General features: G+C 46.6%; 16 protein-coding genes across 16 annotated transcripts in view; 14 read left to right on the top strand and 2 right to left on the bottom strand.

Moving 5' to 3' along the window:
* The window catches only part of AGABI2DRAFT_210004 (hypothetical protein), a gene marked incomplete at both ends in the record, with an annotated part of 3,581 nt that extends 2,277 nt beyond the window's left edge, over positions 1-1,304 (bottom strand). Inside the window, 7 exons of the mRNA XM_006455509.1 lie at positions 77-331; positions 378-409; positions 460-598; positions 649-670; positions 719-916; positions 965-1,051; positions 1,097-1,304. Of these exons, the coding sequence (XP_006455572.1) occupies positions 77-331; positions 378-409; positions 460-598; positions 649-670; positions 719-916; positions 965-1,051; positions 1,097-1,304 (941 nt within the window). The remainder of the gene's footprint in view (positions 1-76; positions 332-377; positions 410-459; positions 599-648; positions 671-718; positions 917-964; positions 1,052-1,096) is intronic.
* A 39-nt stretch (positions 1,305-1,343) lies between these two features.
* On the top strand, positions 1,344-3,943 carry AGABI2DRAFT_210001 (hypothetical protein). The gene is made up of 13 exons (XM_006455508.1): positions 1,344-1,426; positions 1,471-1,865; positions 1,911-2,043; positions 2,094-2,243; positions 2,296-2,412; positions 2,469-2,769; positions 2,822-3,089; positions 3,152-3,216; positions 3,273-3,371; positions 3,426-3,564; positions 3,622-3,728; positions 3,789-3,850; positions 3,872-3,943. The coding sequence occupies exons 1-12, from the start codon at positions 1,351-1,353 to the stop codon at positions 3,835-3,837; spliced, it is 1,899 nt and encodes a 632-aa protein (XP_006455571.1). The 5' UTR covers positions 1,344-1,350; the 3' UTR covers positions 3,838-3,850; positions 3,872-3,943.
* Positions 3,944-4,223: 280 nt separating this feature from the next.
* On the top strand, positions 4,224-5,592 carry AGABI2DRAFT_121469 (hypothetical protein; the record flags this gene model as incomplete). The annotated part of the gene is made up of 2 exons (XM_006455507.1): positions 4,224-4,820; positions 4,885-5,592. The coding sequence occupies 2 exons, from the start codon at positions 4,224-4,226 to the stop codon at positions 5,590-5,592; spliced, it is 1,305 nt and encodes a 434-aa protein (XP_006455570.1).
* Positions 5,593-6,559: 967 nt separating this feature from the next.
* On the top strand, positions 6,560-7,550 carry AGABI2DRAFT_187819 (hypothetical protein). Its single transcript, XM_006455506.1, has 4 exons — positions 6,560-6,600; positions 6,651-6,720; positions 6,767-6,957; positions 7,018-7,550. The coding sequence occupies exons 1-4, from the start codon at positions 6,578-6,580 to the stop codon at positions 7,472-7,474; spliced, it is 741 nt and encodes a 246-aa protein (XP_006455569.1). The 5' UTR covers positions 6,560-6,577; the 3' UTR covers positions 7,475-7,550.
* Positions 7,551-8,779: 1,229 nt separating this feature from the next.
* AGABI2DRAFT_121467 (hypothetical protein) lies at positions 8,780-9,726 on the top strand (the record flags this gene model as incomplete). The annotated part of the gene is made up of 4 exons (XM_006455505.1): positions 8,780-8,796; positions 8,861-8,924; positions 8,977-9,170; positions 9,231-9,726. 4 exons carry the CDS (start codon positions 8,780-8,782, stop codon positions 9,724-9,726), a joined length of 771 nt encoding a protein of 256 aa, XP_006455568.1.
* A 1,995-nt stretch (positions 9,727-11,721) lies between these two features.
* On the top strand, positions 11,722-13,261 carry AGABI2DRAFT_153444 (glyceraldehyde-3-phosphate dehydrogenase 1; the record flags this gene model as incomplete). The annotated part of the gene is made up of 9 exons (XM_006455504.1): positions 11,722-11,724; positions 11,790-11,809; positions 11,933-11,998; positions 12,060-12,084; positions 12,136-12,303; positions 12,361-12,383; positions 12,442-12,559; positions 12,624-12,871; positions 12,928-13,261. 9 exons carry the CDS (start codon positions 11,722-11,724, stop codon positions 13,259-13,261), a joined length of 1,005 nt encoding a protein of 334 aa, XP_006455567.1.
* Positions 13,262-13,525: 264 nt separating this feature from the next.
* On the top strand, positions 13,526-15,041 carry AGABI2DRAFT_138631 (glyceraldehyde-3-phosphate dehydrogenase 2; the record flags this gene model as incomplete). The annotated part of the gene is made up of 10 exons (XM_006455503.1): positions 13,526-13,528; positions 13,581-13,600; positions 13,661-13,665; positions 13,720-13,789; positions 13,841-13,865; positions 13,921-14,088; positions 14,149-14,171; positions 14,225-14,342; positions 14,398-14,645; positions 14,705-15,041. The coding sequence occupies 10 exons, from the start codon at positions 13,526-13,528 to the stop codon at positions 15,039-15,041; spliced, it is 1,017 nt and encodes a 338-aa protein (XP_006455566.1).
* Positions 15,042-17,814: 2,773 nt separating this feature from the next.
* On the top strand, positions 17,815-18,587 carry AGABI2DRAFT_138629 (hypothetical protein; the record flags this gene model as incomplete). Its single annotated transcript, XM_006455502.1, has 2 exons — positions 17,815-18,306; positions 18,361-18,587. Coding segments are annotated over exons 1-2 (653 nt in total), but the record flags the coding sequence as incomplete, so codon positions are not given.
* Positions 18,588-20,218: 1,631 nt separating this feature from the next.
* AGABI2DRAFT_195021 (hypothetical protein) lies at positions 20,219-21,407 on the top strand. The gene is made up of 5 exons (XM_006455501.1): positions 20,219-20,234; positions 20,302-20,401; positions 20,446-20,496; positions 20,556-21,122; positions 21,180-21,407. The coding sequence occupies exon 4, from the start codon at positions 20,613-20,615 to the stop codon at positions 21,105-21,107; it is 495 nt and encodes a 164-aa protein (XP_006455564.1). The 5' UTR covers positions 20,219-20,234; positions 20,302-20,401; positions 20,446-20,496; positions 20,556-20,612; the 3' UTR covers positions 21,108-21,122; positions 21,180-21,407.
* A 720-nt stretch (positions 21,408-22,127) lies between these two features.
* Positions 22,128-24,974, top strand: AGABI2DRAFT_180549 (hypothetical protein; the record flags this gene model as incomplete). Its single annotated transcript, XM_006455500.1, has 21 exons — positions 22,128-22,274; positions 22,332-22,355; positions 22,410-22,472; positions 22,538-22,632; positions 22,684-22,729; positions 22,782-22,815; positions 22,876-22,949; positions 22,999-23,022; positions 23,082-23,132; positions 23,185-23,257; positions 23,309-23,457; positions 23,520-23,525; positions 23,578-23,603; positions 23,653-23,705; positions 23,760-23,823; positions 23,888-23,927; positions 23,974-24,018; positions 24,070-24,157; positions 24,214-24,584; positions 24,650-24,681; positions 24,736-24,974. The coding sequence occupies 21 exons, from the start codon at positions 22,128-22,130 to the stop codon at positions 24,854-24,856; spliced, it is 1,626 nt and encodes a 541-aa protein (XP_006455563.1). The 3' UTR covers positions 24,857-24,974.
* Positions 24,975-33,328: 8,354 nt separating this feature from the next.
* AGABI2DRAFT_195020 (hypothetical protein) lies at positions 33,329-34,347 on the top strand (the record flags this gene model as incomplete). Its single annotated transcript, XM_006455499.1, has 1 exon — positions 33,329-34,347. A coding segment is annotated over one exon (668 nt), but the record flags the coding sequence as incomplete, so codon positions are not given.
* A 6,606-nt stretch (positions 34,348-40,953) lies between these two features.
* Positions 40,954-42,623, top strand: AGABI2DRAFT_187815 (NAD-malate dehydrogenase; the record flags this gene model as incomplete). Its single annotated transcript, XM_006455498.1, has 10 exons — positions 40,954-41,040; positions 41,092-41,145; positions 41,198-41,365; positions 41,427-41,434; positions 41,491-41,506; positions 41,556-41,704; positions 41,759-41,882; positions 41,932-42,246; positions 42,305-42,406; positions 42,455-42,623. 10 exons carry the CDS (start codon positions 40,954-40,956, stop codon positions 42,485-42,487), a joined length of 1,056 nt encoding a protein of 351 aa, XP_006455561.1. The 3' UTR covers positions 42,488-42,623.
* A 790-nt stretch (positions 42,624-43,413) lies between these two features.
* AGABI2DRAFT_187813 (hypothetical protein) lies at positions 43,414-51,748 on the top strand. The gene is made up of 36 exons (XM_006455497.1): positions 43,414-43,494; positions 44,638-45,319; positions 45,373-45,453; positions 45,505-45,596; positions 45,650-45,700; positions 45,754-45,816; positions 45,875-45,974; positions 46,035-46,215; positions 46,270-46,385; positions 46,434-46,513; positions 46,564-46,717; positions 46,774-46,864; positions 46,925-47,046; positions 47,103-47,128; positions 47,179-47,224; positions 47,283-47,696; positions 47,755-48,017; positions 48,071-48,173; positions 48,228-48,296; positions 48,346-48,689; positions 48,741-48,822; positions 48,878-49,176; positions 49,226-49,310; positions 49,358-49,449; positions 49,509-49,743; positions 49,800-49,965; positions 50,022-50,048; positions 50,103-50,121; positions 50,174-50,197; positions 50,249-50,489; positions 50,540-50,620; positions 50,673-50,687; positions 50,735-50,783; positions 50,830-51,246; positions 51,303-51,364; positions 51,424-51,748. The coding sequence occupies exons 1-36, from the start codon at positions 43,436-43,438 to the stop codon at positions 51,556-51,558; spliced, it is 5,166 nt and encodes a 1,721-aa protein (XP_006455560.1). The 5' UTR covers positions 43,414-43,435; the 3' UTR covers positions 51,559-51,748.
* A 7-nt stretch (positions 51,749-51,755) lies between these two features.
* On the top strand, positions 51,756-54,045 carry AGABI2DRAFT_153436 (hypothetical protein; the record flags this gene model as incomplete). The annotated part of the gene is made up of 6 exons (XM_006455496.1): positions 51,756-51,815; positions 52,255-52,574; positions 52,630-52,900; positions 52,953-53,667; positions 53,733-53,953; positions 54,010-54,045. 6 exons carry the CDS (start codon positions 51,756-51,758, stop codon positions 54,043-54,045), a joined length of 1,623 nt encoding a protein of 540 aa, XP_006455559.1.
* Positions 54,046-55,942: 1,897 nt separating this feature from the next.
* On the top strand, positions 55,943-57,352 carry AGABI2DRAFT_121462 (hypothetical protein; the record flags this gene model as incomplete). Its single annotated transcript, XM_006455495.1, has 5 exons — positions 55,943-55,971; positions 56,019-56,078; positions 56,129-56,167; positions 56,221-56,407; positions 56,459-57,352. 5 exons carry the CDS (start codon positions 55,943-55,945, stop codon positions 57,350-57,352), a joined length of 1,209 nt encoding a protein of 402 aa, XP_006455558.1.
* A 1,182-nt stretch (positions 57,353-58,534) lies between these two features.
* AGABI2DRAFT_121461 (hypothetical protein) lies at positions 58,535-58,954 on the bottom strand (the record flags this gene model as incomplete). Its single annotated transcript, XM_006455494.1, has 1 exon — positions 58,535-58,954. The coding sequence occupies one exon, from the start codon at positions 58,952-58,954 to the stop codon at positions 58,535-58,537; it is 420 nt and encodes a 139-aa protein (XP_006455557.1).
* Positions 58,955-62,786: the final 3,832 nt, after the last annotated feature.

Here is a 62,786-nt window from a genome sequence, read left to right as displayed (position 1 = left end):
TATGCAAATCGATTCTCTCTCTTGCGGGATCATACCGTCCACTCGTCGGCGAAAGCTAGGAAGAACCGATGAGGACTGGACAGTGAGAGTTGATGCGGTACCCACGTCATTTTGCCAGCCCTTGGCGTCTTTTTTGAGCAAACCAGCTCGTATGGAAGCCACACCGGTGTTGTATGAAAAGTCTCTTGAAAAGTAACGGAAGAAATCGATGAGTCTAGGAGAGAGGTCAGTGGGTGGATGGGGTGAGAACGTGAAGACGTGCAGCTCAGCTACGGATTCTGTATTTTCCGATTGCCAACGCTGACAAAGGATATCGGTATCGTCAAAAAACCTGTGTCCGGTTAGTCTATTATTGGAGAGTGATGTGGCGCACTGACCAGACGTTGTAGCCGTTGAGGGTGGTATCGTCCTGTGGGGTGGTGTGAGTGTGGAATGAGGCAAAGAAGGGGAGGGAGGGACCTTGTTGATGGGACGTAATGGAGGCATTTGTTGAAGATTAGGAAGGACGGGAGGGTTTTTTACATGAACGAGGAAATAAATTACGAGGAGGACGTAGCCGTAGGAGGAAAGAGTGCCTTTGTAGGGAGAATTGATTTTTCTAGAAGAGAATGAGGGTGGGAGAGGGGTGGAGAAGAAAAGAGGGCAAACCTTCTCTTACTCCAGATCTTGACTGGTGGAAGGATGAGAAGAGAAGGAGGGGGGAGGGGGAGTGACTTACGAAATAGAACGAGGGTGCGCACGCGAGTAGGATCAATTTTTGCATAAGTTAATAAGAGACGCGTGTTTTCGATTGCGAGTCTGTTTTCAAAGCCGATGTCGCAAGCGATGCCAGAGGGGAGGCCTGGGGAGGGGTCGAGGGAGAGTTTGACGATGGGAATTCGAGCGTGAGGGAGGGGTTTGACGTGGAATCGGGTTTCTGGGGGGTGTGAGAGGAGAGGAAGAGAGAGAGAGGAAAGAGACGGACCGCGCTCGAGGAGGTCACCGAGGATGGTGACGAGATCTGCGGGGTTGAGACGCTCGGGCGAGTCGATGAGGCAGCAGAGGTCCATGTCTGGGGGTGGTGAGCGAGGAAGTAATAGAAAAACAGACACCATACCCGAGTTGCGAAGAGAAAAGCCATTAGCGGTTGAACCAAAGGCGAGGAGGCGGCAGTTGGGCTGAATGTTGCGGATGAGACGCTGGAGAAGGCGGCGGACGTTCTCCTTCACATGAAGCTCGTCTGGGGGTGGAAGGAGCTGGATGACAAAATCAAAGAGACACTGGGAGAGATCTGCGCTGAAGCGGGGTCTGCGCGGGGACGCCATGCGGCAGGAGACAAGGAGGCTCGCACAAACATCCCCCAACACCCCCATGGCCTTTTTCGCTCGGCCCCAGTCCACCGCAGTCCGCATCTCACAGCCCACAGACGACCCAGAGCCAAGGAGAGGTGGGTGGCGAGTGAACAACAAAGATGTAACTAACCCTCTCTAGACACCGTGCAGCGACAGTGCAGAAACATTGTGATCTATGGCCACTGCAAGTATCAGGACAAGGGCTGCCAGTACTTTCATCCCCCTCCCGACGCCCCCGCCAGTCCTCCACCCACCGCCGCCCTCTCTGCCCACGCCATCAACGCCCCCATCTTTGTCCCCAAAGCCGCCGCCGTCCCCCACGACGACTATGACGAGTTTTCGTACACCGCCGCCGATGCCGCTGCCGTCGACGATCTCACCTCGGGCGTAAGCGATCTCTCCCCTCTCTGCTCCCAGCTCATCTCTCCCAGGGCTACTATGACGATTCCCAGTACCAATACGTCCCTCCCTACGACCCAAACGGCATCGACTCTCTCTATCTCCATCCTCCCCCCTTTCTTCGCCAGCCCGTGTGTGTTCCACCTAAATATATAATCTCTTCTCACTCAATCACAACAGCTCAATTATCTCCTCTACACACCCTCTCTCCCAGACGACTCTTCCACCAACACCCATTTCATCCCCCCCTCTTCCCAACTCCGCCAACACCTTCAATCTCAGAGTGAATCCATTCGCACCGTCGCTCCTCCAGGTTCACTCCTTACCCTAAATCCCTCCAACCCATCACTCATCTTTTTTCAGGCCTTCCAGACGAATGCCAAGGCTATCACTCCTTCGTCCCCCTCGAACCCACTTCCGGTGAACGTCGCAAATTAGGCAACTGGTACTCTACCGTCTATCGTGCCATACGTGTATCCGACGGTCGACCCTATGCTCTCCGTCGCATCGAAAGTCCGTTTTTCTCTTGTTCTCTTTTCCCCCCCAAAATAAACCTTTATTGTAGATTACCGATTGATGCATCAATCTGCTTTTTCCGCAATTGAATTATGGTCCTCCATTCGTCATCCTAGCATTGTTCCCGTTCAGGAAGCTTTTACCACAAAAGCCTTCAATGATAATTGTACATCTCCATCAGATTGTGTTGTGCCTTGCCCTAACCATTTGCATTCTTTCCAGCCCTGCTCGTATCCTACGCTTACTTCCCAGACGCCCAAACCCTCTATGACGTCCATTTTAAATCTATCAACGGCGCCCCTCCCCCACCACCTCCATCCTCCGTGCCTCCTTCTGCAGGAAGACGTGCGAGGGGACCTAGTGACCCTGCAAGTGAACTGGAACCACAAAACTCGGTCATTCCAGAACGTACCTTGTGGTCGTATATCGTCCAAATCGCAAGTGCCATCAAAAAAGTTCACGAGACGGGTAATCCTGTTCGTATGATCGACGCCACAAAAATACTCGTCACCGGTCAAAATCGGTTTGCGTCTCCCATTCTCTTAGTAGAAGGATTTCTGCTCAACTGTTTACAGTATACGAATATCATCTTGTGGTATCATCGATCTTCTCATGCATAACAGTCTCACTCTGCAACAATCCATCGAATACAATGCTACGCTTCTTCAAGAAGATCTTACTCTTTTTGGAAGACTTGTGTTTTCGTTGAGTTGTGGGACTATTCATGCGTGGACGGCACCCCAATTTCAGAAAAGTTTGGATTGGATGACGAGGTGGTATCAACCGGATTTGAAAAGCGTGGCATTGTATTTGATAAGTAAACCTGGGGTACACAAATTGAAGGTGTGTGTGTTTCTCACCTTCTGATGGGTTGATAAATAACTGATGAATGATGATTGGATTAGACGATTGATCATTTGATGGAGATGATTAGACCGAAAGTGCAAGCCGAAATGGAAGAAGCTTTACTGTGCGTTGTTGTTGGTATCCTCATCATCTTTCAATCAATTGAATAAAAGACAAAAGTGCGACGGATCGACTTCAACAAGATTTACTCAGTGAACTCGAAAACGCCAGACTTGTCCGTTTGTTATGTAAATTTGGGTTTATAAACGAACGACCCGAGTGCGTTTTTCATTCCGAGTTTGCAAAAATTCAATTTCTTATTTATCTTGATAGGTTCGCTTTGGAACCTCGGTGGTCGGAAACGGGGGATAGATATATAATCAAGTTGTTTAGAGATTATGTGTTTCATCAAGTGGATGAACATGGGAATCCTATAGTGAACATGTCGCATGTCTTGACATGTTTAAACAAGGTAAGTCTTTCACCCTGCCATTCATAAAGTTCATTAAACATTAACAACCCCGTGAAGTTGGATGCGGGATCGGAAGAGAAGGTGATGTTGGTGTCGAGAGATGATACGAGTTGTTTGGTGGTGAGTTATAAAGAAATTAAAGCGTGTATGGAAGGTGCTTTTAGGTAAATGTTTTTTTGAGGTTCTGATTGAAAAGAAAGCATGACTGAAAATTATGTTTAAAGTGACCTTGCGAGACCGAGTACGATGGTGACGTTTCAATCTGCTCGATGAAAAAATGGGAATGTGTGTGTAGGTTTGTAGGAACGTATACATAAGTTTGTTGTTAGATATGTAAAGCCATGGAGTTCTCTTTCAAAAATCCCTTTTTTCACCACCAATAAACAATCATGGCTAATCTTGTCAACCACTCGCTCGTCGGTCTTCTGAGTTTCGGACATTTCGTTGTTTACTTCATGTCGCATAAATTGACTGTAACTAAACTTTGAAGTCTTGTACAGTGACATGCAGTAACGGGACCGGTCGTGTGTAGCAACTTCCCCCTTTAATCCTCCAGCTTTAAGCCTTTGATAAAAGGGTGGCTGTGAACTCTGAAATAACCGATTCTCAACCCTTGGATCGAGCTCACATAAGCTTTGCTTTTGTTTGGTTTGGGAGACATGGCCGACAACTTTTATGACTCCCGCTCCGCGATATCTTTGACGATCGTTGAAATTCCACTTCACATCCCGGACAACCATCTAAGTACCTTTATGATGGAAAACGTCAATTGCGACCAAGCTCTCCATTCCGAACAACTTCTCCTCTTACGTACATTCGGGTTTCCAGCTCCTGGAGCATCCCTCGACCGCGTCAACCGTGATACGAAACTCCTTGACGCCATCGCATTGCTGCTGTCCACTGGTCTGCCAGGAGATCATTATGCAGTTGCGTTTGATAAGCGCCAGGGTCTAGAGGTCGTCCTGGCAAAGGATGGAACACCTACCTCGGAAGATATAGTTGATGCAAAGGAGCTTTTCTCTAGCCTCAGTGATCCGAACATTCGTGTGGCAAAAGACTTATATCCTTTCGTGGCACGACGATGTCGAGTAAATGTAGCAAAGCGGGTTAAAAAACTACAAACTTCCATCATAGAAACTGGGTTCTACGATGACTTCTGTTTGAGACTCGAGTCACTCGACCAATGCTCTTTAGGAGATCATCCCCTATCACCGAATGAAATTCAACGAGAATTTCCTTGGGGTGCTGATTCAATTGTAAAATACAGCACGGCAACGCCGCTTTCAATGATATTGCGAAGCGTTCTCGACCGTCTTGTAGGAGCTTTGGCATATGGCTATCCACCTCCGTGCCTCAATACTTGCGAAGTCTTTATTTCTGCGGCGGTGGGTTATGAGGCAACATGCAGGGTATGAGAAGGTGGAGAGATTTCAACGGTGTACGGAAAAGCTATGTCGCTACGTTGACGATGTCCCCTATCTTCTCAGGAGCGCAAAGCGGCTAGGAGGGCCGGTGAAACATCGTTGGGTCACAGATGAGTCTTTGGGGATTCAAGTGGGACAAGAGGATGTTCACATTCATGCCGAAACTCCGCCTGAAGCTATCCGTCGTGCATCAGTGTACGCCCGACAATTAAGGAGCCTTCAAACGCTCAAACATTCCAACTTTGGCCCTTGGGAACGAACAGTGCACACATGCCTGCACGCTGAACTTCGCATCATACTCCATTTTGGCGATGAGGGCGATAGATTTCAAACGATGGGGTTGAGTAAACCCAGTTGTTTGTGTTGTGTGTTGTGGATGAAGGAACATAATTTCTGGTGCGGTATACACTGGGCGGCAAGATCTCATTATAAACCGGATGCGACTTGGGCTTTTGCCACTCGTGCATGCCCGAATGTGAAAGATCCTGGGTTGAGGGAATGTGATAAGAAGGTGGCATCTCGTGTATTTGAACATTTACAAGGTAAGGTCTGGGATGCTGCAGATTATGAGGGTGTAAGCGCTTTAGAATTACTAGCGGGTTAATTTGTTGTCTAGATCTTGGACAGTAGGCGTGGTTTCTCGGAACATTGTTTAGGATGGAAGTGTCATTCAATTGTTTACTGCATCTCTTTCCAGCTTTCTGCGATATTCATGATGGTGACAAGGGTTTCTTGAAAATCAACTAATCCGAGGGAAAGTATACAAGGTCTTGGTTGATTTCTCTTTCCCTTCGAAACTCTGGTATGCTTCTTTCTTTCTGCTCCGTACATCCTCTCAGTGTTTTCAGACAAGTAAACGCTAAGCAATTTCAGTGGCCCGGCAATGTGGAGCAAAAATTGCTTAAGAGGATTAAAAAGCGCTTCTGTTGGGCACGTTAGAGCCGAATCTCTCTTTCACACTAAATAATATTGTACTCGGTTTTGGGCCAGTGGGTTCATTGCCACCGAGATGGTTCCATTCTGACCGGAGCTTGATTAAATCCAGAGCAAGTCGTCTTACTGGTACAGGTACTGACTTACCCGTTATGGAACTGCTCCAGAACACCGATGGGAGTCATGGGACTGCCAAATTTTGGACCTTAACGGTCTTAAGTCGCGAGCAAAACTCACTCAGTGCACGTACCTCGCCTATTGTTCGACTTCACATCAGGCTAGGGATATCGAATTTACCGCACACTCGGGCTTGCCCTTATTATTGTAAGTAGGCGAGGGACATCTCGAAGGGCGGAGCTTCAACTGTATGTTATACTTAGGAATTCCCTGTATAGCGTCGACTCGCCTCTCGACTATTCTTGCTTATTCATATCTAATCTACACATCGCACTCGATCTCGAAGTCGCAGGATACCTTCTATCATGTGTTTATATCTGCATCCCGATCTAGAAGCTTCATTAGCTAGGTTGACATATACCCAGGTCGTCAGATGATGTTTAATAGAATGTTCTAGTTCTACGAACTGAGGCGACACTTATAACAGGCCGAAAACGATTCAAGATCAAATCAAACTCTGTCGTGCTCCGAATAGTCCCATGGAGCCAGCTGCCCCCCCTTCGTAAGTTGGGATCCGAGGAATGAATTGAGCCTGATATATCATCCGAGCAGCGTAGCGGACGAACTAATCGTGCACAATGACGCATTTTATTTCAACCATGATCCCATGGTCGTCTTCCTAGTGAGTTAGTGGCCCAAGAGTTACAGAATATTAATTATAGCCATAGGTTGAAAATCAGTTGTTCAAGGTCCATCGCTATTATTTCATTCAAGGATCAGAGTTTTTTCAGAACTTGTTCGCTGAGGCTGGGGGAGGAGAAGCCAGTGGTACTGAGGGTATTTCTGACGAGCACCCAATTCCCCTGCCCGGTGTTACGGTGAAGGAGTTTAAAACGTTATTGCGGTTCTTCTATGCTATGTGGGTCTGTGGAATTTTTTATTGGATCGGGCGCTGACCATTGTCACACATTTCATCCAGGGCAGAGCGCATGGAAGACATAGAAACCGGTTTTGATCTGCTGAAACTCGAAATTGATGAGCAACTCGCTCTCCTCAGCATTTCTCATCGATTCATGTTCGATAACATCTTCAAGTACATGCTTCGCGTCATTTGTCCTGGCGACCTCCATGTCTTGGACAGAATTCGATTTGGCGACAGGTATGAACTGCGCGAATGGCTCCTTTCTGCGTACGGGACCCTTCTTGACCGTTCTTCGGAGAGATTGACCGAGGAAGAAATCAATTTGTTGGGTTTGGATAGGGTCGTTCGACTGCTGGAGGCCAAGCTTTTCTTGTCTCGAGAAAAACTGGAGAATAGCGGGTGTTATAATTGCCGCCATCAGAGGGGTCGTTCTACAACGTCCATCAAAGACGTTACGATGATGTATTTTCCAGATCTGCTCAACCTACCGCCTGAGCCTATAGTAATCGTATAAGTCGGAAGCCTGAAACTCCCTTTAGTATACCTATATTGTAGGGTTGCGAATTAATAAGTACTTTCATCCCTCCAATCTCGTTTGGATTGACCTTGTAACCCGAGAGCTATACGGAAAGAGGTGAAAGTCCTCACTGAAGTAGCACACCGGGTGTTCCAACATATGGGTGGCGAGAGGTGGTGCAAGGGAAGGAAGGTTTAGGGCCAAGGGCCTGATTATGTAATAACCTTACTTGCTAATGGAGTACGGTGAGTCGATTAATCCGGATAGCCGTTAGGTCATTTTCGGTAATATTCGGGTACATAATTCCCTATCAAATGGGGTACAGCCCGTTGTACCCATGTACTATAAATAGAACTACTATGCTAATGCTAGTGCTACTAATACTTATCCGCCCTAGTGTGCCTCTCCCCGAGCTCTTTATACATTAAATAACTACATATTAATTATAATAATATACCAAATATATTCAAAAGGAAGGAGGATCAAATTAAGCAAAGAGAAATTGAAACTGGTTCTACAAAACCAGCATCATGATTAGCTGAGATTCTGGTTTCATAGAACCAGAAATCTGTTGTAGCTGAAACACTGGTTTTAAGAAACCAGAAATACATTGTAGTCGAGATTCTGGTTTTACAGGACCAGAAATCCGTTGTAGCCGAAATACTGGTTTTACAGAACCAGAAATATATTGTAGTCGAAATTCTGGTTTTACAGAACCAGAAATATGTTATAGCTAAAATACTGGCTTTACGGAACCATTGGTTCCGAAAAATCAGTGACATAATAATCAATATTCATGATAAGATAGGTATATAATCAAATCAATCTGATACTAATGATCTAATTAAAACATAGATACTTGGGCCTTACCCCAATATAATATATGACCTATATACCTCACATATGCATATAGACAGGCCTATAAAATCTTGACATCTATGACTAAAGTGCAAGTTCAGTTCCGTAGGACTGGTTTCATCACATATCAATGTTAGAACCGGTACTGAGGAACCAAAAACAATGATATTTCATTAGCACTAATGTATTTACTAATATTACTAATAATTTACTAGTGTGAGTACCATCGGCTGTACCCCTTTTGTAAGGGAATTATGTACCCCTTGGTAACCGTATAGCACTCGACGGCTGCCCCGATTAATCTAATCTAAGTTTATCAGTCTCTTAGAATAGTACTGCTAGTAGGTGCCAGAAGATACGTAGTCGGGCATGAGACTACTTATACCGCCGTCAGAAAATTCTTGTACCAGATTTATCCCTTCTTCTATTTGTGCCCACCTGGCTATGGATTTGAATTCTTCGTAAGACGGGTCTTGGAAAAGAAAACGCGACGAAAACTGACATCTCATCTTTGAGCCCTGGCAGAAGCCAAACCCCTGTTCGCGCTGAGACCTTTTATCTTGAAGATGATTCGATGGTTATCTTTCTTGTGAGTCGTAGTCATTCAAGTCTCAAGTAAGCAAGCTAACCGGGCGGCGCAGGTTGAGAATCAACTCTTCAAAGTTCATCGCCGGTTTTTCATTCAAGGTTCTGAGATTTTTCGCCATATGTTTTCCCAAGCCGGTGTCAAGGACACAGCCGCGATAGGTGAAGGAATGTCTGACGAGAAGCCTATTGTTCTCAAGCATGTATCTGTGAAAGAATTCCGGAGTCTTTTGCGCTTATTCTATGCAATGTGTGCATATCTAAAATTCTCTTAAAGGCAGCGAGCTTCATCTAACTTATTACTGAACAGGACACTGCCCATACCCAACAAAAACGGACTTTCTGACGCCCTGGACTTTGAGCTAGACGAGAAACTCGCTATCCTCAGCATTGCTCACCGATTTGTCTTTGACAAAATCTTCGAGTACATCTGCGGAAAAATCGAGCCTGACGAGGTTCCGGTGGTAGATAGGATTCGCCTTGGTGACAAATATCGTCTGAACAAGTGGCTGTATTCAGCATACAAGACCATTCTGGGGCGAACTCCGGGCGAAAAGCTATCCCTCGAAGAAGCTGATGCTTTGGGTTTGGAAAGAGTTGTTGATGTCCTTGAGGCTAAGAACCTCATATTACATCAAGCTTATTCTGACGGGCCCTCGCGTCATCTAACTCCCTGTCAAAGCTGCAAGTGTCGTTCAACTTGCAAATATTGTATTCAATGGGTTCATACAACACTAGCTGCGATCTCAGAAGGGACAGAGATATGTTCTACTGTACCGTTGGTTAGACGCAATCCCCATTTTTAAGCATTAATAGGCTCGTTCTTCTTTCCTATATAAGTGACCCACCGGCAGATTCGTTCTGTTCGTTAATAACCTTCTAGAAAAAGCGGCTTTATCACCGGACGGACGATGAACTAAAGTGTCTTCTTGTCAAAAATATCGGGCTCACAAGTGTACCAGGGAAAAAAATTCTGAATGCCACTTCGGGTGAGCATATTTTGTGGAGTTAATTTCCCAATGTTTGTGAAGCTAATGAACTATTTGGGGTGCGGCTGACCGATCAACAACCTCTTTCTTTCTATTACTTACCACTCTCTCATGGTCAACAGTGTAATCAATCACCGGTTGTTTAATGCGTCAAAGGAGACGGATAGTTCGGCTGCCGATATAAATCTAATGTTCATCGGCGCTCACTGATCGATAATTGATAATCGATGGTACTATCGTCATATCCTACTATAAGCATTGAAGCTTGAAGTCCAATCTACATCCATCCGCAGCCGTAGAAGTTTCTTTTCCCAACTTTATCATAATAGAAGTCGCTCAATAATGTTCGCGCATGTTCTACGCCAAGCAGGAAAGTGATCTACTGATACTTATAACCGTCGAAGGTATGCGATCGTGATCGGCATTCACATGGATCCAACAACTCCCGCTTCGTAGGTCAAGAAAGACTTGTGCATCAAATTCCTAATCAGCGCATTTCCAGCAGACCTCGGGTTCGCCATGGCACCTATTTTTTGGACGTTGATCCCATGGCAATTTTCCTAGCGAGTTTCGCTGCTTGTTATGTCTGCCATCTAAAATAACGAACAGCGAAGGTTGAAAATGAACTGTTCCGAGTCCACCGCCACCCTTTCATCCAAGGATCAGAAGTCTTTCGGGATATGTTCGCGGTAAAGGGTGCTACTGAAGGTATGACCGAAGAACAACCGATCCCGCTACCGGGTGTAACTGTACAAGAGTTCGAAGTGTTGTTGCGGTTTTTTTACGCGACGTGAGTATGTTCAACCTGATCAAAGCGAAGCAGACTCCATCTGATTTTTTTTATCCCGCACAGGGCTATACGGCCCACGCCCAATGAAAGGCCCTTGATTCAGATCCTTGGATATGATCAAGAAGAGAAGCTTGCTCTTCTCAGCCTCGCCCACCGATTCGTCTTTGACAAGATTTTTCAATACATCCTAAAGGAGATTAATCCCGACGACATTCCGGTAGTAGAAAGGATTCGCCTTGGTGACAAATACGACCTGAACGAATGGCTCTTATCCGCGTACAAGAACATTCTCGATCATACTCCTGAACTCGACCATACTCCTGAAGGGAAGCCAACTAAGGAGGAAGCTGAGGTATTGGGCTTGGAAAGGGTCAATAAACTTCTTCAGGCTAAGAACTGGATGTTGTATGAACAAGCCGTAGCCTATAAAAAGCACGCCAAACTGTACCAAGGCTACGCAAAGTCCTTCAAAAGCTTAGCAGAATCGTACAAAAGCTATGCAGAATCGTACAAAAGCTACGCAGAGTCCTACAAAACCCACATCGGCCATCGGTGCCTCCGGTGCCCCGACCCTGTCAATCAAGGTGAAATGATATCCGGGTCGGCCCTGCCCACTTTACCTCTGGATGAGGTGGTGACGACATCCTCTGAGAACATATTGAAGAAGTATTTTTCAGGTGATTGAAAGAATCAGGTACGCCTCATACTTAACGACGGTTGTATTTAATCTCAGTCATTTCTAGAAAATCGGAAGTAACATTGAGATGGACGATGGTTCATGAGACTTGACGAGCATTAGCGAGTGACTGCATCACATAGCCGTGCTCCGCTTTGTTCCTCATGTATCCTGTATATGAATCAACAATGAGACAACGACTTACGCAAAGGATGACGTAGTACCTTGGTGCAACCTCATATGTGAAATCTACAAAGAAAGATATATAATGGAGAAAGTGCAACTGTGTAAGGTCCTCCTTCTTTCACGTCCAGAGAGACACAGAGAAACAGCATCATAATTCACGATGGTAATTCTCTTTCTTTTGGGACAAGTTGAAACCCGAACGAGGAACTAATCTTTCACTCGGTGTAGGTTAATGTTGGAATCAATGGGTACGTTCTTGAGAGATGTTTCATAACTTTTTCATCCTTTTATATGCTCGTACGATAGGTTTGGTAAGTTTGTGGAACTGTCTGTTGCATCAATCGCACTAAATAAAAAAAATATGAAGGGAGGATCGGACGTCTCGTCCTCAGAAATGCATTACAAATGCAAAATCTCACTGTTGTAGCTGTTAATGAGTTGAGCATCCTTTCACCAACAATGCCATAAAGGGTGTGCGCTTACCGAGGCTATATCTAGTCCTTTCCTTGACGTTGAATACATGGTAAAGCGCTTCTATCTACTGGTCTCACTTGCTTCACTCAAGGTTTTATAGGCGTATCTGTTCAAGTATGATTCCGTTCATGGACGATATCAAGGAAAAGTCGAAACCAAGGACGGGAAATTGATCATTGATGGACATAAAATCGCGGCTTTCGCAGAACGTGAACCGGCAAATATTAAATGGGGCGAATGCGGCGCTGAGTACATCGTTGAATCTACTGTGAGTAGATGTGCCCGGTTCTTTGTTACCCTCACTTTGAGCTAAGAGGGCATATAGGGCGTGTTCAAAACAGAAGAATTGTGTGTAATGATATGTTTGAATCTGTTTCGGATTGCGAATTGATCGTATCTTGGGTAGAGCGAAGGAGCATTTGAAGGGTGGAGCGAAGAAAGTTGTCATCACCGCTCCTGGGAGTGGCGTACCCACATACGTCGTAGGTGTCAATCTGGATAAATACGATCCTAAAGAAGTTGTGGTAAGTATAATATATATCCTCTATCAGCGCGTACGCGGCAAAAAGAAATCTGACGAAATAACAGATTTCAAATGCTTCGTGCACTACCAATTGCCTAGCAGTCCTGGCGAAGGTCATCAATGACAAATTTGGAATTGTGGAAGGCTTGATGACGACAGTGCATGCCACCACAGCCACGCAAAAGACTGTCGATGCTCCTGCAAAGAAGGATTGGCGTTCTGGAAGGAGTGTTACAAATAACATCATTCCAGCATCTACGGGTGCCGCTAAAGCTGTTACAAAGGCGATTCCTGATTTGGAGGGTAAACTCACGTACGTCAGACTCGCTATTTTCCAAAGACCTTCAGCGCTGACAGCGACTGTGGCAGTGGACTGGCATTCCGAGTCCCGACACTAGACGTATCGGTTGTTGACCTCGTCGTTCGCCTCGAAAAGGAAACCAGTTACGATGACGTCAAAAAAGCCATGAAAGACGCAGCCGACGGTAAACACCCGGGCATCGAGAAAGGCATTGTCGACTATACGGAAGAAGACGTTGTTTCCACCGATTTCGTTGGGAGCAACTATTCGATGATCTTTGACGCAAAAGCGGGCATCGCGTTGAACTCGCGTTTTATGAAATTAGTTGCATGGTATGATAATGAGTGGGGATATGCGCGTAGAGTCTGCGATGAGGTTGTGTATGTAGCGAAGAAGAATTAAGAGGTCCGCAAGTAGATTGAAAGTTCAGTACGTTTTTAACAATAGAGCATTTTCGAGGCTTGCGTCATTCTGTGTCAGGCTAGCAGTTTATAAGCGTTGAGGATCTAGAGCTGCTGTTCCCGCGTCTCGAATGTTCTCGGTGTTTAGGGGTTAGCAATCTGATATGATAATAATTTGTGATGACATCGATAGTACAAAAACCCCAATTCCGGTCACATCCACCATCTCCGTTTTCTCCCATCTACACACAACAAGCTCATCGCCATGGTTTGTCTCTCGCTTGCATACCACCCAGCAGCTCACTGATGTCGACTTGTAGGTTAAAGTTGGAATCAACGGGTAAGTGTTTTGTCGTCGCGCTGTGGTTCCGGATCATCTCAGACTTTGGGTGTCTTGCAGTTTCGGTGAGTGACCACCCTGCATTCTGGCTATATGCGCGATACTGACCATCGCTCAAGGTCGTATCGGCCGCATTGTCCTCCGTAATGCTCTCCAATTCCAGGACATCGAAGTTGTCGCCGTGAACGAGTGGGTGAATTATGTGTCCCACATCTATCGATAGCTAACAATTCATGGCAGCCCGTTCATTGACCTCGAATACATGGTACTATGATCTAGAAGTTTATCACAATTCGATAGCGATCTAACCGTATATGCAGGCATACATGTTCAAGTACGACTCCGTCCACGGTCGCTTCAAGGGTACCGTTGAGGTCAAGAACGGTAGCCTTGTCGTCGACGGCAGGCCTATGAAAGTCTTCGCTGAACGTGATCCCGCTGCCATTCCTTGGGGTTCAGTCGGCGCCGACTACGTCGTGGAATCCACAGTGCGTCCTGACTCTGACTTGGTATTGATCTTATCTAATCTCTTATCTACATCGACCTAGGGTGTATTCACTACTATCGACAAGTGCGTTATCGATGCGAGCAAGCAATCATTCATATCTTCTGATGTTTCTGCAGGGCTTCGGCTCACTTGAAGGGGGGCGCCAAAAAAGTCGTTATCTCCGCTCCTTCGGCCGATGCGCCGATGTATGTCTGCGGTGTTAACCTTGACAAGTACAATCCCAAGGACACAATTGTACGTCGCATTACATCGTTGTTTTTGTATTACAGGTTGATTTTCGTCGTGGTAGATCTCGAACGCTTCTTGCACAACCAATTGCTTGGCTACTCTTGCTAAAGTCATTCACGATAACTTTGGTATCGTTGAGGGTCTGATGACCACTGTTCACGCCACCACCGCTACTCAAAAGACTGTGGATGGTCCTTCTCACAAGGACTGGCGTGGTGGCCGTGGTGTCGGCAATAACATCATTCCTTCCTCTACTGGCGCGGCCAAGGCCGTCGGAAAGGTTATCCCTTCACTCAACGGCAAGCTCACGTATGTTTGATTGTGTGGCTGTCTAACCCTTGTACTCACTAATTCTCTGTCATGCATAGTGGTCTCTCGATGCGTGTTCCCACTCAGGACGTTTCCGTTGTCGATCTTGTTGTTCGTCTTGAGAAGCCCGCTTCCTATGAACAAATCAAGGAGGTCATGCGCAAGGCCGCTGAAGGCGAATACAAGGGAATCATCGCATACACCGACGAGGACGTGGTTTCCACTGACTTCATTAGTGATAACAATTCTTGTGTCTTTGATGCCAAGGCCGGAATTCAGCTTAGCCCGAACTTTGTCAAGCTGATTGCTTGGTACGATAACGAATGGGGATACTCGCGCCGTGTCTGCAACCTCCTCCAATACGTTGCAAAGGAGGACGCCAAGGCTGGCATCTAGATAGTTGCTTGAATGCGCCGCCCGTCAAAAAAGAAAATCGAACTTTTTATAGTGTAATGGTATCAAGTTTAGAATATGTGCTGTTCTGTGATTTCATTTCTGTTTAGAAGTGCGTTAAGGGATGATATATTGATACATTGATGGATGTCAGAAATGCATGAATCAATGTGCTTTTTTGAATGGCGTGAAGTTTTTCAGTACCCGGGACCTGGCCATGGGCCATGGCATGGACTCGGAGATCCGACAGAAAGTCACGGGAGTGTTGTGTGTAGTCACGTGAGCAACGCGAGCGACGCGGTTGACGGGCGTCCATTTTTGACTTTCTTGTTCTCATCACACTCCAACCATCTTCTTCCATCGCCGTTGCCTCCCCTTTTTTTACCCGACTTTTCCTGGCAGACTTTGAACTATTTGAACCAGGATGTGGGCAAAGTTCAGTTCCGCATTGAAATCGACAACGACGAGGCCTCAAGAGCCTGAAGAGACAAGATCCACAACACCGGTGCATTTTGGTCCGTCGCGGGCTGAAACACCGCAGAGTATCGGGCGTAGCCAGGCAGAAGTTACCGCTCACTTACTGGGAGAAAGTAGTTCTGACTCGACTGCTTTCGGCGTTCCGAGTACTTCACACATCTCACCACTACCACAACCACAGCACTCATCACCTCCCCCATCACCCTCCAGACGTAGTCTGTTCAAACGATCCAAAGACACTGATTCTGTCCGCGGTACTTCCACGTCACTCAAGCTGTTACCGAAGAAAATTCGAGGCAGTCTGCCTTTTGGTAACGGTATGTTCTTCCTCATCTTACAGCTCTTGAGCTGTTTGAACGGATCCTGTTGACGAGAGCTTCTGGGATGGTATATAGCGTCCCAATCCTCGTTAGCGAGTTCAATCGACTCGCATCAAAGTGCTGCCCCTGGCAAGCCACCATCAACCAAACCCGTGACTCAACACAAACACCGTTCATCACAAGACACACTTCGCTCATTCGCGAGTGCTGTACGTCGACCATCCCTGGACATCTTGCGCTCCGCCGTGCAGGAGACTTCCAGTACCGTGTCATCTCCTGTTGAATCCCCCATTGATGCCACCAGACAACTGCAACAACCTCAATGCAATTCTGTTCGCTCCATACTCCGTGATCCCAAAACTCCTGGGACCGGTCAAAGTGTCCGATTTTTCTCTCGTGATGCCTTTAAGGTCATCAGCCCGGAGGAATCTATGGATGAGAATTTCCTTACGCCACCGCAGCAGATTCGAATACCTGAACAGAATGCTTTTATGGATCGTCTAAACCAAACTGACACTCCCATTGCGCGTCTTTCCTCTCCTCAATCAAAATCTCGACCATCGCTCAATGGCATCTTCGGTCCTATGGATACCTTAAAGAAGGATAACGATTTCGATGCTCAGAGTCATACCTCTGGCAGCTCAGCAGCAATGTCATTATCGAGTTCATCACCATTTAACGCCAATGGCTCGCTGGACATGCCCAATCAACTTGATCTTCCTGCGTTTCCTCCTGGTTTAAATTTTGAAGTCGCTTCGTCGCTTGGGAGCGCGATTGATCTTGATTTATCTATGGATGGGGATACTGGTGGTACAAGGATGACATCCACACCTTGTAAACCTGGTAGATGGAACGAGGAGGGGAGACTCAATGACGAGGATGAGAAAGAGGAGACTAAAGTTGAGGAGATGGTCTTTGATGAGACGATTTCCATCCAACATTCCGTTCAACCGACGGAGGATGATACTATCTACCACTCCCTGGAACGAGCTCCCGTTGTCTCGCCACTTCCCTTTGAACGTAGTCAGTCCCCACCTGAGCGCAGTCAGTCTTTCAGTTTTGGCCAAACTGTATTCCATTCTATGGGCAATTCCGCTAATACTTTGTCGCCTCCCAACAACAACAATACCCCGGCATCGGTAAACGCACCCACTGGACTTACTTCACCTCCAAATTCAATAAGTCGGCATCGTGGACGCGCATTAAGCGATACCGTCTTTCAATCGATGTTACGAGCTTCTTCGCCAGTTTTTAAACCTCCTAGACATTCTGCACCAGAAGCCGACATCCACGACGACGCATCACGAAGCTTGGTTTTTTATTCTCCCAATTCTACTTCCAATGAACCTGATCCGTTCAATGCGAAGGCGAATACGTATTATACGCCTCAAACTATGATTCCTATGACACCACCTTCAGGGATGCCTCGACATGCGAGAAAGACTTCGAAAGAAGAGAGTTTGATTTATTCACTTCAAACTCAATTGGCTTTGCAACAGGAGTTGTGTAGTCAATTCGAAGCTGACTTGCGTACTAAAGATGAGATGGTGGAGTTGTTGGGGAAGAAAGTTACGGATATGGAAAAATTGGAGATGCAGAGAAAAAGCGTTTTGAGACAGTGGAAGAAGAAGGTACAGGAGCTTGAAAGGTCTTGTCGGTTGTTAGAAGAAGAGGTTGATACTTCGAGGCAAGAGTCTATGGAGCGAAGCGTTATGGATGAAGCTAGTGGTGAAGCTTTGCGTATGCTTCATCGACAGATAGCTACTCTTGAAAAAGAGAAAGCGGAATGGGAGAAGAAGGAACAGGCGATGAGAGTTGAGAATGAGAGGCTGCAATCTTTGATCAAGGAACGGTCTCAGGACGCTAATTTGAAGGAAGCGATGTGGTCTAGGGATGAAGTTTTGGATCAGGGGTTGAGAGAGACGAAAGAACAGGTTGATATGGGGAATATTAATCCCGTCGGGGTTGATGAAGAAAAGTTGAAGAGGTTGGCGGAGAGGGAGAAGAAGGCTGATGAGGAGAGGGAGGTATATCGGGCTAGGGAGATGGAATGGGAGCAGGAACGAATGGAGTTGATGGCGAAGATTGAAGAGATCTATGCGGAAAAGATAAGTGTTGACGAACAGGTGGAGTCGTTGAATGAACAGATTAATGTTAGAGAAGGGGAGTTTGAGATGATGAGGAGTGAATTGGAGGCGCAATGGGGACATACGGAAACCGCATCGGATACTATCCAAGAGTTACGAGAGGCGAAGGAGAAAGCGGAGGAGGATATCGCCGTCTTAGGACGCGAGAAAGAGGGATTAGAAGAGGAAAGAGATGATCTCGTGGCTAGGTATCGGGAAGTTGAACAAAAGGTTGAACGTATGGAGGTGGATTGGAATGAGAGTGAGAATCGGAGAATGGAACTTGAGAGTGAGGTGAATGAACTTTTAGATCTAAAAGACGCGATGGAGAAAGAACGCAAACAGGTAAAGGGATTTTTTCTTTTGGTGGTACGTGGCAGTAACTTACCACGTTGTCAGGTTGAGGAGAAGGTGTTGCAAGAGCGTGTTCGTTCTGAAGACCTGAGTCGTGCTCTCCAACAGTGCGACGATCGTATCGTTCAATTGGAACACGAACGTCAATTGGCCAGGGATAACGCAACGCATCTCGAAAATGATATTCGTCGACGCGACAACGAAATTGCGGTATACAACGAAAAACTTCAAGTACAACAACTCGAATGTCAAAATCTACGCACAGAACTTGAAGAACTTACACAAGAGCATACTCGTCTCCTCGATGAACAATCACAAACCTCAATGCAAGCTACAGGTTCCGAAATTGAAGCGAGACAACAAATTCAAGATCTCGTTCGACAGAAAACCGAAAGTGAAGATCAATTAAAGTCGACAAGGGAGAGAATGGATTCATTGAAGAATGAAATGGATAGGTTGAGGAGACACGTGCATGAATTACAACAGGAGAGTGCGGATAAGGAGGTGAAGATGACGCAGATGACGAAGCAGCATGCACAAGATAAAGAGGATATTCAAGGGTTGAATATCGCCCTTGATGCTAAACAACAGGAACTGGAATTGGTGTGTCTTTGTCGCTTTCCAGGCGAAGTTTGGCCCGTGCTGATTTTCTTTTGTAGTACAAGCGCAAGGTGGCGATCAAACCCGGCAGTTCTGCTAGCGGTGCGCCCGCTTCCACTTCCTCTTCCTCGAAAGTCATCAATCGGAGAACATCGTCATCCCTGACGGATGGTAACACTCCGGCCACTGCAAGACCACTTTCACGTTCCGCTTCCGTTATTTCGGATTCAGGAAGTGCTAAAGGAAGTCACTCAGAAAAAGTCTCGGCACTAGGAAGGAGTAATCGGGTTAACACTATGAGCGGAACTTCGACTTCTTCCTCGGCGGCCGGATCTTTAGCAGCCAAGAAACGTGCAGAAGGGACAGCGTCTACCAAAGCAACTACTGCGCTCCGCTCGTCACTGTCGCCGCCTCCTGCTTCCTTGAAAAATGGCGGTGTGAGATCGTCTGTGAATGGCACGCGTACTGTCACGACACCTGCTAGTGCAAGACGTATCGTTACAGGAAATGGAGATAAAGCAAAAACGACGGCTATGACGGCAAGACGTGCTTCTATTATGAGCCCGACGCCGAGCATATCGGAAAGTAGCGAAAAAGAGAATAATATGGATGACAGCGAGAGGACTGTGAGACGGAGAAGTATGGTTCCTATCTCTGGGTGATCAATAGGTGGCGATTTTGTTTCTGTTGTAGGGTTTGATACCGATCTTAACTTGTTTTTTTGGACACCTACCTTCCTGGATACCCTTTTAATTCTTCCTTTACAATTCTTTTCTCGTGTTTGTTCTTTGACTTTTCTTTGACAGTTCTATGATTCCGTGCTTGCTTTCCCTTCTCCCTTGTATTATATATCTCTCCTTTTTTCCAGAACCTGTTTTCCTGTGATTGTAGCGATTACATCTTTCCGTCGTAGGCTTTCGTTTCGTTAACCGACTGTTTCTTTTTTTATACATCTATATGCCGTGTTTTTGTTAAAGCCCCGGCTTTTTGTCCGTTTTGTTGTTTTCTCGTGTGTTTTGATTCAACAGAGTTAGAAAGAATGAAAATGTTTCGGGAGTTGCGTGACTTTGCTTTTAGGAACATAGTTTAATGGCGTGCGGGCGAAAACCCAAAGGCCAATACCTTCCTTGATCATGAGCAAGGATTTCAATCATTCCGTGATTATGGAGAATCATGTAATCATACTATACTTCGGCACTGTCTGCCGGCAATCATCTAATCACTGCTCATACTTATAAGCTGTTAATCGAATCCCACGACCGGCGCCCTCTTCTTCCTCCCCAATGTATGCAGTACCCCCTACGCGGATTATGCCACAGGTTCAATCGTCCAATTTCCCTCTCGATGGTCGTACTGTCGCGTTGACTCGTCATATCCTCTCACAAGGACGTTGGTCAAAACTTACTACTCATTCTTGTTATAATTGTCGAAAGAGTGGGTCTAAGCAAGGCTCGCTGAAGCTGTGTCAGAGATGTGAAAGAGCTTTGTGAGTCGACCTTTTCTTACGAGTTGCCAATTTTGATGTGTAAGAATGGGTGTCTTAGGTATTGCTCGAGTGAATGTCAGAAAACGCATTGGCCAGTATGGATTCCAATTACTAATGATGCTCTTCATGTGTTCATGATCCATCTGATTTCTAGACGCATAAGAAACACTGCGTAAATTCAGAGTATGAGGCGTCTTTACAATGGAACGACATGATCATCGCAGCTAGCGGCAAATTTGGTACTCCTGGACTTCCCGTTCCGCCACCTGGCTTGACATGGCAAGACCTTCACAAACGTTTCAAAAAATGGTTCTCTTTCCACATGATGACCCTATTCGCAGTATCAATCCATAGCCTCCAACTTCCACAGGACCGCGCTCCTACCCATATTCTTCTCATACAAATTGAGTATCACAATGGTAGCACTGAAGTCGCGAAACACTTCAAATTGAACCACACGAAGGTTATCACGCTAGATGAGGCTACCGATATGGCTGGACCCCCCATGCAAACGTTTAGAGAGGAGCGAAAAGACCATGAAGGCCGTGTCATTCTCGGTTTGTTGATCCAATGTCTCCCAATGATACCGGGGTTCCACGTCTTTCCTATCACTGGTCTTAGCAAAGAATCCATTTCCAGGCTACCGTGGATACCGAATTGCCCAGAGATTTTGGAAGACCGTTTCCACAATGGCAAACGATTCTAATGCTCATGGTTATTGGTAACTTTCCATGGCCACTAAATTACACAATCACTGACTTCTGGAGTACTCCTTTAGTGAAAACATATCATTGTATTCCAAGTTCTGTACGTTCGGGGTTGGTACGATGCTCAACCAGCGAGCTCCTCAGTCAGCCCCCCCGATCTAGTATTCGTGTTCTTTCGAAACTTTTTCTCCTTCAACCTTTCCCATATGAAATGTGTATTGGTTGCCTCATGTCGAATTACTCCCATTGTTGTACTTGTACTTATCACATTGACTGAAAACTTCGACTCCACGCGTTGGCGAAAGCTCGCCCGACTGGGCTGCTCGAGCGGGAAGAAAGGGAGTGATTTCACTGATTAAGCCACTGGGTTGACGGCTTCGGTCACTTTCGTGTTACATTCGAAATACCATGAGAAAACACGAGCGATGAGAAAGAAAAAGGATAGTGTAAATCAGCCACAGAGCGTGTGAGGCGCGGCAATATGATCCAGGGGCAACCTTGACTCACATCATGGTTATGTAATTTTCAATTTAGTAGTTTGATCATGCATCGCATCATGTTCACCCACGAGTTCCGAGATCATTTATTTTTTCCGCTCCCAAGCTCACATCCACAGGACCGATTATCTTGCCTACGGAGGACAAAATGTAACCCTACTACTAAGATTAGGACAGCTATATCGATTCCGTGGCCTTCGCGGAAACCTCTGCCCTTGAAGCCCCAGAAGGGCTCCGATTAGCTAATAATATACCTGGACCGATTTGCAATTTTGCACACCGACACACATGGGGATATTTTTTCATGTGCATTCCGCTACGCCAAGGTCACCACCACATTGCTGTATATAGGGTGCGCTAGCCGTCAATGCATTCGAATCTTCTATTCCTTCTAGTTGGAAGCCCAACAATTTTCCATCCCTGACCCTCCGATTGACAAAGCACGAAAACTGTTGATCCATCATCTGGCTCAGCTTTCCGTCGCATAATCCACCTGGCCTCTCTTGAACTCCTTCCACCATCATGAATCCGTCGATCAAGAGCGAAAGTTTTGAACATAAGGAAGTTGAAACTCCCTCTCCGAACGAGAGGTCAAACGACGATGACAATGAACTCCTCGCTCTTGGATACAAACCTTCCTTCAAAAGAGAGTTCACGAATTTAGCGACGGTGCGATTCGCTCTACGGGAAAACTAAAGATCTGAGAAGATACTCATATGATTGTAGATAAGCTTCGCTTTCAGTATTATGGTGAGTGCCTCCATTGCGGACGGCTGTATGGTTGTACTAAGAGGACACCGGTAGGGCTTGTGTTCGAGTGTTGCGACAACTTTCAATTCTCCCCTGCTTCTCGGTGGGCCAGCGACGGTAAGTACCCACCCTTTTCTCCGCGTCCCGTCGGACATCAGGCAGGATCTCACGCTCGATGATAGGTGGTGTGGTGTTGGATTCTTGGGGCTTGTGTCTGTTTTACCCTCGGCGCAAGCATAGCCGAGATCGTCAGTGCTTACCCTACTTGCGGTGGTTTGTAAGTATCTTATTGAGGCTGCAAACGGGTTGTCGCTGACGTTTTTTCTAGATACACTGCATCCGCTCACCTCACCCCAAAGAGATACCGTGCTCGGGTAAGTTTAGCCAATTATCTTCTTCAGGTAAAGAAAACTCACGTATGAATAGGTTGGGTGGCTGGTTGGATGGCTCAATATCCTTGGTGAGCGGAAATTGATTACCTCACATGATGATGAGAAGTCGAATCTGACATCATACGAAGGTCAGATTGCTGGCTGCTCCTCCACAGAATTCGGTCTCGCCAACATGATATGGGCCGCTGTGGGTATCGGAAAGGTGGATTGCTTCGTTGAGTCAATCTTTCTTCTGCTAACTCCTCAATTAGGGTCCCGAATTCGCCTTGACTTCGGTATCGTGTCATTTCATTTAGCTCGTGTAGCAACTGTTGAAACTCCCTTATTATTATAGGGCAAAACTGTTGGTCTCTTTGCGGGTATGATGGTCCTCCATGGGATCTTGGTACGTCATTCCATCTATCCTGTTCTAAATTCGTATCAAATCCGGTTTCTAGAATTCCTTGGCTACACGCCACCTTGCCAGACTAACGAAAGGGTTTGTCTTTGTGAATTTAGGAACAACATTTCGTAAGTCCTTCTTTTCCATTGTAAAGGCTTAATTTACGATTCGGCGTCCAGTTATTATCATCGTTCTTCTGGCAACTACGCCACGATCTGAAATGCATCCAGCGAGCTACGTGTTCGGTTCAGCAGGGATCGTAAACCAGACTGGTGGATGGAATACCGGAATTGCGTTTCTATTGGGTCTTCTCAGCGTTCAATGGACGGTCCGTAATTCATAAAGGGAAAATACGCAAATAGAAAACTGATGGCATATTCTTTTTCTCAGATGACAGTAAGTTCCTGAACCATTGCAGTGATTGGCCTGTCGCTGACGCTGTCACGAGGATTACGACGCCACTGCCCATATTTCGTATGTGCTCGTCACCTCGTTTACTTCGGATTCTCAACGCCGTTTCTAGTGAAGAAGTCCAACGGGCCGCTTATGCTGCGCCCTCAGCCATTGTCATCGCTGGTCTGTACTCATAAACCTGTATCCAGTCAGTCAAGGTAATTAATCCGCACACAGTCCTTGGTACCGGCATTATTGGCTGGTTATTGAACATTGTTATGATTCTGTGCTCTGGACCTTTGTGCGTTGCTGTCGTCCTATCATATTTTTGGTAGACATGCTGATACTTCCCAAAACCGTGCCAGAGAAAATCTTCCTGGCCCTTCTGGTTCTGCCTTCCTTCAGGTATTCTTCTTGGATATAGTATTTTTCAATCGCTCATGGCTTTCAGATCATGGTTAATCGAATGGGCAAGACCGGTGCTTTGATCTTGTGGGTAAGTAGGGACTGTATAGTTTTAAGGAGTATAATTTTTAGCCCAGAATAGGTTCCTGTTTGCTTTACGGCTTTCTTCGTCGTGCAAACTGCGCTTCAAGCTACTTCTCGTATTCTTTACGCCTTCAGTCGTGACCACGGTAAGTCCTCTGTGTAATTAGCCATAGTCTTACCCTTGACTGAAGTCTGTGCATAGGTCTACCTGACCGTGGCTTCTTCAGTGTAAACAGTAAATACACGGATACCCCTCTGCGCGCCGTCTGGCTTGCTACAGTCATTTGCATACTCCTCGGCTTATTGGACCTTGCTAGTCCGATTGCTGCCAACGCGATATTCTCTCTGACGCCCATGGCACTAGATGCAAGCTATGTTATACCCATCTTTCTCCGAAGGATAAATTACAATCACCCGGAGGTCAACTTCAAACCTGGTCCGTTCTCTTTAGGCGACGGAGTACTTGGAAATTTCTGTAATTGGTTATCCATAATCTGGACGTGCTTCATTACTGTGATCTTTTCCCTACCGACCGTACTCCCGGTGACTAAAGATAATATGAATTATGCATCGGTGCGTGTTTCAAGCTTCTCGAAGGCAAAAGATGAAACTTACATGTCTTGTCCGGCACGGTGCAGGCTATTACGGGCGGAGTCGTACTTCTATCGTTGTGAGTTCCCCGCATTGTTAACTTTAACCAGTGATTTGAACAAACTATGAATAGTATCTGGTACTTGGTCTCTGGCCATAAACATTATCATGGCCCACAGTCCAACCTTCATGGCCGTTCTACTCTTTCGAAAGCCGACACAGAAGATACCACCTCCGAAAAAGGCATGGCCTAAGAAGCTACACCTGGTCTTGTCCATAGGCAGTTGGTCATGTGTGGAAACCCCCATTACTCAAGGCATCGGCTTTGTACTTACCTGTGTAGACGAGAAAAATGTTAACCCGTCATTTTTTATCACATGATGATCCCCTGATGTATATTATATATGATCCGGAACTACGTCAAAGACCTGACATTTTCCTCTCTGTCCCTTCTTGAAACGTGGGGTTGGATGCCGCTAGTACGCCGCCGGTGTCATGCACAATGACAGTTTCCTTGTAACTTCCACTTTAGCATCCGTTTACCCCACTAATCGAAATCCCAAATGTTTGGCTTCACAAATGGAGCCGGGTATGCGCATCAGTGTATGGCTAAAACCTTTCCCTAATCCTCGTAGTGATAAGCGAGATGGTGTACTCTAAGACTGCTAGGATAGATGCGATCACCCACCGATATCGCTTCGCTGTCCCTCAAATTGACCTGAAATATCATAGACAACGGACAGCTGTGACCATTAAAATCCGCTAGATAAGCCGGATAATTATCGAAAGATTTCAGCAGTGTTAGCATAAAACAGAACCACCAAAGGAAAATTTTGGTGGATAACCTTTGACTAGGCAAGGCGGTAGTAAGATTGCCATCATACTCGAAACCCTACTGAGGGGTTTAAGGTTGAACATGTGCCGATCTGGGAGTAAGTCAGGACGTTCCGTCTCACACCTCACACCTCGGCTATCTTGTTTGACCTTGTGGACTTCAGGACAGGCGCTGATCCCTAGGGCTTCACGACTCCGTATCGGCGCTGAACAAGCTGAAATGGGTCGAAAGGGGAGCTCTGCCTTGCAAGCGATGTCATAGGGACCTAGTATGTCCCAGTCACCGCCTCGTGATTTATCGCCCGAATTGATGAGTTATTATTCCTGAGCATACATGAGCCCGATAAATCAGTCATAATCGTAATGTAGAACCGCGCTGCCTGTAGGGCCGTATCTTCCCAATGAGTAACGAAGGCTCTTCCCTTGGTCGCGTGAATTCTCCCCTAAATGTGGCCGCTGGGGGCGTCAGCCTGAGGGTGTCGCGAAGAGTAACCGATATTAAGTCTCAGTCCCAGTAATACCAGGTTGGGATGAAGAAAAAGATGTAGCCAGCCAGTGCGTACGCCTTTTGGTCTACGTCGGATTAAGTATCTGCATTTACCCTGGGCTCTTCAGGATTATCTTCACGTCCGGCGACTTTCTGGTTTGTCCGGTGCGGGCATCTTTTTGGTCTCAACTGCATGATAGCCGAGGATGTCGATGAGCAGGGCGTGGATTGTTTAGGGAAGAAGGCAGATGGGCGGCCCGATCATCATGATGCGGTTAGATTGCCTATCTTGCGTTAAGACCATGGGGTGTCCTGTGAATAAAAAAAATGAGGAGGCTACATGACCTTACCCATTTCTCGAGGTTGCAGGACACTTTAGTACATCAACTCTGATCGCTCTTGTTCCGTTCTTTATGATAGGATGTTAGGTTCTCCGGCAAGTTCACCACATTCACCAAGTAGTATCAGATCAATTAAAAAATATTTCGTCAATGATCCAATACGGACTCTTCTTCTGACTCTTCGTATGGCTCCAGGACGTGCCAATCTAATCAGTTTACTGTATCTGGTATCCCTTCCTCTCAACACTCAGCTAACTTACTCTGCGCTTCAGTTATGCCTCATTGGTGAGCGGTGACGACGTGGTGGTTAAAGGCAGCCGCCCCTACAGGCGGCACGACTTCAGGAATATCGGCTCTCTGGCAGGCCATTCATTCACGCATTTTCTCATGAGGGCTCACTCCTCACTGGTACATCATAAATATTTACCATGAACCGCTTCCTATCTCACTTGCCTAATATCGTGTTTTGAGATTCAGATCCTATTTTTCTCATGCTTCACTGTACCCTGGCATTATATATTTAATCTCAACAATTACCTTTTTAAAAAACTGAGACCCTCAACACCTGGTAATATTTATCGGCACCAGCCTTGAAAGGGTTCTTCCGGTCTCATTTAAGATTCCGTGCAACAATTCACTCACCAGCGTTTTAACAACCAATTGAAATCGTCGCACGTGTAAGTGGCAACACTCTCCTCTCATCGACTACGACGTAGACCATGCGTGCAGAAGATGGGGATCAAGCCATTTGGTGTTTAATTAATAATTGCTGTCTTTAGCATGAGATTACATTCCCCTCGGATGGAGAGGGCTGTAAAGAATGATTACCAGGGACATTAAGGGGAGTTGGCGAGAAACCTTCCAGAAGACCGACACTGTAGTCGAAAGAAACGAGGCAATGAGATTGGCTTGCTTTTTCAGGTGATCGTCGTCCATGATGCAGTCCGCCTACTCGCATCGCTTGGACGGCTTAGCGAGGTCATCAATCAGGTCCCAAACCCTTAGAAACAAGCGCTTCACCAATATCCCATACCTGATCTATGTCGGCCGGCGGGAGACATTTTCTTAGCCAGTCCACCATAAGCCGACCTCCGATGTACATCCGTGACGATCTGGTGCCAATAATCATGGCAATCGGAAGGATCGGTCGCATTTACGTGGTTTCCCTAAGTCCATAACAGCTAGGGTAGTCTTACAAAAGCTACTTTTCAAAATCGTTCTACACAGAAGTATTGATTACTTTTCCTTCAGTTCATAGTCATGAGATGTATTTGTGATAGTTTGACAATGACATGTGTCCATGAATAGAGAACGTCGACGATAATTCCTTGGCTTCCCGCGGCGAAAATATATGATTTATCGAGCAGGCTTCTTTCAGCCAGCCGTGACCAATGCGACATTGCCGATATGTGAGGTGATATGATAAGATGACTACTTTACGTTATTCGCAGCCTCACTCGGAAAAAATAATGATATTCATCCTTACATGTGCGCGTGAAGCATTGCTTCTGATGAAGATTTTGTTCTTATAATAACCATGGCAAGTTGCTTCTTCTTGTATGCATAGCATATGTATGATACATCGGGGTAAGTCATCCTTCGAAGTTCGGGCCAACCCGCGAGCCCTTCAATTCGTTCAATGTCAAGCTTTATGCATACATGACTGGAGCAGCTGATTCAACGATTAGAGTGGGGCAATGTGGAGCTTCAGCCCTCGAAATTAATCAATATTCACTTGAATGTGTTTATCAATGAGTCACAGAAACTGTGGCAAGGGCCGAGACGTTGTGCATAGCTTATGGAGAATAACTTCCGTCTGGCCGTTGAAGAGAGTGTCTGATCAAAAACGAAGGTTTCTCGCCCTGTGATCATGAGATCTGGGGTGTGTGATGGTTTACGATACTTTGTTAGCCGTGTCAGACCGTACCCGAGTACAATGATCTTACTAACCTGAGGGCTCATTTCATAAACCATCATGCCCCATTGCCCATACTTTACTTGACGAATCATTGGCGCTGGCAATGATTTTGTCAGATAATCCCCATGATCCTAACTGCCTCCAACCTGTCTTTGGAGTATTGAAGCGCTGCCGTCGTCGCTTATACGCAAACTGAGAGTGCTATGATTGCGCTACTTAACTCGTGCTTTCCATCTATGCAGTAACTATTTATAGACTGCAACCCAGAATTAAGAAGGGCCTCGCAAGGGGAAATCAAAATAGTACGAGCCCCGGAGGCCGATCCTTCTGATAGGTAAGCACTTCAGAACGCTGAGCGGTGCTAGTGAGGGAGGACGAGAAGCAGTTACTAGGAGGTGAAACTGTAAAGAAGTTAACCCCACAACTGTTTCCTCTGTCCAATTAGTGAATTAAGTCTAGAGCCACTGACGTCGAGGGCGACAGCTTGTGCACAAATTGCCCTGAGAATGGGTCGGAGAGCTTGTGGTTTTACTCCAAATTAAACCCTGAATGTCAGAAGACCCTCACTAGAACTTCGGGATGGAATACGTGTGTCCCGGAGATTTGCGTAGATTGGGTGGGTAAGAATTGGGAAAGGACTAGCTTTAAACATTGATTAAGGCGCTGGGAAACAGACACCCTCTCAAGAAACCCTCAGTATTGGTACTGCGACTGTGCGACACGAGGGACAGAAAAATCATTCATTCCGAGGAGGACCGGCGGAGGAGTTGCCAAGACGTTCCAAAGGTTGATATCGTGTTATCAAGGCTTCTGCGAACGGTCACTGGGCGAACTCGCTTCTACCACTAACCCTATGTGGGTTACTCTAGGCGTGGTAGCACCGTGACGTGTGACCAAAAATACCCGAATTTCTACCACACGCCCTCGTCAAACCGTGCTGAAGTCATATTGATTATTGAAATTGGTGAGAGAGGCATCACATGCATCACACGTAGCTGCTCAACTCATTGTCCAAGTTCACTGCAGTATTACTCCACTGTTCTATCAAAATATGTCTGGAAGCCCGTTAACGGACTGTCCACTGGCTTTTCTTTTGTTCAACTCCCCACTGATCAATCATGATATAATTGTCCTCGACATCACTACATCTAATTCAAGTAAAGAATGCCCGAATCACTATTAATTGTAATGCGACTGTTTCATAATACGGTGAGATGTTATGGACTCTCCTGTTTTATATTCATCATGTTTGCATGTTTGCATATTTCTGGTCCGAGACGGCCTGTGCTGTTCACCCACTGTCAGCCGCCACCCACGAGTCACGACCTATAAATCAATCAATCATATCCAAGATGTGACAACAGCAAAGTCGATCGGGGAGGCAATGAGATTGCATCAGTGTTCCTGTCGACAAAGTTAGGCCGTGGCCCTCGCGGTGACTGTATCCATGACCCCAGTAGGACCTACCGATGGACCATACTGATTAAGAAGTATCAAGGCATCTAACATCCAAACCCTCGCCAGTTTTCTTCGAAGAAGCGATACTTCCGGCACCACAGTCCCTCCGAGAATGGTTAGATAGTTCCTGGAACATGTCGAAGAATCTTCCTTGACGGAAACAGCATAAACGTGTCTTCGACGGATCCATAAGAAGTTGAAGCAGTCCCGGGACGCATAAACCGCAGTTGTTCATGCTGCGGAGGACCTAGTGTATTCGGCAATCGGAGTAACCGAAAACTTAAACAATTCCCAACCATCTATGTACATCCGAATTTCTCATACATATCATCGTCCTCGAATCTGCATTTGGCACTTCAGCAGCTCGAAACATTCGAATTTCTTCGATGCTCGATTAAGTTTTTATCGTCCAGGTGCGAGTATGAATTGCCCCTTACGTCGAACGGAGGGATCGCCGAAAGTCGCCGATTTGCATATGTTTTTTTTTGGGCACAACGAGAGCCTGCGTTTTGATGCCAGATGATCTACGCCCGGAAATGCGTGGATTTCGCCATGCGGCCTGCAGGGAACGATAAGTTACGTGGCGCATGGAACGTCTGTGGTAGGTGAGTGGCGTATGTAAAATATGTTCTTCTGCGCCTCTGTCGCTATGAGATCCAATCAATCAATCTCGGGTTTAAAAAATGTTTGAATCTGAAATACCCAAGTATGGCTTTGAGGAGATGTGTTTTTGCTGAGTTTTTGGTCTGCTTCATCACAAAGTATATTAAAGTTCTCGTCGTGGTCCGCCGGGAATTTGTCAGACTTCAAAAGCGTAAGAGATATTTTTTGACTGAATGATGATCCCCACGTCGGTGCTTTTCATATCCGCAAACCTGCAAAATTATCCCATGTTATAAGGATGCCAAGGATATGTATACTATACGTTGCACGCAAATTTACCAACCAATGAAAATCGGATTACGGTAACCCATGGGTTCGTTTTTCGGTATCAATCTCGTTTCATGCGCTCAAGGCGGCGGTAAACCAGATCAACCAGAAAAAAAAAATTATTCTCCTTTCAAGTTGATAACGGCAGGAATCCGTTCGTCTCGCTTCCGGCGAATTGCAGGAGATATAGAATCGTTATCCACAACGGAAAAGGTACCGATCCTGTATCATTCACACTCAATCGTTCGGCAAGCACCTAACTACCCCATCTGCAGCCTGCAAGTGTTACATCTATTATATACGAGTCCCTTACTTGAGCCACCTATCAAGTAGTCTTTCGAATCAGCTTCTGATCATTTCTCAAATTTCAGATGCCAATCCCCTCATCATATTAAGATAAGCCTGTTACTATAAATAGACTCATCGCGACCAAAGTCAAGAGGCACCACTCTGTATCATGATCATGATGCTCATTCCGACAGTCATTGAGTGGAGTTCGGAAGGAATACCTTCCATATAAGTGTCATGTTGTCACTAATACAATCCCCTAGACTGTCCGAGCCTTCCAATAATGGATCGATTGTCACATTCTAATTTCGAAGTCATGGGGTTATTCTGGTTCATCGCAATCGTCCTTCAGGTGGTAGATAATCGAAAATGGCGTTCAACTAGAAATTCAGGTCTGTCAGACCTGTCTCTCACTGATATGGGGCGATGAGGCGTACCTCTTACCTGATTTCCATAGAGAACGGACTACCGCGCCAAGCTTCCTTTTTCTTTCTTCTCAGTACATCCAACTATACGTACATGTGCATGTGTAGATCCTTCTCAGACAGCACCTAATCATTCCATCTCCGGCGACTAGCCAATCCCGTGTCGCTCAATAGTGGAGTGAGTAAATTATTCTTAAATTGGGAGCCCGGGTCATTAGACGACGACAAACGGAATGAGAATCCGGAATGACAAAGAAGAAAAGAAAATGGCGTCACAGCACTTTCTCGTGATGATACAAAAAAGATGTTTTGAACTCCATTTCTAAGAAGGGCACGTCATGAGTCGGCGGTTGAGACTGTATTTGTACTAAGCATATGGTCACAAATTCACAATAGAAGACAAAAGGCCCGCATCACTAAGGAATGAGTCCCTTGAAGGGCCTGACAGACGGGTTTACCCCACATCTCAACTCCGGAAGTAAGCAATGACATAGTTTGGAGGACGACGTGAACAGTAGATACCGCACGAATAATTGACAGCTTGAGAATTGAACGTGCACAATAGTTGAGTTGAAAGTCGCTATTTCTCAAATTCCGATGGATGATTGACAGGCATGAATAATTGTTTACTGAGTGACGTCGTTGTTTTATTATCAATCTGATAGTAGATAACGGTTAATGACCATTGTTTTGAAATCCGTGAAAGATTGAAGTAGCAGTTTGTTGGAGCTCTGCTAAAGCAGGAGGGGAGGGACTCTAACGCGGTACACACGTGGCGATACACCACTAACCAGCCCTGTCAGTTTGATACGCCACTAAGTCTCAAGACTTGATTATTGTCATACATACACTTTCCACATGCTCATGCATTCAAGCTCAAACACCATGTACATCTCGACTCCAACACAGGTAGACCACGTTAACCGCATATCATCCATGTTTCGCATATAATAAAGAAGAAATTTCACATCTCATCTTATCGGGGATATGGATACCGCCATAAAGAAGCTTAATTGTCGCGTGGAAAAAGGAATTTAAAGTGGAATGGAGAAAGGCAGTCGACGTCATAGATCGACAAAAGAAATGCCAGTATGTTCAGGTATCCAAGGTATCGGTTGGGTTGCACGATATACAAGTTGTTATATCGTCAACGGCATTCACAAGAATGATTCTGCGGTGTATTGGACCTATTAGGTGAGATTGCTAAAGATATCGGAAAAAAAGGCTGGGCTACTGCAAGGGGAATTTTACGAAGAGATTACGACTTGTAATTTATTTATCGACCGTTGCGAAACGGTGGATGAGAGATGACTATGATAAGAAACTGAATATTATATGGAAGGTTCCGAGAGATGGACCTGCAATACAGGGTACGATCTCGTGAATTTTCAGATAACAGGAAAGCACGTTGATCATGATGGGATCCGTCGGCATCGTCCAGTAGACCGACGGCTGATAGTTTAACGCGAAAGAGAAACCCTGGGTTAACAATCAACGGTTACAATACCACTGTTGGGGAAAGATATGATTGTTCCAGCCGGATATAACAAAGGAGAAAGAGACCCGAAAGGTGAGTGAGAAAGACCGAAGGGGCATGTTGGGGGCATTCTCGATTCTGATGTGAAGGCAGCACTTCTGTCAGGGTGCAACGTCGAACATGGAAGGATATAAGTGTGAAATAGAGCGTCCGAGCCGGACTGAGAGTACAAAGATAGAGAGTAGTGTAGGCATCGGAGAAAGCTGTGCGGGCGGTAGATAGGGTGGGATGAGTGGAGAGGAGAGCAGGGGGGCAGGAGCTTGGCGTACGTATGGGAGAAGAAGCTTCCGCAGAGGGAATGGCGATCAACCGGGGACGATGGAGTAGGAAACTCAGATCTGGGATCCGGCCCCGGACGGCGGCGCGGCGAGGGCCCGGGCACGGAGGAGACCCAACGAGGCACAACAGAGGATCAACACGGCACAACAAGATCGGAAGCCAGATCGCAGGCGAAAATGTTTGGAGAGTTAAATACTGCAACATGCGAACAGCTCTTCCTCATTCGCCACCATGCTTGCCGCCCCCCGCCCCATCCTCAAACGCTCCTCGTCGTCCACCGCGGTCCCCAAGCATGCCCATTTCCCACCCCCAGCCATGCTCACCAGCACCTACGTTGTCTACTCCCCAGCAACCTACGACCGTTCCCCTATTGTCGTGGCGCCCAATATCTGTGCTCTTCCCGAACGCGGCGGCCGCACTTATGTCCTTGACGACGCCCAGTCGCATTCAAGACCAGCCTCCAAGGCCACCTGGCCCCCCCGCCAGTCCAATGACTCCTCCCTGCCAGCCCTGATACCAGATCTCTCTTCAGAGTCTGATGAATCCGATGCATTCCCCAGCCCACATCTAGAAAACCAGGAGTTCAATTTTACGACTCCTAATCAACATGGCTTAAAGGCCGTCCGCGATGACTCGCTTTCCTTTCTCCCCTACTCCCCCTCACATCCTTATTGCTCTTCCATAAAGGAAGACGCCCCCATCGAGAAAGTCGAGAAACCGAAGCGCCGCAGAGAGCGCAAACACGATGCCTCTCGCGATAACAACCGGATACGAAGCAACGATGACCTCCCTCGTCGTAAATCATCATGCTCTTCCACGTCATCCTCCCCGTCCTTTTCGTCAGAATCTTTCTCCAGTTTCACGCTCAGCGACGATGGCTGTCTTGGCGGCTTCTGAGGGCTTTTGCCCCGTACACATTTGTCTTACACTGGAACAGTCTCTCTTCGTGATACCATGGATGTTTTCTTCATCTCGCACGCATTATGCTTAGTGTATTGCTACGTTGCTGCGCAATTTCCTCCCTCAGAGACAGTTTACTCCATATGACCATCTACGACCATTGATTCCCTTTCGTCCTCTCAACCACCAATGCTGTAACATCAACCCATCAACGTTTTATCTTATTTAGCTCTCTTATTTTTCTCCATCGCAATACCCCTTTTTCTTTTTTTGCTTTCTGGTTTCCACCGCCTTCGCTTTGTTTTCTTCCGGGGCTGTTTTACATGACCAGTAGTTCATATATCCCGTCACCGCTTGTAACATCACATTCAATCACCATTGCATTTTCCGCACAGTAATCAATAGATGTGATCTTTTCTTGACTTCTACATCAGCAATAACATATCACACCGCGTCGGACTGAAAGGGTCCAGCAGTGCCAAGCACTTGGAAATTTTTTTTGAGATCAATTAACCCTCGAGGATCTAGCATGATCCATCGGTTCTCTCCCGCATGGTGTCACTTTTCTGAGAGATTTTTGCGAGGCGGCGGCACGACGATCAATCCGCGTTTACGATCGGGCCATTACTATATATAGTAGCTCAGAGGTCCTTTATTCTTGTTCGGACGTCCGGCGAGTATCCAGCTCCGGAGGCGCCGATGCACCGTCAAGAGCAATGCTACCTTGTTCTCCCTACAAATTAGAAATCTTAACACGCGTGAAGTCTTTCATTCGCCGGCCCGGAATACCTCGCATGCGGGATGGCCCTACACAGGATTTGTAGATTCTCCACCTTACACCAATAGCACCACCACCATGCCACCAGTCGCTTACCGGAGATAAGGCCAAGGCTCGGCGGATCTCACTCCCCTCCCCTCAGCTTGAGTAAAATTTCTCTGATTGTTAATTAAGCCCCCCCAACGACTCGGAAATCTCTCGGGTTTCAATCGAACGATGCCAAGTCTGCGTAAGCTTTGCTTCATTACTTACATGACTTCTGATAAAGATAGAAGTGAGACTGCGGTCAAAATTTAAAATCTCGATGAGCGCGTAATTAATTGACGTAGTATGTGGCGCGACTGGGAAATTTTTTCGTTGTTTCTTCTTCCCGAAAAGCGGCTTTGATTGTACGATTTCGGATTACTACATTCCATGAGTATCATGAGGATGAGGTGCTGAAAGTATCCATTCATTCAAGTATCACCTCCGTTAGGATAGGTAGACACTTGCCAAGCAAACTCCTAAAGTATAAGAAACATAAAGGGAGGAAGAATGACGGTCACCGAGCGGGACACCGACGGTCTAACTCGACTGACAGGCACCAATCGCCTGATCTGGGTTCCCATTACCTGTCTGATTGAGTTATTTTCTTCTCACGCTTACGCATAAACATAATTTCGATCCTTTCGACGGCCGCTGGCAATAGCTCGCGATGTCGACCCTCAAGCCGGTTACGGATGAAAGATCAAAACATTCAGACATTGTTTGGGTGTAGAAAAACTATCGCTGTATGGTTATCTTTGATAAAAGTGCTTTCTCTACAGGGAGTGGTGTCCTGCTGACGTTCTTTGATATACCGAGAAGTCGATATTTTCACAGAAGAGATTTTTTTATCTTTTTCTTGGGAAAGAAAATCTACAACATGAAGTGCGGAGCTTACGGCATAGATCCTACGAGCTAGCGGCGGCCATCGTATATACTCGAGCTATTTCGTTGTGTCGACCGGCTACAATAACCTTCTTGCAAAAAATTTTATCGAGCCCCCCCGGATATCAAGAAGTTATGTTTCAGTCGGTCCTTTAGTTACTTTGGATCGGTCCAACCAGGTTGAAGGATCTCCGCGGACATTGTGATGAAAAATGATTTTACCAGTTGTAGTGCGGAACAGTTGACGTTTTCGCGATGTCAGAGCGGAACGTGTCAGCCGATAACTCGGTTTGTTGGTACTATCACTAGCCCTTTTCGTGATCATATCTTTTTGCTTTTCTTCGCGGTGTGGTAATCAATTCAGATGTCTGGTCTGACTTTTGCCAAGGTTTTTCACAGTATAACTTTTGTTGCTTGTATCGATTTCAACAATACTCAGAGACAAGGCGTCTTCATACCCATTGTTGGAAATGCAAGGGCGCGCTCACGATGCAGTGCCTGAATGAAAGAAAGAAAAAAGTTAGGAGAAATCTATTAATATACTCCGGGCTACCAAGCACGTCGCGTCAACTTCGCGTATTGCATTTCGGTTTACATCACTCCGAGTCCATGCCTCACACTACACACTCCATTATCGGTAAAAAAAGGCCAGGGTAACAAACCAAATCATAAGACTGTCCTTCGACAAGATTATGATATGCGGTACTTGGGATAAAAGAGCGAGCCAAGTTCAAGGAAAAGCTGGCATCAAATCGCGCTATGCCTCGGATTTACCGCTACCATAACCCAACGAAAGTTTTTTCAAACCTGCAGATTTAACATTTCCCGGGCCGAAAAAAAGAAAAAAAAGAAAATTGAAGTTGAGAAAGTTGGGGAGATGGACTGAGCCCTAGGAGCTCGAGTTCAGGGAGGATTAACTGCCGAAATTACGATCAAATTCATCTAGTCATTATCTATAATTAGTAGATGTTACCGTTAGCCATGCGTGAGTTTGGCCTGGGGTTTGACTTGCAACGTTTTAATAGATTCACGTTGCCTCCATACGGTCCTATATAAGGATCACAGCCTGTGGCCCATCAACGTGTCAAATTTATTATATGGATCCAGGCCTGAACCTCATGATGTTCGTGCTAGGATAATAAATGACAGTTACAACATGTTCTACACGAGTCACACACCCAGGGTTATTAAAACATTTTCTTGATTATTATGATACACACGGTCCGCCATTATTGGGGAGATGAAGGGGAGAAATACTGAATTCTGAGAAACCCTAAAGAAATTCGATTTGATCCATGGCCACATGCATTGTGAATGATACAGAAGCCTTTCCACGCTCACGAAGATCCAAGAATATGTTACCTCAACCGCACTCGCATGGCGAGACCACTCATCTGTTCGACTAATTATCTATCCCTGACAAGAGGGTCCAATTTTCTTTATTTATCCATCAACTCGCAAGACTTGAAAATGCGCCGGCGCTGAACGTGGTGGAGACATTTCCCTGAAATCCTGTGTCTTTTTTAATCGATCGTCGCATATCCAGCAGCCCATTTCGAGAGATATCAAAAGTTTACTATTTCCTCCGCCCCAAACTTCCACTTTCCAGAATAAGAAGATAAAATGATCAGCTCCACGGGGACCTGCAATGCGTTGTTTTCCCTTCTTCATTTCGTATAAATGACCGTATATGGGATTCTCCGGAATAGTGGACGTCTAGTGGATGTCTTTCTCGCAAGTCCATGGCAGTGTGACGGGCATCGAAGGCTGATGATCAACTTGACACATAGGGCTTCATTAAACGTGCATGGGAAAAAGATGTTTCAAAAATAAGAAACCAAGTTTTCGGTGATTCGGAAGATAGACCAGATGTTAGAACATAGACTTGTAGGTCCGTCCCTGAGAACCACACAGCGTATATATAAGAATGTCGTTCCGACACGTTCGCGTCTTCCGTGACTATTTTGATAGTACCCGCTGGTTACGGCCGTCAGATGATTTGTTCTCAGCGAATGAGCGCCGCTGACCAGGTAACGAGTTGCAATTGGGTATGTCATCCTTTTTCGAATAGACCCGAAAAACGAATCTTGGTTGCGTGGAGTATATACAAATCAATGATATAGATGCTCAGAACATAAGTGAGAGAGGCTGGGGTAAACGAGCTTAAACACAAGCGAGCAACACTGAGTATTGAGTAATACCAGAGTGTTTAGAAGCATTATGCACAATTATCTGAGTAAATACTTTCTGTGGATTCAAACGCAATGTCAATGGAAAGCTCCTACCTATACAACTTATTCTAGTGCGCAAGACTGTCCCGATACTTATGATATCAACTATTCTAACATTCCAGGCCACGGAAGAATCAGTAGAACTTCTAAGACGTCAGTCAGCCTCTCGTAATTGTAACATTCTTTGCTCTTATTAATCTATCACAGGCGATGTTGGCGGTAAAGCACCTCCCGGGATTGACACAAAAGCGGAGACTTCCATCTGACGATGACTTCATCTTCCACGGGCAGATAAATGCTCCAATGCTACTCAAGGACATTTGCGATAACAGACTCAGCCGGTGCACTGCAGTAAAGAAGATGAAAGGTAGAATTTACTCCAGCGGCCGGGCATCCGGCACGAGAATGGCAAGAACATGTACAGGCCCTTGGGGCTGGCAAAATTCATATCATAGCTTGGCAACTTGCTTTTTTTGCCATTGGCTCATTGTTATCTTTTCCGGTTTGAACAGGTGCTGCTGTGGCGCTACGTGCTTGCGTTGCCTTGTTTCCAGAATTTCTACGTTACTCACTAAACGGGTTTGATGGCTCTCCTCCCCGAGCAAAGTCTGAGTCCGGCCGGGAACGGACGGAGGACACGCGACCAAATGATATCGGATAAAGAAAAAGATCAAAACCCGATTCAGTGCAATGGAACAGCAAAATGGCATGATTTTGAAGGTTTGTATGATCTTGGACTCTGACGTGATAATCGATACAGTGCGATGTCATGGGAAGCGAAGGAAGGGAGGAAAAGCAACTATGACATCATAACTGCTCTACCAGGGCGGAGGCTCAGCGTACCTGCCTCCTGACATCATCCGCCCCGGTAAGTGCTTCAGAGCTCTGCTCTCGTGTCGAGTGGGCAGCGTGCTTCTGATGGTTCTTTTCATGATTCTTGATTTTGAAGCGAAGAAGATTTACTAGGTTTTTTTATCTTTCTGTCCGCTCAAGGTTTATAGATTATCACCGAAAACAAACTTAGGACTCGGGCACGAGCACAGTCTGGAGCAACATGACCATAACCTCTGCAGTAGCTCTCAGAAACGAATAAAGATACTAATTCTACTCCTGCGCGCAGGCGGCGGCGCAGCAGATCATCGGCACTGCTTCCAACCTTAAAATTCTCGCTGTCACTTCTTTGCTAGCAATCTCATTCCTTGAAAATGTCCCACGAGATTCTCTTGGCCTGGCCTTCCGAGCCGTTCAGCGTTTGATGATTGCGTCACTTGCGTCTTCAACTTTGGGGCGCAATGAGCCTGTTCACCAGTGACTAACGGCATGAGGCTGGGTATGGTATTGCCGGTCAATTCAATTACTAACTACACTGCAAAGGCGGAACATTTGATGACCTCTTCATCACTTTACCTTATTGTCGGAAGGATAGCCCCCCCCCCAGTCCAACATCATGGATGCCATTTAGCCAACTTTTCATTGGGGAATTATGAACACCAATAAATATTAAGATGAGCTAATTCATGGCAATTATCACGCATGTCTCCAATCTTCAATTCCTATCATTTTACACGTGGACACAGCCCGTCAGGAGCGGTGTATACAGTACGGTCACTGAGAGGGACACGGTCTAACTTTGTCGACAGGAACACCCAATTCCGATACACGGCCCGATGGACTTTGTTTGCCCTTGTCATACCGATACAGAGCTTTGTTTTTGACCGTTCAGAGAAAAATCATGACATGAGCAGAATTTTTAGCTCGGCCCAGGATATTCCCATTATCGTCTTACTGCCCAGTGCCAGGCCATAGCGGCTTTGGTGTTGGTGTACTACAACAATTCACATCACAAGGAGAAAAAGTTACGGGGTGCTAGGACTCCGGGACAAGCCACTTACTGTTGTTAGTGGTAGAAGCAAGACCACGTTTCTCTCGACAGCCGTAGGTCTAGCCTCGCCAGAGGCACAGAAACTTTTTAGAGCGGTGAAATCAAACTCAAGCTTTCCCTGCCATGATCATTGCTGACTTGTGGCAGTCAACCATTTTCTCCTATCATGCTCATTACGTATAGGGGTTAGAACTACTGTGAGATGTGCAAGTCAAATTATTGTTATAGACATTCCCTCTCAAAGTATATTCACCATTGACGATAAACTAAGGATAGAAAAGATAGAATATTTTCAGAATCACATTAGTTGATGACTTACTCCCGAGATTTTTCACGGGGAGCTTGAAGAGCAGCAAAGGTTAGTGGGAGTTTCGTCCCAGCTTAACCAGTCCATCGATGTCTCTCTGCCATACAACTTGATGCCTCAGCATCAGGAAGAGAAAACCCGACGCATGGCTACATTTTCATGGTACCAGGGTCTACAGGACGTCTACGGAGAGTCCACAGACAAGAATCACCTGCATGATGTGAAATATAGAAGGAGTCGATGAAGACCTTCTGTAACGGTAATAATGCGTTCACGATGAGAGTAAGGTGGACGAAGCGGAGAAGCGAGAACGAAATACGATATATGATCATCCCGCGGGTAAAAACTTTTCCGGCCGTTCGAAAGGAAGAATGGACCATGTAGAGCTATAAACGTGGTGTCGGAATCGAAGCCTTGTCATCCGACACAGCGGAGGTAACAACCAGACAGAGGAAATCGGAAGGCATCAGCAGAAATAGCTGAAAAATCTCGGAAATGACAATCTCCTGATGTGAATGCGAAAGCGATCTTCGGTTTCCGGGGTTTTCACGGGAGAAAAAATCGTGGGCTTTTCATTGGATTCTGCAGTTGATTTCACGATTTTTTCAGGGGCCTTGATGTGCCGTGCACCCAGGATCAGACCGTACCACGCGAACCATAAAACAAGTTCTTCCCTCCTTCGCAGGAAGGAAACACAAGAGAAGATCATAATAAGCGAAAAGAAAACACGATGACAAGCTGGAGTTGGAGTTGAGTTAATGATCAGCCGTACAAAGGAAGCAGGGCGGCCGGCGGGAGAAACCGGAAACGGGCCGTGACCAAACACGTGATACTATCACGCATAGATATGGCGGGGCTGGACAGCCGACAGTCCGATATACACTCTTATCGTCAATCTACACAATGGTCAAGGCTGTCGTTCTTGGTGCTGCTGGTGGGTAGTCATCGGTGTCTTGATTCAAGATTTTAACGCGCAACATCGTAGGTGGCATCGGTCAACCTCTCCCTGCTTTTGAAATGTAATCCCCTGGTTACTGAGGTATGCTGGCCCGATGTACGACGCTCTTTCCTGAAATTTTACAATTATGCAGCTCGGCCTCTACGATATAGTCAACACCCCAGGTGTTGCTGCCGATCTCGCGCATATTTCCACACCCGCCAAGGTGGAGGGTAATTTGCCTGATAACGACGGCCTCTCCAAAACGCTCAAGGGCGCTGATGTTGTGGTAATTCCCGCTGGCGTTCCTCGTAAGCCTGGAGTAAGTGATAGTCGTGACCCTCCTGTTAGAGCATCCGCTAACATGTGGTCGACCCGGATAGATGACAAGGTGATTTTTTTGAATTTAATCGAAATGAAAGACGCTGATATGATTGATGAATGTAGAGATGACCTTTTCAAAGTACGTCGTGTCTTAAGTTTCAAAGATTTCCATCCGAGCTTCACCTTAGATTAACGCTGGAATTGTACGTGATCTCGCGACGGGGATCGCTACGTATTCTCCCAAGGCTTTCGTTCTCGTTATTTCAAACCCTGTAAACTCAACAGTTCCTATCGTTGCCGAAGTTCTCAAGAAGCATGGTGTTTACGACCCGAAACGGTGAGTTCTTTAAAGCGTTTCTTTTATCTCAGCGGGCTTGACGCATATCTGAAGTCTGTTCGGTGTTACAACCCTCGACGTTGTCCGTTCATCAACCTTTGTCGCTGAGAAGCACGGTAATCTGTCTTTAGCGACGGAAGTCGTCGTTCCTGTTGTTGGCGGTCACAGTGGTGTCACCGTCAGTTTCAAGTTCCACACCATCTTGTTGCTTATCTCAAGTTGCTTAGATCGTGCCCCTCCTTTCTCAATCATCCCACCCCTTACCCAACCTCTCTACCACTGAGTATGAGGCGCTTGTCAAGCGCATCCAGTTTGGCGGTGACGAAGTCGTTCAGGCCAAGGGAGGTGCAGGCTCAGCCACCTTGTCTATGGCTTACGCTGGCGCAGAATTCGCCAATAAAGTTATTAAAGCATTCAAGGGTGAAAAGGGGCTAATTGCTCCCAGCTATGTCAGCTCAGAAGCTGATCGCGAAGGCGCGGCGCTCCTTACCAAGGAACTTGGAAAAGAAGTGGCATACTTCTCTTCTAACATTGAGCTCGGTGTACGCTCATATCTATAACGTTATGAACGTCGAACTAAATACCTTCCATTGCATATAGCCGGGGGGTATCGCAAAGATCAACCCTCTTGGCAAAATCACCGACGCTGAGCGTAATCTCGTCAAGGCTGCTATCCCAGAGTTGGAGAAGAACATATCCTCCGTGAGTTCTGTTGCTTGAGTGTGGTATTTATCGCTAAGGCTCCTCCAGGGTGTTACCTTTGTAGTCGAGGCAAGGCTTTAATTCAACCTATATTATTTGTCCGGTGTTGATTCCGCTGATTTTTGCTGGCAGGCGAAGTAGCGTGTACGTATGAATGTTGTGTAAAATCTGTTAGAATATCGACGTTTCTGCGTCCAATGAACCCCCCAAGTTCTCGAAAGAATTAAATTATTTTTAGTTGTGATTGGTTCAATGGAGGCTATCTTGTTCTTGGACTGAAACATAACACGCGAGAGTGTCGAGTTGTCTTTCGCTTCAACCACTTCATCAGTTCCACCCGCCTTTTTTGTGACGTCGCTGAAATGTATATGTTACCAGGACCTAGCGCTACATTTGACGAACGTCTTATTCAACGGAGCGGGTCAGGAGAGACAGACAATACGTCAAACACCGTCGAATCGGGGTTGGTGACGCCCCAAGACGAGAGAGACGTGCCTTTACTCGGACTATTAGGTTTGAAGCAGGCTGTCGAGGTCATCGACCGTGATGTGATTAGAAGCGGTTCTTCTGAAATTGGAAAGGGGGACGGGGTGAATTATAACACTACAAGCAATGTGGTCTCGGTAAGTGAGCGGCGTGATTGTAGGCCGGTACTTATAGGCTACCTAGGCGCAGGCAGTCGTTCTGTCGAAGATGATACCTTCTACTTCAGAGTCTAGTGTTGCTCAATCGCCAGAATTTGAAGATCCTCAAGTCACGCATGAGAAGACGAAGGTAAAGCTGCGATTATATGCGCCTTACATATACTGACGTCTGTGTGTAGGGGATGTATACCCTGCCGAATAGACATATATCTATTGAGATGCATAAAGATGACTCGGAGGTCATTGTTACTTCATCTTCATCGAAAGATATAGCGTGTCTGATCCGTTGTGTGCAGGTTTCCAAATATAGGGATGACGTCGATTTCTGGGTCGAGGACTACACCGAATTGTCTCAAGGCCTTCTTCGAACATTACTCGACAGACAATGGACCATGAATATGGTTGGCACAAGCATTTTACGCATGCTTCTGTTTCTTCCATGGTGTATCGCAGTAGGAGGAAGCATCATCCTTTTCCCGAACGGATTGGACATCATTACCTTCCGATCCGGTTTCCTCGACCCTCTGTCTGGAATTTATCGATTCGCACACTGGGTTGATCACGCTTTTGAACATATAATCATCTTCGTTTCCTTTGCAGGACTCGTTTGTTGGTTGAATCCTGCGTTTGGATGTGTTGCTGGATGCGCGATGGGGGCGATGGTCTTTAATGCGTGGCATGACTTCAGGTTGGATCCTACTGTTCCGCTTGGAGAAGATGATAGGCAGAGTGTTTATCTGAGTGTGACGAGATTTTGGATGAGCGATGATTTTTTGAACTTGAGGAGGATGAAGGGAGGATTTCTTCTAGACGAACAAGCACGTGAATAGCACGGGTGAGGAACTCGAAGTTGACGAGGGTTATAGTGGTTGACACCGTTATGCGATGATTTTTGTCAATTTGGGGGGCAGGGTTTTGTACGGATTTTGGGACAACGTAGCACTACAGGAAGGGCGAGTGCTAGCAAGAATGTTTGCGGTTAGGACAAACTACTATAACAATAATTTGAGGCTGAAGAAACTGCCAATCGGAGGTAGTAGATTATTTGGTTGACACCCAAAAGTCCGCGTAGCATTCAAACAACTGCATCGCCGTTATGATAATCAGTCTGTCTTTCTCCTCCATGCTGTTCGCTGCTACCGGGTGATTTGAAGGTTTGGTGTCAAATTCAAAGACCTGCAGCCAGTTTCTTGCTAATCCAACGTTCTAATATAGTTACGAGCCTGCGTTGATACTGATTACTGAAGCGGCCATATTTATGGGCCTGTGGCCAAATGTCGATATCTCTTCCCATGCACGAGCGGGCGAACGGCAATAGGCGGGCCGGATATCAGAGAATATCTGCCAGTAATCAAGCTGAAGCCAGATGGGTCGAACAGCAGAGATGCGGTCTCTCAAATCTTTGGGTCAATATGGAGAAGACTGGTCGGCCAGTGGGCGGCCAATGTCCACTATCTTCAGTGCCAGGGCATGTTGGCCCGCGCCGAGTTGCCGAGTGGCTGTGCATTCCCGGCCCTTTGACAACTCGAGCGCTCGAGGAACTCGTTGACCGTTGCATCCTCCTCCCTTGAGGATGATCACCGGAAGCCTCTGCGCAGGCCAAAGTCCCTTTGAATTCGACGACCCTTGTGTCAGAGCCTCCTGGAGTGCTTTTCTTCCGGCCGCCTTCGTTTTTGCTCTATGTATCTTCTCAATCCCTGTTCCTGCTTTCTTTCGTCGCCTCTTAGAACCAGTCACACGGCACTTCTGGCCATTCTTGACCTTGAGAGAAGCTGAGGCGCTCAATGCACAGAGTTCTGGTGGAGACAAAAATCCGATAGAAGAAGAAGAACGCGGCGGTTCCGTTCAAGTTTCGCATTCACTTCCGCTCTGGCGTACAACCGTTATCGCATTTGTTGGGGTGGTAGAAACGCTATGGCACCTGGGATATGGCTGTTATCTCCTCTACGAAAATTCACGAAATCTATGGGGGGGAATTAGAGCCTTAACTTCCTCCATCGCGTGGTTGTACACAGTCATTCGTCCTGTCGCTCGCCCAACTCCTACGCCTCCCTTCGACGTTCTCGTCATCTATATTTCCCTCTTTTTCGGGACAATTATGGAGTTCGCGGGCTATATCTACGATCATAACGTCTATGACATTCCGTTGCCAAGTGGACTCGTGTTAACTGGATTTGGAATCAGTTTGCTTGCGATTATGGCTGTGTTGGGTGTAATTTTCGGTATGCCGCTCGCGATACCGAGCGATGGCATTAAAAAGGAAGATATAGTGAGTATACTTGCTCTTATGATTGGGATTTGTTTTTCATTTTTCATTAATAGGGACGTACGGAGACGAGGGAAGATTATGCAACTTTGATGGAATGGGTCACTTTCAGTTGGATATACCCTCTTGTGCGAAAGGTAAAAGAATGCTTGATCGGGAAGTGTCGCTCTTAACGTTTACACTTTTAGGGGAGAAATGCAACGCTTGACGAAAAAGACGTCTGGAATCTCAGCCCAAGCCTACAATCTCGGCCCGTGTTCCTTAAATTTAGTCAAATGCAGTCGGTATCAACCTTGTGGAACCTTCAGTATAACATCTAACGCTAGACGATAGACGACCAACGCTGCTAAGAAGGCTCTGGGCCGCAAACTCTCTTGACCTCATGTATGTATCCTCACTTCATTGTGGCACGTTATCTCCTGCTTATCATCTCTCAGCCTCGACTTTCTTTTGGCCGTTGTCAGTGTTTTCTTCAATTACGCTAGTCCATTCTTCCTGAAGTAAATTTTACTATTGTGCAAACTTTGCGGCGCTCATCTGAAACTATGTCATTTTTAGCCGCATTCTCAGCGAAATCGACAATAAAGACATATCTCGTGCGAATAGAAGCAGGGCCTACAAATACGCTATCCTCGCTTTTATTTGTACTGTAGCCAAGGTGAATTTTCCTCAGCCATGTGTATATCTGATTTATTCCTTGCTGACGTATGCATTGAAGGCTCAGGCTGACCTTCAACATTTGTGGTTTGGTCGTCGTGCAGCAACTCGAATTCGATCCGAACTTATGGCAGCGATCTATGATAAAGCTTTGAAGAGGAAAGATTATTCGGGTATTATCGACAAGAATAAGGTCCGGCAAGAGGAAGAAGCGAAAGCAGCGGAGAACAAATCATCAAAAAGTGAGTTCTAACTCTTTGTTTTCGTGCCGCATAAAGTTTATTTTGCGTGTGCAGAAAAAAGCAAGGCTGAAGCGACAGCGGATAAAGAAAAGTCTGCGACGATGGATGATCCAAGAGCTGGAGCTGATACCGGAAAGATTGTCAACCTCATGGCCGGAGACGCCAACAGGGTAAGCAATAATTTCTGAAAACCATGCAATCATCTGATCGTACCACAGATTTCCCAAATGACCAGTGGATTATATTTCATCTACATGAACCCTTTCGAGATCGTAATTGCCAGTGTCTTCCTTTACCAGTAAGATTTACCTCTTTTTCGACGTTCTGTGTCTGATATCTAGCGGGTAGACTTCTCGGTTGGAGCGCTTTTGCTGGGTTCTTTGTGTTGTTCATTGGTTGGCCCCTTAATACATTCTTGGGAAGGCGTAGTGTGAGGATTCAAAAGGGAGTTCTGGCGGCACGAGATAAGCGTATGGGTGTTTTGAACGAACTAATTGGTGCAGTAAGTCTATTTTGATTTGCCCGCATCCGGCCAAGTAATCGACGAAACCCTTACAGGTCAAATTCATCAAATTTTTCGCTTGGGAGGATCGCTGGATCGAACGTGCTCTCGACGCTCGAAGTAAGGAACTCAAATGGATGACCAAAGGTCTGTCCGTAGTTTGTTGCCCGTAATCATGCATCTACACTAATGACGTCTTTCGAATAGCCCGAACTAATTCAGTCATGTTTTATCTACTATGGTCGTGTGCACCCATTCTGGTGTCAATTACATCATTCCTCGTCTACGTTATGCAAGGTAATCAGTTGACCATCAGTACCGCGTTTACGGTACGTAAGATACGGTGTCAATAATGTGGCACATTTGCTCATGAGTTGCGATATAGGCTATCACACTCTTCAATATGCTCCGGTATGTTTGAGTGGCTTGTCAGAGTGTTCGGGCTTTGATGCATGCTGTAGGTTGCCTCTCAACATTCTTCCACAGTGGATCATTCAAATACTCCAGGTAAGTATTTGGTTCAATTTTAGACACTCAAGCGTCGGAATTCATGCTTGATCCTTAGACCGGCGTCGCTATCAAACGAATTTCGGTCTATCTAGACGAGGAAGAAGTCTCCGGACAAGTATCTTCCTTGAAGAAAGATGCTTCGCCACCCTCGGCAACCACAAACTCGGACGAAGGACTCGGATTCGATAACGCTACATTCAGATGGAATGAAGTTCCTGTAGATTCAGATAAGGATGATAATGGGAAAGAGAATGGGAAAGGAAAAGCACGGGATCCTCTAACAAATTCTGATACAGTCGGAGATGATGCATCGTCAACCGTTGGCGATCGTGCGTCGTCCGTTGAAGCGGATTTCACTGCGTCAGAAGAAGAGCGTTGTTTCGAATTGAAGGATCTGAATCTTCGCTTTCCGGAAGGGCAGTTGACTGTCGTTACAGGTCCTACGGCTTCTGGCAAGACGGCTCTACTTGTGCGTGCTCCTTTTCAACCTAATTCGCTATAATTCTTGAATATGATATATTTTTTAGATGGCTCTCTTAGGCGAGATGACAACTATATCTGGCCGACTCGTCATGGAAAAGGAACCTTCCAACGTAGATTCCAATGGTTTCATGCATTCCATCTCATATGCTGCTCAATCTCCTTGGTTGAGACACCAATCTATTCGGGATAACATTTTGTTTGGGTACCCCTTCGATGAAGAGAGGTATAAGGCGGTCGTAGAGGCTTGTGCTTTGAATCCTGATTTGAGCGTGTTAGAGGATGGTGATCAAACCGAAATCGGTGCTAGGTAGCTATAATGCTCGCTTATGCTCGCTTATGATGTTAACGGACTTTTGGTAGAGGTGTGAGCTTATCCGGGGGTCAAAAGGCGAGAGTCGCACTAGCGAGAGCTGTTTACGCCCGGACGAAATATGTCTTGTTGGATGATCCACTCAGTGCTGTGGTATGTACGGTATTTGTTTCCCAAATTCGGCACCATTTAGACTATTGTTTATAGGATAGTCATACTTCAAGATTCTTGTACGAGCACCTCCTTCGTGGGCCTCTGCTTGCAAACCGCACAGTCGTGCGTTTTGATCTCTTCCCGTTTGATCCCTACTGATTATCATATTCAGATTTTAGTCACACACCATGTCGAACTTGTCCTTCCAGGCGCTCACTATCTCATTCGTATGCTTGATGGCCGTATCGATACGCATGGAACGATTAAGGAACTTCGTGCTCAAGGTATTTTAGAACATATCAGTCAAGATGCCGAGGTGGAAGCACAAATGGAGGAAGCCGCTGTTGCCAAGGAGGAAACTATTGATCCCGAGGAAGCCGCTGTGAGCGGTGGAGGTGGAAAATATCAGAAAGATGCGATTGCAGATGCCAAGAAACCAAGGAAGTTGATCAAGGATGAGCACAGAGAAACCGGTGGTGTCAAATGGAAGATATACAAGGGTTATCTGAAGGCTTCGTGAGGACTCTTATAATCTCACACTACCCTCGGTATTCATCATTCCCTTAGGTCGTACTGGACGTGGGTTATCCTCGTTGTGCTGATCGTGGTCGCGCAATTACTAGGCGTAGGAGAGAAACTTTGGGTTAGGGTGCGCGTTCTCGCCACTTATCCTCTTCGCAAATTATATTGAAAGATGACTGTAGATTTGGGGTCGAGCATACGGCGATACCGAACTTATCTCACAGAGTCCCTATAGTTCTTTCGCGACGTTTGACCACGAAATACCTATCAATGGTTTTTCTGTGTCTCATTACCAACATGCCTATCGGACCACACCTACCCCTTTCAAAATTCAAGATATAAATTGGCCAGACGCTATAACACATCCGTATTTCTACGTTGGGATATATGCCGCTATCGGCATTGGGAGCGCTTTGACAAACGTGCTTTCGGTCGCGGCGCAGTACACAGGAGCGCTGAGGGCTTCGAGAATTTTGTTCAAGTAAGTTTCCTTTCAACATGGGAATGGTGGCCCTTATGTAGAGCTGCAGGAAACTGCTTGTCACAGTCGTGAGAGCTACTTTCCGGTTTCATGATACTACCCCCCAAGGCCGAATGCTAAATCGCTTCGGAAAGGTGATTATCATTCAAAATTTAGACAATCTGAAGACTAAAGTGGATAGGATATCGAAACAATTGACACGTCTTTGGCCGGTTCTTTGCAAGCGGTTAACTCATCTCTCGCTGGATTCTTCGTTTCAGTCCTTACCATTGCGTCAGTAGTGCCTCCGCTCTTTTTGGAACGTCGAGTTGACATGAGCTTAACTTTCTTAGCTTTATCTTCCCAAGCTTCCTCGTTCCAGCCTTTTTCATCGGCCTGGGATATTACGAGCTTGCTATCGGATATCTAAACACGGGCCGCGACCTGCGAAGAATGGAATCTAACTCTCGATCTCCAATTTTCTCTGACTTTGGTGAATTATTAGAGGGCATTGTTACTGTCCGAGCGTTTTCTGCAGAGAACAGATTCTTGAATAATTTGCACAAGAAGGTTGATGTTACTACTAAGGTATGGTGTCCTTGATGTTCAGCACGATGATTTCGGTTTGACAAAATGGTGAATAGATGTGGTATTCTTTCTGGATGACCAATCGTTGGTTACTCCTCCACTTTGATTTTCTCAGTGCACTGGCCGTTTTCGTCACCACGCTGTTCTCCATTACGTTGTTGACCGACGATGCTGGTTTGGCTGGTATAACCATCACCAGTGCAATGGCGTTTACGCAATCTGGTGAATTCTTCAATACATCCCTTTGGTTGGATTAAAAAGGCTGACTGCAATATTAGTGTACTGGGCATGTCGCTTCTGGACAGGTATGCCTATTGTACCTCTTCGATAAGTTTGAGTCTGATATCTAGTTGAAATAGGTCTTGAATTGGACCTCAAGTGCGTGTTTATGAGCCCCGTTCAAGTTGTTCAGTATCTGACTCTAACCAAGCTCCGTTGAACGGGTTGTTGAATAGTAAGATTTCAGTCATAATACGAATCTGCTTTCTAATAACACAAACGATAGCTTGGATCTTCCTCAAGAGCCCCCAGCCATTATTGAATCTAACCGCGCACCTGCTTATTGGCCTTCCAGTGCCAGTAACCAATCACTCATCGATGTCAAGAACTTGACTATCAGATATGCCCCCGAATTGCCTCCGGTCCTACGTGATGTGTCTTTCACTTTGAAAGCTGGTGAACGTGTCGGCATATTGGGTCGTACTGGCAGTGGAAAATCGACTCTCGCAATGAGTATCTTGCGTTTCGTGAGTGGTCCCCCAAACTTGAGTCTCATTCTGTTTGAAATGAGACGTAGGTTGATCCTGCGGCTGGCAAAATCATCATCGACGGGATTGATATCTCGACGATCGGTATCCAAGATTTACGCTCAAGGCTTGTGAGTTACTTTCCACACGAATTAGAGGTGCCTCGCTAACGTAAAACAACAGACATTCATCCCTCAAGTAAGCTATCACTTTGGCTTCTTCTCCTCGATTGACGTGTTTTACAGGATGCGACCCTCTTTTCCGGCACTTTGCGGGACAACCTGGACCCCTTCAGTAAGTGCTTATGCGTCTGTTGATCCGTGGTTCTCACCTGTTTAAGATGAACACACCGACGCTGATTGTCTCGATGTCTTACATCGTGTTCAAATGATTGGCCGCGCAGGAGGCTCAACGCCACTGAACGATTCCGGCGCGGCCACACCCCGTTCGCCTTCTATACACGGCGCTCCAACTTCTATCATGGAATCTGACAATGGAAGCTCCATTCTCACTTTTACAAGCACACCCACTGAAGTTGATAAGGCGAAGACCAAGATCACTCTTGATACTCAAGTTTCCGCAGGCGGTATGAACTTCTCTCAAGGGCAGCGCCAACTTATTGCCATGGCTCGAGCGTTGTTGCGGAGGAGCGCAATTATCGTCCTAGACGAAGCTACAAGTAGCATTGACTTTGCGGCCGATGCCAAGATTCAACAGACGATAAGAGAGGAGTTCACGGAGAGCCTTTTGCTTACCGGTACGCTTATTCTTGAATCTCTCACATGAAGTCAATTATCTTGAGCTTGCGATTAGTGGCTCATCGTCTGAGGACGGTCATTGACTACGATAGGCTCATAGTTCTGGATAACGGCCAGGTTCGTGTTCTTTTTGCTTTGAGGGGGTTTGGACTTCATTGATTCTGTTTTATTCTCAGATTTCAGAATTTGATACGCCATGGAATCTTATACAAAAAGAAGATGGGATTTTTAGAAATATGTGCTTGAAGAGTGGTTCGTTTGCCGAGCTGGAGACAATAGCCAAAACCACAGCCGGAAGCGACAAGTTATGAGATATCAAAGAGTGCCACATCTGAATTTGTGTACAACTGTTGCATAAGAATATTAGATATATACGCTGCGTGTGGGTTACCACCAACTTAGCAAAGTGGCACGAAGGAACAAGACCGGAGGAGGAGGAGAGGCAGTTGCGAAGGACCAGTTCGAGAATTTTTGGCCGAGCATACACCATACGGAGTTGAGGCTGACGATGACGCCGGATAATATCAAGCCGTTACTGGAGAACGCGCAGGAGGTGCATGCGGGGCTGGTAGATTGCATATTGAAGATACAACAACTATTGGAGAGTGATGGAGCTGGGGAGTTCGGCGTTCCTGGTTCAAGTTGTGCATCTGCAACTGGGCAGTTAACTCTGTCTTGAGATAGACCGTTTTTTGTGTTGTTATAATGCTTTGGACATAGAGATCTGGTAGTGCTATCGTCGATTAACTTGTTATTCTAGTTTTTTCTGCTTAGATAATCAAATTCAATAAGCGTCATAGTGATTGCCAGATGCGTTGTCCTCCGCTTTGACCACCGACTTCATGCTGCTGCATCTCCCGCCAGAGATACTGACCCAAGTGATCCTTTTACTTCCTCTCAAATCAATCATCGTATGCAAGGAAGTCAATCACTACTTTCGCAGCCTCATATCAGACTCGGTTGAAATTCGGTACCTCGTCCAGCTGCTTTTACTGGAACTGGTGGAGAATCCTCACTGCTCATTGTCTATCCACGAGCGATTGTCTTTACTCGAAAAACGAAACTGCTCCAAGGGCATCGATGCTCGACTAAGGAAAAGAATCAAAATTCCTTTCCAAACATCGGGTATCTACGATCTAACTGGAGGTATCTACCTCCTCGGAGATGCTACGCGAACGTCTCTTCATTATATGTACCTTCCCGACAAAGTTGACCTCTCAAACGATGAAGAAATCGAGTGGATGGGGAAAGAAGTTCGTATGGAGCATACGATTATTGATATGGCATTGAGTGTGTACGAGAATGACCTTCTTGCTGTTATCACCATGTGCGTAGTCTATGCTAGTATTCTTCAGATTCTTTTCATTGCTTAAATTCTCAAGACAACCTCCGGACCGTGGGCAAACAACATCACGACGAAATCTTTTCGACATTTGCCTACATTTATACCAAGTTTCGACGGCGCTACCTCACCCAGAAGCTCAGCGGCCAGCCATTTCAGTAATGCAGGTGGAGTTGGAGTGGGATCGCCCAGCGCTTGGAATAGAGATCGTTGGGAACAACCTGGTTCTTATTCTGGCGTACAGCGATAATCACCATAAACCCGACGATCGCATGATTATCTATGACTGGAAAAGTGGTGTTCTTAAAATGGTAATTTAATGTATTCATTCGCGCCGTAGTACCTGTCTTACCTCTCCTTTAGAGCTTCAGGGCACCCTATCACACTTATTCGGGTCTAGTTTTCGTCACACAAGATGTTTTCATGACTCCCAACCTCAACAACGCGACGTTCGAATACTGGCGCGTCCCGAAAGAACAGTCTGATGCGCCCACCCGACCATTTTTCAAATTAGCGCTCCCAGAGCTATGTCCAGAGGATAACGTTGGCATCAATACTATTGAATGCCGGGCTGAGCCAAACCCCACCAGCAGCTTTCGTCATTCTCCGAAGCCGTTTCATCCTGACCCCTACCGCGCTATAGCTATTTTCAACATCAGTATCCGTTCACGTGAATTCCGTATAATTCATAATATTCCTCACCCCATACAACTGGCCCGTCGGTTCTTTCTCTTCGTTCATCGCAGCTCCCTTGCCGAATGCCTCAATCGATTCGAGAATTACATTTCGTACCACGATGACCCAAGACCTGTTCCATACGATGATTGGGGAAAAGATATCTGCAGGTGGATTCCAGCTGACGGTTATTCGAGTCAGTGGATAACGAAAACCTCTGGACAAAAATGTGTTTTGTTTCCCGAGACGGTTCACTTTGGTATCAATTCTTCTTCGGAGTCAATTACAATGCTTGATTTCAATCAGACAGAGGTAGCTAGAGTGTTGGCCATTCAGGAGCACTCAAAATCGAGTTCAGGAGTTGACGAGCCGCAAGGTCAAAGGATAGATGACGGGATCGAAAGTCGTGATTTAATTCAGGGTATGTTCAGAATTCTGGTGATTGTTCGGAGATGTTAATGATTTCAGGGAACGAAGCCGTTGAAATTGAAGACGGAGATGAAGATGAAGATTGGGTTGATGAGAGTGACGAAGAAATGATAACAAATCAGGACCAGAAGTTGGATGACTATGGACTATGCTTCTCGAACGATGTATATGGGCGACTACCTTTCAAAAAAAGCGAGACAGCCCCTATTTTTACATATTGGGGGGTCCTGATGGATGAACAAAGAGTTCTTGGTACACATGTAAGTGTTCGTGTTCTTTGTAATTTTGCCAATGCAGATTCATGGATCGAATTCAGGTCAGTGGGTGTGAAATCGTTTACTACGAGGAATAAATTTCATTGGCGTACTGAAGCATATCTCAGTGAACACTAATTTAAGTACTGTTCGACCGGGTTAGCTACCTACAAGCTATGTGAGAGACTAAGGTCAATCAGATATTAATAGTAAGGTCAATATTGTTGTTGAAGTACCAAGAGCGCGTATGACTACACTGTCAGAGCCTCATTAAATGTAAAGTCCTGCTCAAGTGTCATGTATAAGCATACTTGAAGCTTGAAGCTTGAAATTTGATGACCCCGCAATGCTCGTCGTGGCTGTGCCCTGCACAACTTGAACACCATCCACATCATAGAACCCTCGTAAGGATATTTCTCAAGAACTCCTACCAGTATTGGGGGTTGCACTAGACCCCTAGTGCCGTTTTTTGGGCGATAGCCCGGGGGAGGGTGCCCAACTGTATTTTACCATTCCTAAAGTATCTAGGAAAAGAACCCTAATTATGCCTGATTTTTTGAGCCCTCTATCATGGGAAACCGCCCAGAATTGGGGGAGGTATGAATATATTATTGCAATTAAATAATATTAGTTCCACCAGAGTTCCACCAGAGTTCCATCGGCCATCCACCGGCAGTCCACCGGCAGTCCACCCGGTGGATTACGTAAGCATTTTTTTTATGGCACCGAAAAATCCCCCCTTTTTTTCTCTATTTTTTGGTGGTAATCACGTGGTGTAATAACCAAAAATGGCCTCGGAAAAGGCAAAAAACTCGCCGGGAGCTGAGTTTGGGTCTATATTTAGCACCAGATCCACCGAGGTGAGCCACCACCGAGCCACCAATCTTGATTATGTAATGAAATTCCATCCATGGATTATATAATATTTCCACCAGTGAGCCATCAGTGAGCCACCGAGCCATGATTATGTAATAAAGTTCCACCAGGCGATTATATAATACTGGTGGAACTGTAGTCACAACGCAGTGACTTTGTGTGACATGGTGACATTTCGGTGGAACCTTTGGTGGACCCTCATCAGCGTAGCCACCCACGGCGATTCCCGGACCGGCCATCAATGGCTGATCCATCGTCCCGTTTTGGACCGGCCATCAATGGCATCTTCAAATATTCTCACGCCGGCAATTTCCGCATCAACACGCTGACTCGGCTATGTGGCAGGCCTACTTCATAGTCATTCTCCCACACCTTGTTCCTTCCCTCCCACTCTACACCGAGTAACTGGCCTTGTTAGTAGGTCAGTCCTCCCTTCCCCTCCAAAAAAATCTGGAATTCAAGGAGCATAAGCAGGAGACTCGCCTCCACTACTCTCGGGTGGCTGTGCGACTACCCAATTCGGAAACAAGATCATCCCCTCCACAACTGCTCGAGGTACGTCTCTGAATAACTCGCCAACGCATGCTCCGTTGAGTCCCAAATTTTACAGGGCTATAGAGCACTTAGTAAAGAGGAGGATGCCCGAAAATCAAGTCGATTGCGCTTGAAATGGGCTCGTAACAATCAAATTACTTTTATGTAGTGGTAAGTCTCATATCTTTCGACATTCTGTTCCAACGGCTGATTCAAATCTCTCGAAACTTCAGGCATGTAATATATCAGACATATTCTAAATGCACCCACAGTTTTGACTTGTACCAACGGAATCTCGTGGTTCAACAACTGAAAGACTTTCTGGGTTATGCCTGCAGAGCAACTATCCGTCTAATTCACACTTGAATATTTCCCCTCACTCGCTGTTATCCCATCCATCACTCATTCACTCTGATATTGAGAGACGCAGGCCAGAGTCGACGACTATGGATTTAGAAGACTCGGTCGAAGCCCATCAAACCCATCAGTTGGGAAGACGTAGGTAACGACGAAGCAGGTTCAAGAAGCAAGGACAATTACGCGTCCTTTTTTCTCTCTCCCAGTTCCACTCGGTTACCTACTCCAATGCCAGAAAATCTGGCGCCGAAACCCTTGTACGTTCATATATCCCCTGCACGAACAATTTTAACACATTTAATAGATCTAAACGTGCGTTATCTGGAAGGTCGATTGGGAATGCACCATCGCCCAGTCGCCCACCGTGCGTAAACCCTCAATCTGATACATGGCCTTTTATTGAACGCAAGACAGGAATAAAAAAGCAAAAGAAAAACATCCTGATGGACGAATGTGAGGGTCTTCACGACTCTAGCTATATCAATTCAAGCTTAATCATTTTGTAGATATACAGTGTGCTCAGAGTCGCTTCAAGCAAACGAGGTATCTGCCCACAAGACGTGTACTGCTCCAAACGTCCATGTATTGTTCGACGATGGGAAAATCAAGATATTCGTGACTAGAAACTCGACAACGAACAAGTTTGCCTGCCCCAAGTGTACCGAGTCCTTTTTTTCAACAAAAAAACTCAAAGTGAGGCGCTATGAATGGAATAGTGAGGAAATACTCATGCAGCGTGTCTAGGACCATGCGAAATCTCATCCACGTTCCGAGCCGAGGCCTCCTTTACAACAATTTCCACGCCCGAAAATCCCCTCGCAGGAATCTTCACGCACAAAAGACCCCCCACATCCAACCTCCCATCGACCACCTTCGACGACGGAAACTCTTAGTATCCGTTCTTCAAGTGAACCTTCGCGTCCCCAACCATCCTTGACAGTGTTTGGTGGGAGTAGAACTCGACCCCCTCCAATCAACACCTTGCAGACGCCACTTCTCTCGCGCTATGGGCTCGTTGTCAACACCGAGTTCCGCATTCTAATATGCCTGGAATGCCAAGGCATCGTTGACCCTGCAAAGGTTCGACCTCATTTTGTCAATCATCACAAAAATCAATCGCCACCTCTTGATCTACAAACGAAATTCGATACAGAGGCTCTTGTATCATATCCCAACCTCACGAGCTCTCCCCCTCATCCAACGGAGCCGGTCGACGAAATCTACGGCCTCAACGACCCTGTGTCCGACTATCTCATGTGCCGTTCCTGCAGGCACTGTTTCACCTCGAAGAAAACATATCGGCAACACGGCTGCAGCTCTCAAAGTGACGACTGGATACTCACGCGTGCTCAGCGATTCATCAACAATCGAGCGAGCCCTTGGTTCGCTGTCCGTCCCTCGACTGCCACTCTGCCTATTCGAATGGATCACTGGGCAATCTATCAGACCCAGCAAAATGATCAGCTTTCGTCTTCAACTCAGCGCTCATACTCTGACGAGTTCCGGGTACTGCATCAGTTTTTACGAAAGGAACGATGGATCGAGCGTGTCCAAGGTTTCTCCAATGAAGCCCTAATAACCTTACCCAGCGAGCATGCCCCATGCTCGTGCCTTGATGGCGGCTGCCTTTCGCGGTAACTATGCCTGGATAGGGACGTGGACCCTTGATCCGCACCTTCCTAATCTCATACTCGGATTCCCACTCTGTGGAGCTTGCCTTTCCTGGCTTACCCGCGTTTTCCCAATACTGTACTCGACTTCCCACTCCACTCCACTCTAGGGGTTAGGAACAGGAGCAAAACGCGCCGAAGGTGCGTTTTGAGACGACGGGGCTGCAACGGGGGTATGGAAGAATCCACACCCCAGCCCGTTTCGTCTTCAAAAGACTCATCAGGCAATGACGTCGTCGCTTCGCACGGTGACCGACCAATCGTAGCAGCCAAAGGCTGCTACAGGTAGAGCACAGCCGCAGCGGCAGTGCATTCCGCGGAATCCTTACATAAGCAATGAAAGGTAAAGGAAACAAGACCTACCGGTGTACAAACAAACCACGTCGCAAAAGCGCTCGCCAGAGCGCTTATCGAACCGGTAGCACCCAAAGGCCGACCCGGTCAAACAAGCGCCCAACGGGCGCCTCGCAAAAGAGGCGCCCACGGCGAGTACTGTAGATCAAGTGACTAGACACCCGTATGTTAGAGAGTGTGCGCACACGTACCAAAGACGGCATCCGACGAGAGAACCTGTGCAGAGACGCCCTCCTCGATCCAACGGGTTAGGTTGGGTTACGGTTCGGGGTTAGGGAAACATCCGTGGTTAGGATGCTGACTCTGCTCTCGAAGGTAAGGTACATGCTTACCGCAAGTCATTCCGCGAGGTCATAAGCCGGGGATAGTGCATCATCCAGCTTAACCGTCACAGTCAACTATATGATTAAATTAGCGTAGAAAATAAGTCAAAAACACGTACCAGATAAGAACGCAAACGTCAAAAGAGCTCCTGTTCACCCCGTGCGGCCGGGCCGACGAATAAAGACGCCGACAACGGAGCACTCTAAATACAAAGACCTAGAGCGCCGAACAGTTCCTGCAAGACCTCCGAGCCCTCCCTCCGGCTCCGACGGTCCACCCAGGACCGCGGCAGTGTGGCCGAAGCCGGTCCACCCAGGACCGCGGCAGTGTGGCCGAAGCCGGTCCACCGCAAGACATCCGGGGCAGTGTGCCAGAGCACGCCCAAAACGTCTGGTCCTACAGGAAATACTAACGGGGACTCGGATGCAATGTTACACGGACGTAAACACCCTACATGTCCACCGATACTCTCTCAAACGTCGTTGTCCTCACCCGGAGGCGCATCCCGATGAATTAACCACGCGTCAAGCGGACCTGTACGTACAGGCGGCCGTCTCCTAACTGGTTGCGGCGCAGCAGCAACCTTCGCGACAATCGAAGTACGAAGCTCCGTCTGCGTTGAAGGCGCCGCCGTACCACGACTAAGTGTCGGAGCAGGCACTTCTGTTGCTTGGTGATCACGGCGCTCCAGAACGGTCCGACGCCACATGGCGGTAAGGTCGATCAATTGCTTCGTGCGTTTTTTAGACACAATAAAGCGGCGATCTAGAAGGCCGAGTTTGTCGAGCCGCAGAAAATGCCCTGACAACCCTTTGTCAAGATAATCCGAATGTACCTCAGCCAAAAAGGCCGGGGAATAATCCAGACTACTCAACGCCAGGAGTAGAGACATCTTCGGGCGCATCGCAAGTACATCAGGATGCAGATCAAGATCCGTCACCTTCGCACCGTAGGCCAGCGTGCGTAGCGCGCTTAGCCAACCCGTCTTCACCGTTTCTGATAGTTGTTGAACATTAAACCAATCCCAGGAGATGTTATATTCGCTTTTAAGTACGAGCACGTCTGCCGGGTTAGGGGGTTAGGGGCGGAGGAGAAACTACGAGCGAAGCGAGTAGTTTCGACGACGGGGCACAAGGGCTGGGAGGGGGGACCTCCGAGCCTGCCCTTTCGTCTTTAAAGACTCGTCAGGTGCCATACGTCATAAGGGCCAAGACCTCGGACATCGAGGGTTAGGGGGTTAGGGGCGGAGGAGAAACTACGAGCGAAGCGAGTAGTTTCGACGACGGGGCACAAGGGCTGGGAGGGGGGACCTCCGAGCCTGCCCTTTCGTCTTTAAAGACTCGTCAGGTGCCATACGTCATAAGGGCCAAGACCTCGGACATCGAGCATCTGATAAGTCGATCAGACTACTCGCCTCGCTTCCAAAGAACGAGGTACAATACATAAATAACTACCAATATAAAGAGTGGATGAAGGACCGGAATAGATAGAACTCACCTGGCTCCGGCACGAGGTGCGCTGTCTTCCCAGGGAAGACAGAACGCGTGAATTCTAAAGATAGTTATCTTATCATATGACATAGATAAGCGCGCACCTTAATATAGCGAGTTGGCGCCGACACGTGACCTGTGGGAAAAACACCCCTTCCCAACCTGAGAACCCAGAGCGTGAGAAACACGGTTAGGTCCGTTAGCGGTTAGGGGTTAGGGGTACACACGTGGTTAGTATGTTGTTAATCCAGTGTCGGATATATTAAGGCTTACCGCGAAAAAAGTATTGCAATGTCCGTCTAAACGGATTAGAGCACTCGCAAGGTAATAAACTAGACGACTTAATTACAGAGTAACTAAAACATAAGAAGAATCCCCGTCCCCAGCTGCACGCGGTTGCATAAGAGGCGTATGATTGGTTGCGTTCATCACTAAAGACGAAAATCCATCCAAACAAGAGTTACTGTCCAGCACCCGGAACTAGCACCGATAACGAATTACAGGACATAAGTCCCCACGTCACCGGGTAGATTTACCCAGGGTTTACCCGGCTTCACCCAGGTAGGACAGAATAACGCTAAAGGACGGCAGAGCCTATCAATCAGCCCGTTAAAGAAATCTAATAGCCGGCAAACCAGAACCGCGGAAAGACACGGCCTAGATCTCTATTACAGGAATGTATTCAAATGTTTAGCCACATGTCCAAGGTAGTTTGATGGGATGGATCCCGGTCGGCATCATCTTTACGATGAAGGACCTTCACTACTTGGCGGTCGTGACGCATCAAGACAGATTTGCGCCATGCGGCAGCAAGATCTATGATTTCCGTAGTCCTCTTTTTAGACACTAGGAATCGGCGATCGAGAAGTCCGAGTTTGTCAAGTCTATAGAATTGGCCATACGCACCTTCCCCTACCATACTAGGATGATACTCCGAGCCCGGAGGCAGAGCACCACCGTTCTGGCGGAGGTTAGATAGTACGACGTTCCTAAACTTGGTTTTCGACACGGCCGGATGTAGATCTTTGATCGTATCGGCTCGGCCGAAGGTCGAGACGCGAAGCGCCTCCAACCACCCGTTCTTCATCTGTTCTTCTAGTTTTCGAACGTTAAAGAAGTCCCAGGATATGTTATATTCGCTTTTTAGCACAAGCACGTCAGCCCGTGGCGGCGAGTTCTCTCGTAATCTCGTATCCCACCGTGTTTGGTAATTTTGTTTTAACCAAGAGGCGATTAACATAGGAGGATAGCCACGTGCGATGTAAATGTCCGCAACTTCTTTACACGCATCCGCAAAATCGTCAAATTGCGAGCTAAGCGTAGCCATCCGGCTCAGCTCACCGATGAATGTGCCTTTTTTGACATACAAAGGGTGAGAACTGATCCAGGGTATCCGTTCAAAGTGGTTCAGCGGTTTCCGGTACGGCTTCCATTGAAGTCGCTTACTTTTATCAAAGTAAAGTGTCATATCCAGAAAAGGCATAAATTGGTTAGACGCCGACCACGTTAATGTACAGTCTGTGAACGTAACGCCCTCTCTAAGAAGATTAATAGCGTTGGCTTCACTTGTAGCATAGACCAACGCAAGGACGTCATCAATGTAGCGTCCATAGAACGCCACATCGGGAGATTGTAATACTTCAGATCTTAATTCGTGCCAAACCCCATAAAGATTTGCCAAATCGGGGCTACTAGCTACCCCCATGGCGAGGCCACGTTTCTGTTTGAAATATTTCCCGTCAAACTGAGGGTTAGGGGGTTAGGGGCGGGGGTTAGGGTGATGATGAGTGTGTTAGAATGGTGTGTCAAACAAAAAGACGCAAAATTCTGGGGGACCACCCACAGAACTTTTCGTCTTATATGTAAGACTCATCAGGCGCTCGGAGCAGAGTTTGACACGTACCTTGGTCTGACAGAACCCTAAGAGAAGGGTAAACTGTCATCTTTGACAGCTGTCAGCTGTCAACACGGAGTTTGACAGATGGCATCTGTCAAACTAAGAATAGACTTACCTGGGGTTACCTGGGGTAACCTGTCACGTGCTTGATTACGTAACTGCGAGTTGATCCGAAGTGGCTGTGCTTCCTAAAATAGAACAGAGCGAGAAAAAATAGGTCCAGACCCGTGTCCGTGCCCGCAGGGCAACCCGTTAGGGTTAGGACTTAGGGTTAGGACCTATTTTTTAGAGGATACATGTGGTTAGTATGCTGACCCCTCTCGATTAGGAATTCGAATCGACGTACCGCCGAGTAAATCTATGACCAATATCGAAGACGAACTTTAGGTAAGTCGACGATCCGCCACAGGGTAAAACAACAAGATAACTTAATACCAGGTTGGTCGAAACACGAGAAATCGTGTAAGACACGAAAACAACAACACTACACAAGGCAGCTCTAGTTGTTCCGGAAGCAAGGTTCCTAGTCAGTGTTACCGTACGACCTCACTATTGGTTCTCAGCCCTACTAAGACACCGAGTACTAGGACAGGCCTTTCCCTATTCCCCGAAGGTTTCAGTATATGACCAGCCGTTCTCCGGGCCGTTCGGGTAGATCCCCTCAGAGCGCACGGGGGTGTATCTGACACATAGGTATAAATACAAATGCCGGACAACTCTCGAGGTCCGTAAGAGTACAACTATACTATCTACGGGTTGGTGTTATAATTTCGACTAAAAATAGAGGTTTTTCATGGTCGGCAAGGCCTCCCTCTTATTTCGTCTACCAAGTCCGTATGGTTCGCGGGATCCACATAGTTCTTAAGCCGACCAAGAAATGCGGCACGTATAAGACACACCCCCGAAGGGCTCGTTTTTCCTACGAGAGCAGAGCAAGCGTCAAAGGTACGCGGGAGGTTATGGCCTCCCTCAGATATGCTAGGAATCGTAAAGAACACTAATAGTAGCATTCCAAAGCGTCCTTCACGAGAATACCGGGCAGCGAATTAGAGGTTTTACAGGGGTCGAACTAGTCTCCCTCCTACCATCCGTGCTTCCGTTTCTACGTGAAGTCGGCGACTACGCTTTGTTACTACAAAGGTAGTGCTTCCGTCATTTCCACATCAAACGGATCCCAGTCGCGAACGACTCCTGGGGGCGACGGTTGAGTAAAGTGCGGTGCGAGTACACTCCGTACTTGACGTATGGAGTTAGCCTCATTTCCCGCCTCGGTTGCGTCCGTTATTTCAAGAACGTTGTGTTTCCACATAGTAGTTAAGTCGAATAGATCTTAGATC

This window comes from Agaricus bisporus (assembly GCF_000300575.1).
Source record: "Agaricus bisporus var. bisporus H97 unplaced genomic scaffold AGABI2scaffold_11, whole genome shotgun sequence".
Classification (NCBI taxonomy): Eukaryota; Fungi; Basidiomycota; class Agaricomycetes; order Agaricales; family Agaricaceae; genus Agaricus; species Agaricus bisporus.
Note: the sequence above shows the minus strand (reverse complement) of the source record. Positions and strands in the feature narration are given on the sequence as shown.

Bases quoted from the DNA above. Each gene is read 5' to 3' on its own strand.
- AGABI2DRAFT_187819 (XM_006455506.1), top strand. From the start codon at position 6,578: ATGGAGCCAGCTGCCCCCCCTTC. The intron at 6,601-6,650 runs GTAAGTTGGGAT...TCATCCGAGCAG, and splicing joins GAGCCAGCTGCCCCCCCTTC to CGTAGCGGACGAACTAATCG. The intron at 6,958-7,017 runs GTGGGTCTGTGG...CATTTCATCCAG, and splicing joins TTGCGGTTCTTCTATGCTAT to GGCAGAGCGCATGGAAGACA.
- AGABI2DRAFT_210001 (XM_006455508.1), top strand. From the start codon at position 1,351: ATGGCCTTTTTCGCTCGGCCCCAGTCCACCGCAGTCCGCATCTCACAG. The intron at 3,372-3,425 runs GTGCGTTTTTCA...TTATCTTGATAG, and splicing joins TTTATAAACGAACGACCCGA to GTTCGCTTTGGAACCTCGGT. The intron at 3,729-3,788 runs GTAAATGTTTTT...TTATGTTTAAAG, and splicing joins TGTATGGAAGGTGCTTTTAG to TGACCTTGCGAGACCGAGTA.
- AGABI2DRAFT_187813 (XM_006455497.1), top strand. From the start codon at position 43,436: ATGGACCATGAATATGGTTGGCACAAGCATTTTACGCATGCTTCTGTT. The intron at 46,865-46,924 runs GTCTGTCCGTAG...TCTTTCGAATAG, and splicing joins ACTCAAATGGATGACCAAAG to CCCGAACTAATTCAGTCATG. The intron at 49,744-49,799 runs GTATGGTGTCCT...AATGGTGAATAG, and splicing joins AGGTTGATGTTACTACTAAG to ATGTGGTATTCTTTCTGGAT.
- AGABI2DRAFT_195021 (XM_006455501.1), top strand. From the start codon at position 20,613: ATGATCATCGCAGCTAGCGGCAAATTTGGTACTCCTGGACTTCCCGTT.